Here is a 72,089-nt window from a genome sequence, read left to right as displayed (position 1 = left end):
TCAAGAGCTGTGGTTAATTTGGATATATATATGTGAGAGTAAATGAATATTTTGGTCGGATTGTGGGTTGACTCACCCATAAACTTAAAACGGTTAAAAATAAAATTAAAAATGTTATAAGTATAGTTCGAACTTGCAACCTAACAAAACAAATACAACCATTTAACCAACTAGGCTAATAAGACTTTATATTTTAAATTCAACAACAAATTTGATGAACGCGGTGGTTCATCAATAATTTTTAATCGGTCATAACTCTCTTTTGACTCTGCGCAATAGATTTCACTATTATTAGTGAGCAATAATGGAAGAATTCTGTCATATTTATAGAGATAGGGGACATAATTCATATGGATATAGTAAGTCTCGCATGTGCTACTTTAATGGTAGTCTTTACATTTTCCCTTTCACTCGTAGTATGGGAAAGAAGTAGACTCTAGAGATCAAACTAATTGAGTTGAGAAATCAAACTGTATCAATTGTTTTAAAGATCCTTCTTCAATGTGAGAGTAAATGGATACTTGGTTCGGATAGTGGGTTGACCCGCCATAAACTTATAACGGTTAAAAATAAAATTAAAAATGCTATCAATTTTTACCATAATATTTTTTCACGGTTTCTTATATTATTACTCGTGCAAATGCACGGGATACATGCTAGTTTAATTAGGTATCCATGCCCATCAATAAGACATGATCAATTTTTTCAATAATACATTTATGTTTAGCTCAATTTGTCCACTAAACTTGTGTAATTGTCTCAAATAACTTATTTTCACAAAGAAAATATTTCAGAATCATATATTATATTCATCTTTTATTAATTGTTTCATTTTTTAAGAAATTACAGCTTACATAACAACAACAAATGAATATAAATGACTGATAACAACCAAATAACCTTCCCTCTTCTAGTTTAGTGGCAACGAGAGTTGAATATTCCCGGTCTTCGAATTTGAGGCTGCAAGTTCTGCACTTAGTTAAATGATTAAATGTATTTGTAGTCTATATACTTAACTTTTAAGGATTAGTCACACTACAAAGGATAAACAGAATCCAGCGTTTTAAAAAAAACCCTACAAATGTTATAATACATTTATAAGTTACAATATGATTAGTCATTTCACACCAGGTTTTAGTGATTGCAAATAGAACTGGTACGGATTTTACAACATTTCTTTACAACCATTTTTGTTTGTATAAATTGTCCCGGTGTAAAACTATTTCGAACCCATTAATTTATGGGAATAAGTTTTTGTGCTCTAACAAGTCTTCTCTCATCAATTTTCATTTTTACTTTACTCTAGCTCTCTTATTCTTTATGTAGACAAATACTAATCTATGCTAAGGTTTTCTAATTCACAATAAAGTTTTAAGGGCCTAACTGAATAATAAAAACAAATTTTAGGAATGTATAGTAAAAAAAATACTTATATATAGTTTTTCTTCCTTCAATGCAAAGTGTCACGGGCTCAGTCTTTTCACTGACGATCCGTGCGGCACTAGTTACGATCTTCGCAAGAACGAGTAACTAGTCAGCCTTACTCGACGCAACACTCGGCGTTTAACAGAATTGACACAAGAATTCTAGAGAGAGTAAATCTTACAAAAAATATTATTATATTACTCGAATACTTGGTGATTTACAATGTAATACTTCACAGGTATTTATAGGACTAATTCTAGCTGTTACATTGATTGTGCACTAATTTAGGGATTCCTTATAATTATCAATCAAGGACATTCCTAATTAAGGACATTCCTTTTATATGTCAATTAGTATTGCACTAATCAAGGAATTCCTTTTAACTCTCAATTAGGTGCGCTAATCAAGGAGCTTCCTTCCAGCTTCCTTTCAGTCTAGAATCTTCTTTGGGTTGGGCTTAAGAGGGCTCAAGCCTCATCCTCTTCTTGGGCCAGGAGGATTGGGCCGTGACATTCTCCATAAGCCTCCTCTTCCTGGGCCAGGAAGATTGGGTTGTGACAAAAGACATGCAGCGTGGATCAAGAAATATACAACACTTTTGTAGAAAAATTAAATACTTAGTCTAAATCAAACTTCTCTAACCGACTATAATACTTGAAGGGTCTAACTTATAAATACAAAACAAAGTTTGATAAATCCGTCCTAATTGTGTGCAATGATATACATTGCTAAAAAGTGGATAGTTATTTCTTTATATTTTTCATATAAGAATCTTTTGAAACAAAATGAAAACTTTGCAAAATATTTGTGAATCAAATCTCATCAGTGGAGACTAAGTCTGGTAGTGATCTTGAAAAAATATCTTCAATTCAAGTTGTATTTCCAACATCTTCTACTTGATGTTTTTTTGGTGGTAGGAATTAAAGTATAGGTCATGTATCCACATTTGGATAATCTTTTTTTCATTTACATTATTATTGTGAAATATTCTCTCGATCAAGTCTTGGTTTTAACATAAACCTTTTGATAAGGCCGATCATAATAACCTTTTAGATAGTCAAAGTTATTATTTTTATTTTTTCACATAGGATATATTTCATTTGGATCAATTATGGATCCAAAACTAAAAGAACATTTACATTTTCTAGCTAGTTTTTTTTTGTGTGCCTTCTTACTTTTACATTAGCACCACTTTCCTCCATCATCCTCTTTAAAGTTGAACTCCTTTTCATATGCATCACTCATTTTTTTTAAATTAAAATTAATAAAAATATCAATTAGGAGTTTATCACTAAAGAGATGATCCAAACCTCAGTTAATTCTTTAATGTGAAGGAATTGTGTCTTTTAATTTAATGTGCAATGACTAAACTTGGATAGGACAAATTAACAGATATAATTTAATCCGATTATTTTAGGAGTCGTAGTGCTTTGCTAGAAATCAACTACGATTAATGGGGTTAAATCTATAAGTATTATAATCGGGTCTTATGAGGTCACACACTTAGAGTTGACAGACTAGATAAACGAGAAAGATGGTTAATTATTAATACATATTAGATATTATTAATAATAAGAAATATTATTTATTTGTGAAATAAAATAATATATAATTAATGGTTAATTATGGAGCTAAGACTAATTAATAAGAGAATACAAAAGGTAATAAGGCCATACGTTTTTGTTTTTTGTTGCCTTTTGATTCTCTCTCCTTAATTAGGTAATGAATTTTATTTAAGAGATAAATATTCACTGGTTTTGCAAGAGATACCATACGTGATAATAGAGAGAATTGTTCCTCTTTCAAAAATGGCTTTTGCCATATTACGGTGGTAACTTGTAAGAAGAAAAGAAAGAAATCATCTTTTAAATCTAGCAATTGGATTGCTTCCCCTTTGTCTTTTTCGTCCTAGCAGTCGAAAGTAAAGAGATCTAGTCGGGCTCGTGTGGACCAAGTAGAGGAGCAACACGTGGGGCTCTCGATTATTCATTACTACCAGATCTGATCCGGTTCACGCATCAAAGGTATATTACTATAATCTATATATCATGATTCTATCAATTATGTATGGATCATATGATTAGATGTTTAGATTAGATCTATAAATTATTCCGCTGCGCACATCTAATTCACAACAGTGGTATCAGAGCGCCATGTTGCATATATTGATAGGATCAATAAATTAACTGTTAATTTTGATGCGGATCTATATTGGTGATATAATTTTACATAGATTAAGATGTAAAACTATCTTAAAACTTAAGTCCCTAAAGAAAATTGGGGCAATGCCTTTCCGTGTCATGACCCATGAAGTTTATGGTTTTGGTTGGATAGGTTTCGCAAAAGCGAGGGTGTCTTTCCTCAACCTTAGGCTCCAAAGGATGAATGTATACGGGGATTCATAAACCTTGATACGGTTGTACCCAACAAGAGACCAAAAGGCAAAGTTTTAGATCTTGAGGCATGTGGATGAATCCTACATTGGATGTGGATCATCAACTAAGAATTATAAGAAGTTATAATTAGTAATTGCTACTTACCTTGAACACACAAGACCTAAGGCAGTGCAAAAGTACGTTGGGAATTGTCTGTAATGGGATCTTGGAATCATTTTATTCATAAGGGACTATAAAAACTTGAATAAAATGTGCATTCACTTATTTTAAATTGTTTAATTATAAGTATTTTGCAATTTTCAAACATAAATTGATTTGTATGTCATTTATATTTTGAAGAATGTGTCGAACGATAATTTGAAATTCTCTTTGCGCTCAATTGTTGAGAAAAACAAGCTAAATGAAACGAACTTCCTTGATTGGGAAAGGAATCTGAGAATTATTCTCAGGTCTGAGGGACTTGAGGACGTCCTAACTACCCCTATCCCTACTGTGACCGAAACCTCATCAAATGAGGAGAAGGCAACATCAACTCGGGTGAAAATTGAAGCATTACCTGTTACTTACCTCATGCTAGCTGCAATGGAGCCTGAATTGTAAAAGAGGTTTTTGCATTCTGATGCTTATACTATCATAATTGAACTGAAAACTCTGTTTCAGGATCAGGCAAGGATAGAGCGATATGAGACTCACAAGGCTATACTTGATAGCAAACTTGTGAAGGGAAAACCAGTGAGTCCTCATGTGATTAGCCTGAATGGGCTTTTCAAGAGGATGGAAAATCTGGGGACCCCATATGACCAAGAGTTGGCCACTGATATTGTTCTTAGATCCTTACATGATGGTTTTGCACCATTTAGAATGCAATACCATATAAATGGTCTAAAGCGTGATCTGAATGAGCTCCATAACATGCTTAAAAATGCTGAAGGAAATATTATTGATGACAAGAAGAAGGAAGTTCTAAATGTCAACAATGGGAAGGGGTTTAAGAAGGTGGCTAAGAAAAAGAACAATAACCAAGGGAAAGGCAAGCAAGTTGCCAAACCCAAGGGTGGTGAGAAGCCAAAGGTGGCTATTGATCATGATTGTTTTTACTGCAAGGCCAAGGGACACTAGAAAAGAAATTATCCCAAGTACCTAGAAGACAAGAAGAACGGGATTGTGAGTTTCACTTCAGGTATTTATGTTATTGAGATTATGACAATCAATGTTCTCACATTAGATAATGGTTTTACTTGGGTATTAGATACTGTATGTGGTGCTCACATTATTTCATATGTGCAGGGACTTAGAAATAAAAGACAAGTGAAGAAAGGGGAGATAGACCTGCGCATTGGAAATGGAGCAAGTGTTGCTGCACTTACCGTAGGAGATTTAAGTATATCTTTACCTTCTCGTTTAGTATTAGAATTGAATAATTGTTATTATGTTCCTTGCATTACTAAGAACCTTGTTTTGGTTGCTGTATTACATTCTGAAGGTTTTGAATTTAACATTAAAAATGGAAGTATTTCTGTTTTTAAGAATAATATTTTCTATGCGACTGCTCCAATGAGTAATGGACTATTTGTATTAGATCTCAAATCAGAATTGTATAACATAAATAACAAAAGACAAAAATTAAATAGTTTGAGTGAGGCCTACCTATGGAATTGTCGATTGGGTCACATTAGTGCGAATCGCATGAAGAAGATCCACAAAGATGGGCTTCTAAAAGACATGGATTTTGAATCCATTGATACATGTGAATCATGTCTGATAGGAAATATGACAAGGTCACCTTTCAAAGGAACGTTTGAAAGAGATACTGAACTACTGGGCGTAATACATACTGATGTATGTGGTCCAATGAGCACTGAAGCTAGAGGTGGCTATAGATACTTCATCACATTTACTGATGACATGAGTAGATATGGGTATATTTACCTTATGTCATATAAATCAGAGTCCTTTGAAAAGTTCAAGGAATTTCAAAACGAAGTAGAGACTCAAAGTGGCAAGAAAATAAAAGCAATTCGATCTGATCGTGGTGGTGAGTACTTGAGCCACGAATTTGATCATCATTTGAAAAACTGTGGGATAGTAACACAGTTGTCTACCCCAGGAACACCTCAGCTAAATGGTGTGTCCGAAAGGAGAAACAGGACTTTGTTGTTAGACATGGTCCGATCAATGATGAGTTTTTTTAATATTCCGGTATTCTTCTGGGGATATTCCCTCACTACCGCTGTACTTACACTAAATAGGACTCCGTCAAAAATTGTAGACGAAACTCCATATGAGAAATGGACTGGAAAGGTTCCAAAGTTGTCTTTTCTGAAAATATGGGGGTGTGAAGCTTATGTAAAGCGTTTACAAATAGAGAAGCTTGCCCTAAAATTAGATAAATGCTTTTTTATAGGGTATCCAAAAGGAAGTTTTGAATATTACTTCTACAATCCAACTCAGCAAAAGGTGTTTGTTGCAAGGGATAGTGTCTTTTTGGAAAGAGAGTTCCTTTCCAACAAGTCAAGTGGGAGAAATATTCATCTTGAAATAGTTCAAGATGATGAAGAGCAACAAACTCAACAACAAAATGACATGGATGATGTCGATGTAGAAATGATTACTTTTGAAGGTTTAGGATCTCAGATCATCCAAGAACCAGAACAAGAGGATCTACAAACAGTTGTAGATCATGTTCCGGATTTAGTTGTTGAACAAGTTGAACCCACTCGTAGATCAGAAAGGCCAAGGGTACAACCAAGACGTTATGATGATTTCATCTTAAATGTAAGCATTGATGTTCTTATGCTAGAACATAGTGATCCTTCGACCTATAAGCAAGCAGTGACGGGTCCAGACTCCAATAAATGGTTTGACGCCATAAGGTCTGAAATGGATTCGATGTTTGAAAATCAAGTATGGGACTTGATAGATTTGCCAGATGGGGTAAAATCCATAGAAAGCAAATGGATTTTCAAACTCAAAAATGACAAGGATGGAAATGCATCTGTTTACAAGGCAAGACTAGTGGTCAAAGGTTTTAGACAGATTCATGGTATAGACTATGACGAGACATTTTCACCAGTTGTCATGCTTAGATTCATTAGGATAATCCTAGCTATTGCTGCATATTGTGACTATGAGATATGGAAAATGGATGTCAAAACCGCTTTTCTAAATGGTTTTTTGGAAGAGGATGTGTACATGACACAACCTGAAGGTTTTGAAGATCCAAATCATACTGGGAAGGTATGCAAGCTTAAGAAGTCCATTTATGGACTTAAGCAAGCATCTAGGAGTTGGAACTTTCGATTTGATGAAAAGATCAAAGAGTTTGAATTCATTAGATGCGAAGAGGATCCTTGTGTTTACAAGAAGTTTAGTGGGAATAAGGCAGCCTTCTAAGTCTTGTATGTGGATGACATACTACTTATTGGGAATGACATTTCGATGCTAGAGTCCGTAAAAGAATGGCTGAAGAAATGTTTCTCAATAAAAGACTTAGGAAAGGCCGAGTACATACTTGGAATAAAGATCTATAAAGATAGATCTAAGAGGCTTATTGGATTAAGTTAAAGAACTTATATTGATAAGATTCTTAATAGATTCAAGATACAAGATTCCAAGAAGGGATTTTTACCCATTCAACAAGGTGTATATCTCAGCAAGACGTAGTGTCCTAAAACACCTGCTGACCTTGAGAAGATGAACAAGATCCTATATGTTTCTGCTATAGGATCTATCATGTATGCCATGGTATGTACACGTCCAGATGTTGTATATGCTTTGAGCATGTGTAGCAGATACCAATCAAGTCCTGGAGAGGCACACTGGAGTGCAGCTAAGAATATCCTGAAGTACTTAAGAAGAACAAAGTATGATTTCTTAGTATATGGGGGAGATGAAAAATTGATCATACAAGGCTATACTGATGCAAGCTTTCTGACTGACCGAAATGGCTTTGAGTCTCAATCGGGTTATGTATTTATCCTTAACGGAGGAGCTGTGAGCTAGAAGAGCTCTAAGAAATGTACTATAGCAGATTCTACAACAGAGGCTGAGTACATTGCTGCTAGTGAAGCAGCAAAGGAGGCCGTTTGGATGAGGAAGTTCCTAGATGAACTCAGTCTTGTTCCTAGAATTTCAATGTCTATCGACATCTATTGTGACAACAATGGTGCCATAGCTCAGGCAAAGGAACCGAGTTCGAGCTCCAAATCCAGACACGTTATGAGAAAGTATCACCTTATTCGACACATCATCACTATGGGTGACATTAGAATGTGTAAGGTGCATATTGATGACAACATTGCAGATCCATTGACCAAACATATGCCTAGGCCCAAGCATGAGAGTCACATTAGGGCTAAGGGTCTCAAGCACATTGGAGAATGGCTTTGAGTTTGCTTTTGTATTACATTATGTATTTATGAGTGTTAGACACCAGTTTTATGTTTGACTTGATGATTTTATGATATATGATATTTCATCCTTATTTATATTGTTTTATCGATATTGAATAATATGTCCAAATAATTCATTATTAACAAATGGGATCACCTTAAGTGTTCTGGTGAATGAAACCCCATTAAGTGAAATGAAGTTTTGAATTATTGAAAGTCTATAGTTTGAAATCATCAAATGGACATAGATGATTTTATAAGTTACTATATTGTAAGCTGACTGATAGCATCAGGTTTCATGGGCTATAAGGACATGGAGATGTCTAGTCAATTACATATATGTGTATGGATGATACATGTAAGACTGACCCACCTTAAGACTCTCCAAAAGAGATTTTAGAGTTTTAAGTTAAATCATGTTTAGTAGATTCCTCAGACATGAGTATGTTGTGGCCTCACTTGATGATTGGTATTTCTTTGACACTATTAAACGCTTTCCGTAAAAGGGAGTTATAAAGGCAGTAGTTTGGATTGCTAAAAATTGAGTGGGAGCCATAGTCCTACAAGAATGGAGAAGTCCTCCTACTTCATGTATATTGTGATACATTGAACAGGAATGGTGTCTCGGCCACTTGAAGAGCGAGAACTGAAAATGCATGGCCATGCTCGGATGGATTAATATGAATCATCCATTTAATTGACAGTTCAAACTCAGAGTTCAAGAAACATATTTGATAAAAGGTATGAATGTCACCATATCATCAAATAAGACATTAAGAGACAAAAGTATTTTATATTGCACACTTGTTTAAGGACAAGTGGGAGATTGAAGGAATTGTGTCCTTTAATTTAATGTGCAATAACTAAACTTGGATAGGACAAATTAACAGATATAATTTAATCCGATTATTTTAGGAGTCGTAGTGCTTTACTAGAAGTCAACTACGATTAATGGGGTTAAACCTATAACTATTATAATCGGGTCCTATGAGGTCACACACTTAGAGTTGACATACTAGATAAACGAGAAAGATGGTTAATTATTAATACATATTAGATATTATTAATAATAAGAAATATTATTTATTTGTGAAATAAAATAATATATAATTAATGGTTAATTATGGAACTAAGACTAATTAATAAGAGAATACAAAAGGTAATAAGGCCATACGTTTTTGTTTTTTGTTGCCTTTTGATTCGCTCTCCTTAATTAGGTAATGAATTTTATTTAAGAGATAAATATTCACTGGTTTTGCAAGAGATACCATACGTGATAATAGAGAGAATTGTTCCTCTTTCAAAAATGGCTTTTGCCATATTACGGTGGTAACTTGTAAGAAGAAAAGAAAGAAATCATCTTTTAAATCTAGCAATTGGATTGCTTCCCCTTTTTCTTTTTCGTCCTAGCAGTCGAAAGTAAAGAGATCTAGTCGGGCTCGTGTGGACCAAGTAGAGGAGCAACACGTGGGGCTCTCGATTATTCATTACTACCAGATCTGATCTGGTTCACGCATCAAAAGGTATATTACTATAATCTATATATCATGATTCTATCAATTATGCATGGATCACATGATTAGATGTATAGGTTAGATCTATAAATTATTCAGCTGCGCACATCTAATTCACAACATAATGCACATGGAACCCTTCTCGACTTATTCATCACACATTCGTCTCCATTCAGCGGATCCATCCATTGCTTCTCTATTAACACGATCAAATTGCATCCTGCAATGAATAATCCTTCAATTAATATAAAATAACATCAACTTCCTTCAAGTAATAAACGATGATCCATTTTAAAAAAATGAAACCCGCCTCAAAAGTTCAACTTCACGGTGAAGAAGTTGTGATATTAACTACTCAAAGCCTGAAGAAGAAACAATGCGAAACCGAAAACCATAACCACAGCCAAAGAGACAACCACGATTAATCTTTTTGTTCTCCTCGTGATCATTCCATGATCATGACTCTCATTGTCATGATGATCTGTTGTTGACATGGTGATTTATTTGTGTCTTATTATAACACCTGATACACTTAAAAACACATTAATAAAATAATAAAACTCTACAAGTTAATTTAAGCATCAGATCAACATAAAATAAAAAAAGGCATAAAATAAATAATATTGAGCTTATTACCACCAACAACATATTAGGTTCGTGAAATCATGTTAATAAGAAGAAAATAGAGGAATGTGAGAGCAAGATGTTAATATGAATATATAATTTTATATCTCCATAATGACCTTATATTTGAAAGAGGCATGACTTCTCAAGCTGAACCAATTATATAAGTTTTCTTGATCTTTAAAAACTCTTCTTGATCTTTAAAAACTCTAGAGTAAACGTAAAAATAAAATTTTAGAAAACTTGCACGACTCAACTGATACGGCAAACATAATAAGAAATAAATATTTTATGAAAACTTGTTTTTCCTTCTATTTTATGAAGCTTATGTTAGATTCTTTAGTTTAGATCTTTAATCCTTAAATCTATATATTCTTAATACTCTATGTCGATAAATCGAGATAAACTGTAATTGCGGACACGTACCTGGATCTGGAATGAAGAACGGTTCATTTAGTCGTTCTTTATTATTCTCTTCTTCTTGATCTTGGATCTTCTTGTTCTGGATCTAGACTTGGATCGGAATATCTGATGTGGGTGGGGTTTAAGTCTTTCAACCCTATATCGATAGCCTTCTTGAGTGTTTTTGAGAGATGAACATAAACCTTATTGTTCGATGAGAGAAACAAATAGGTAGGCTATCTATATGGGTTGAGGACCTAGCCCTAATATACCCATTTATTATTCGGTCCATCAATGAAATAATAAAAATATGTCCCCATATTTATTATAGATGTCTAAATAAGCCCATAACTTTTATACTTTAATAGATCACTTTAATTGGGCTTTAATCTTTATTATGATAACAACTAATATACAATTATTAAATAATATATGTACTCAAATATTGGAAATGATTCCAACAATCTCCCATTTGGATCATATAATATTTTCTTCAATTGTATATTATAACCTTAAGAGCTTGAAATATTGTTATCATTTCCAAATACATCTATATCAATCTCGTCCATCAATTATAACAACATAGGATTAAAGCAGTTTTTGTTACATTAATTCGTAACTAAACCCTCAATAGTCACATATGTCAATACAATCAAATAACATGGATTAAACATGGGTGTGTAGTGTGGATTAACATGTAGTGTGATCTTTAACATGTCTAATACCAAATGGTCCTCCTTTATTTCTTATAGAGATCAATCTGAATAACTTTATAATCTTAATTTCTTTAAAAACTGAATCTTTAATTTCTATAAATACTGAATCTTTAATGTGCACACAAATTCCAATTTATATCTATACAAGCATCACAATACAAACTCCCACTAAAACTGTATATCATTTAAATATGCAACATTCATATGAAAAATATGTTCATGAAAGACCTCGGATAGCAAATATTTAGATAATTGATCCGTAATTTTAGAGTTTGTCCAAATATGCTCAATAGATAAGTAAAACATTATGAATTTTTTTTTATTTTCCAAATAGTCCGACTTAGTCGAACTCATATTACTCTTTAAGTAAAAGAACTGAAAATTATTGTCACATAATATCTTTATTGGTCTTTCTATATCATTCATAATTTGCAACCCCGTGACAAAACTTTGCAGTCAGATTCTTTAATTGGATGCCACAAAACACCTAATAAATTATGCCATCATGTTGAAATAATTCTAGTTTCTGCTTAACACTCTTACAAGAATTAATTCTTTAAACTAATAATTAAACTAAAATTATGTGGCACGAATTTCCGACTGTTTTGGTATCCAACAAAATTCGAATCAAAATACCAAATGATCTCTATCCGATTCGATTCACTATATGAGTATGTGATGTTTTGTTCTTAAAATATCACATTATTTGTTTGGTTGCTTTCTTAATGATCCAAACTAGGATCCTTCAAGTATTTGTCCAACTTCATAAATATACTTAATTTCTTGATTCATATAATCTTGAACATATATTAGATTCTTGTTTAAAGAGTATTATGTATATATTTATTTTCAAGGCTAATCTTGAAGTACTTATGAGACTAAATTTGTCTCTAGATCTTTCAGAATATCCAATAATTAACATTTAGCAATTCTTTAGTTCAATTTATTTTCTTTAGGCCTGTAAAGCCTAACCTTAACTAGACAACCTCAAAAGAATTTATTAGTTGTTTTAATTGAAACGTATTCCATATATAAGTTGTAGTTATTTAATTATTCTCTCCAAATAAATTTATTATATGGAGATATGTCCTAAATGTTTGTTTCTAAATAAAGAGTTTATGAAATTGTTCCTTAATTCTTTATCTTTAATTTGAATTGTCATTGTTCATGTCAATGTTTCTTTCACCATCAATTGATTTTTAACAACTAACTCAATCATACATTAACACACTCACTTTAGATAGTAACACCTAAGTTAAAATCAAATGTGTCTGAGTAATTACTCTTAGAATAAACAAAACAAACTATAATATGTATTCTTTTATGCACTACTTTCTTTAGTAATTTTTTTTAGGTGCAATATCTGCCATTCTTACAACTTCATTTCTTTATTATGTATCAAGGTATTTGCTAAGTGAACTCTATTTATGTTATTTTTGTTTCAATCTTTTATTTTTCTTACACACAATTGATGTGAGTTCATATAGAGATTAAGTCTCTCTTTAGACAACTACAATTCACATCAATTAACTTAAGTGTGAATAAAAAAAATCCAAATTAGATGCATGAGAGTACATTAGTGTAACTCTGACTTTAATGCATTAATTTTGAAACAAAATAAAATATATATTATTTATGAAATCTTTATTCTAATAATACCCTTAGCAATTTTAACCCTTTTATATATAATTCTTAAAAAAATACAACAAATTCTAAATATGTCTTAAAAATTATATCATATAAAATAAACTTAAGATGTTGACAAGAAAATAATCCGTATAAGCAGAAGTGTTAACTTGATTAGATAACAAAACAAATGAACAACCATACTCACAAAATTTTAATAATCACATAAATTCAAAATAATAGTACGTCTCATCATAAGATACCAAACGCAACATTAATATTTAGTCTTTGGACTTTAAATATTAATTTGCAAACGGTACTCTTTTATAGTAATCAAATATTAACAATAAGTCTTGTCAAACAATTGGTTATTTTTGGATATTCCAATTATTCACATGGCACACCGAATAATTGTTACATATTTATTACAATATGTGCATAATGTTATTATGACCAATTATTTATCTTCCTTTGGGCCGATTAAATAACCGCATAAATTACATACACACTACCTTCTTAATTTATAAAACATATTAACCTACACAAGAGAGCCTACTTTGGTAGGATGTTGTTTCAATTAATTGATTTAATAAATTAATAACTTATGTACATACTTTAAGTGTAACTCGACCAATTATTAAACTTCCTTTTGTCCGATTAATAATCGCATAGTTACAAACACAACCGCCTTAATCTTATAAAACAAATATGTTCTATAAATTAATAATTTGTACATTATTTAAATTTGCAATCCGACCCATTATTAACCTTCCTTTGGGCTGATTAACAACCGCATAATTACAAATTTAAGTGGGCCTAAAATTGTACCAAATTTTGAATGTGTTATTAATACCAAAATCCGAATATTGTTTTATGTATCAAAATCGCATAAATTTCATATGCTTGTAACACAAAACAAATAATTGTGATTTTACTTATCACCTAAATACTTCTTAATATCAATCAACACAATATATATAAATAAAGACCGAAATATGTAAATATATACTATTGATAATTACATAATAATAATAATCAATGGTAATCATATTTATACCATTCTCTATAAGAATTCAAGGAGATTTTATCTCTACAATTATTTTTAAACCCGGTGATAGTTTAGATGAATTGTCAAATTCGATGCGTAGTGATTCCAATGCATAATCACTACTAGATTCGTTGTATCATAGGACACAGCCATCTGCGATAAGTTTCAACACAAATAGAAAATGATGGAATTGTTTTAATTTTTTTTTGTCTAAACATGTCTTGAATCAATATCTCAATTTGGTGATTTCGTTTTTCTATATTTTATTTTTATTTGTAAATGTATATATTTTTTTATTTAATTAAAGACAAATTTCTAACAACTACATCATGCAAAGAAATAATTCGTCAATTAATATAAAATAACACCAGTTTCCTTCCATTCTTCCATTAATAAACTCTAGTCCACTTAAGAGAAAATGAAACCACCTCAAAAGTTCAACTTTATGGGAAGTAGTTGTGATATCAACAACCCAAAGCCTGAAGAACAACAACGTGAAACCGAAAACCATAATCTCAATCAAATCACAATCAAAGACACCCTTTTGTTCTCCTCATGATCTTTTCTCATTATCATGTTGTTGACATGCTGATGATCTTAAATATTTATTACTAGAACTCTATACCCTAAACCCTAAACTCTAAACCCTAATCTTGATGATAATATTTTGAAGAGATCAAATAAGTCCATAGTTTTCTTCATCATTCTTTCAAACCTTCTTCATTAGACTCTTGGTATTTAACCAGGGGTTTAAATATTTTATGAATGGATCTAGGTGGAGTTTCAAGTTAAAGTTTCTCATCATGTGAGATTAATTGGTTTTCTGTGTTACACTTTCAATTAGTTTTTAAGGGACTAACAATTTTAATTAAACTAGAAGAATACATGTGACTAGGGAGGTAAATAACAAAAGTTATTTGCGAACTATTCGCGAGCTATTTGAATCTCGACTTGGTAAAAAGCTCGTTCGAGCTCGTTCTTTAGTTTTAACGAGCCGAGTTCGTTTAAAATCTTAAAAATTTAAACGATATAGCTTTTAGATACTCAGATTGTCAGCTCGCAAACATGCTCGTTTATAGGCTATTAAAAATGTTCATTTATAAGCTCGTTTGAAACCTCGTTTAATATTTATTAATAAATTAGTATTTAATAACTTGAAAAAGGTGAACTCTCCTCCTAACACGAAACATTCTTCTAAGTTGTAAATGAGCTCTAAATGAGACTCATAGAGTTCAATTCTGGTTCTCAACCCTGATCAATATGATCGAAGCTTCCTTAGTAACTCTCAGAACTTCTAAGTATGATATGAACCTATAACCAATCAGTTAACAACCATGCGCTCTACCACTAAGTTACTGAGGAAGAATGGACTTAAGGAGTCGATTCTCATTCTTTGGACCAATCTATAACTAAACAAAAAGGAGTTCGTCACTTTTTTTCACATACACCGGGAGAAAATGTTACGATAGAAGCCCCTCTTCGATGAGAGCCTCCGGGATAAGGAGGCGATAGTCAACCATCCACTCTCGTGATTAATATTGATCAATTGATCTCCATGTACTTTCAGTTCACTAAGTAGACTCTCTCTACCGAGAGGCAACAAAGGCTGGAAAGTCTACTCCAACATAAAAAATAAATAAATAAATTCTAGAACATGAACTCTCTTTGTCATTCTCTACAAAAGCTTGAGGAGTAACAACCATAGTAGCACTTTATTCTATTCGATCATAAAATAGATGGAGATAAAGTTGAAACCACAAGAAAAAAAAGGTCTCCTCCAACAAGCAAAAAAGGGTCTTTCAATACAACCACAAGCACATGGCGTGTGTGAACCAAGAAATGGACAACAATCTTTATTGAAAATTTAAATTGCAATGTATAAAGTTTGATAAATCTGTCCTTATGTATAATGATGATATACATTGCTAAAGAAAATTATGATAACCAAGTCTCATTGTGATCTTGAAAAAATATATTTCCATTCAAGTTTGTTTCCAAACTCTTCTATTTGTTGATATTTTCTTGGTAGGAATTAAACTATAACTCATGTATTCACATTTGGATAATCTTTCTTTTTTATTTTTATTTCGCAATAACATATTAATGAAATTGTTTTATATTTTTCTTTTAATTTTTTTTTTGAAAATATAACAACATAAACAAACTTTTGATAAGGGAAATCATACTAACTTAACTACAATAAAATAGTAAAAGAATAATAATGGTGATCGGAGTCTTTTGAGGTAATGGGATGGTAATGGGTTGGGCAGAATGATGATGAAAATGCTCCAACAAAAACCTAACTACTTATTATTTTATATTTGATGTCTTATTTTCATATACAACTTTTGACATTTCAACTTATTCGTAATGATTATCTAATTAAAAAGAAAAAGTGGCATCTAATATAAATTAGGACCCCTACAAAACATAAATTGAAATTAATCACATACAAAATGGACCACACTTTCCTTTCCGAGTGGAACATACAATAATACACCACTTTTCTTTTAAAATTTTTGGAAATGAATGATTGACAACCTTAAGATAATAAAGTTACTTTAATATTAGTATTCAATTTATAATCTATTCTCACATTAAGAATTAAGTATAAGTTAATATTGGTTTATAATTTTATTTCATACCAAATCTCAACAACTTATAATGCAAAAAACAAAGTCGCAATTTCATTATAATGAATAGAAATAACCAAGTCACAATTTCATTATTCATTTAAATAAAATAAAGTCTATGTCAAAAAAATAAAATAATTAACTACTAAATTTTTATATTCCAATTCTGTTGGATATTAAATGATCTTTACATATAGGAAATGTTTAAATTAACTTAAAACATATAACACTCTATTGTAAATTGGTCGAATACTTATTTTAGTTTTTCATATTAGTAGTTTAGGAGGCATCTCTTTGTTGACCATTCCAAATTTAAGTAGGTATCCATGCCCATCAATAAGACATGATCAATTTTTTCAATAATAGATTTATGTTTAATTCAATTTGTCCACTAAACTTGTGTAATTGTCTCAAATAACTTATTTTCACAAAGAAAATATTTCAGAATCATATATTATATTCATCTTTTATTAATTGTTTCATTTTTTTACTGGGCAGTATCCCAACCAAATAAGAAATTACAGCTTACATAACAACAATAAATGAATATAAGTGACTGATAACAACCAAATAACATCTCCTCTTTTAGCCGAGTGGCAACGAGAGTTGGATCAATGTCCCCAGTATCCGTGTTTGAGGTTGTGGCTGCAAGTTCTGCACTTGATTAAATAATTAAATGTATTTGTGGGCTATATACTTAACCTTCAAGGATTAGTCACACTACAAAGATAAGCGAACCCAACATTTTAAAAAAATACCTACAAATGTTATAATACATTTGTAATTGATGTTACAACATTTTTTAGCGATTTACAAGTCATGTTACTAATATGTAGTGAATTGTGGGCATCAAATTGCACCAGGTTTTAGTGAGGGCAAATAGAACTGGTACGGATTTTACAACATTTCTTTACAACCATTTTTGTTTGTATAAATTGTCAAACTATTTCGAACCCATTAATTTATGGGAATAAGTTTGTGCTCTAACAAGAGTCTTCTCTCATCATTTTTCATTTTTACTTTACTCTAGCTCTCTTATTCTTTATGTAGACAAATATTAATCTAACCTAAGGTTTTCTAATTCACAATAAAGCTTTAAGGGCCTAACTGAATATAAAAGCAAAGTTTAGGAATGTATAGTAAAATAAATACTTATATATAGTTTTCCTTCCTTCAATGCAAAGACATGCAGAGTGGATCAAGAAATATACAACACTTTTGTAGAAAAAATAAATTGCATTGCATCAAACTTAGTCAAAATCAAACTTCTCTAACCGACAATAATACTTGAAGGATCTAACTTATAAATACAAAATAAAGTTTGATAAATCCGTCCTTGTGTGCAATGATATACATTGCTAAAAAGTGGATAGTTATTTCTTTATACTTTTCATGGGGATATAATTGAGCCAATATAAGAATCTTTTGAAACAAAATGAAAACTTTGCAAAATATCTGTGAATCAAATCTCATCAGTGGAGACTAAGTCTAGTAGTGATCTTGAAAAAATATCTTCAATTCAAGTTGTGTTTCCAACCTCTTCTACTTGCTGTTTTTTTGGTAGTAGGAATTAAAGTATAGGTCATGTATCCACATTTGGATAATCTTTTTTTCATTTACATTATTATTGTGAAATATTCTCTCGATCAAGTCTTGGTTTTAACATAAACCTTTTGATAAGGCACTACAACAAAATAGACTTACGGCGACGCTTAAAAAGACTTCTGCCAACCCTTAAAAGCGTCGCCAAAAATATTACCCGACACTTATTCTTGCGTTGCCAGAAGCAGGCTGGGCGTAAGTTATAACAACGCTAAATTAAGCGTCGGTAAACTACGCTAAATTAAGCGTCGGTAAACTTAATTTAAGAGTTGCTAAAAGTATGTTTAATTTTTAACAATTCTTTTATATTATAATATTGATTTTTTTATAATTTTACCTGAACATTTTTATTTTTAAATTAAATAATTATTAAAAAAAATTATTTCATACAAAATTTTTAATTATAACAAAATTAACATAAATTCTCCCAACAAAATTATCTTATAAAATTATTTAATAAAATCATATCATAGTCACAAAAATCTCAAACAAACAAAGTAGTTTTGAACAACAAAAATGAAATAAAAAATTGGAATGGATGATTTTCATCTACTTGATCTTCTCTTCGGCCTCCACTGCAATTACGTAAATGGATATTATTTTTAAGATAAGAAATAAAAAAAAAGTATATCGATGTGAATTAATTATAGATATCTAACTAGAACTAAAAGTGGAAACTATGATTCCGAAATGAAAAAACCCAGAAACTCTTAAGAGTTTCGAAAAGCTAGGTTTAATCTTTGCATTTGTTTTAAATAAGCCTTGTAATGTAAAGATCCATTGCAGTCTTACCTTCTTACCTTGAACTCTGACAAATCTGAACAACGTCCTATGGAGCCTAGAAGATCTTTTAGTTGATTATTTGAGCATTCAAACCTACAAACCACAAAATTAAAATTCATGCAAACAAGAAATGATATGCACCTGTCTATATAGATGCATAACTAATATTTTTTCTCGTTAGACGTACATACTGAACTCACTGTCCATATTTTATTCGAAGCTAATATCCTAACAGTATTGACACAAAGATGGATAAATCATTAAATTTTTAAGAAAATGAATCATATGATTGTTCATTGTACAATGAAAATATAATCTTATCCAGGTAAAGCAATTGGAGTATCATGTGTCCAACCTCAAATAATCAGGAAAAAAAATATGCACACATGGAGTTGCCAACTACACCTCTTAACAAATGAAGAAAAAGTCAAGGTAAAGAGCCTACTTGACCAAAGCAGTTGCCGATCCAATTTCTTCAGGTATGCTGGATATCATGTTAAATGAAACATCTAATGATTTTAGCATGTGAAGCCTGTGAAACGATGATACAGATCATCAATTGGACGATAGCATTTCCAAAGCACAAAATGATTAAGCAAAAAGAGGGACAATTAAAATACAAGACCTCAAAAAAGAACAAATACAAATTAAATCTAAAGAAACCAGTTACTAGAAAGAAATGAACAATACATACTCGCCTATGGCAGCCGGCAGGAGGGTTAGCTTGTTGTGTCTAACATTAAGTACAGACAATAAAGGCAAGTTTCTGAGATCTTCCCTCAACGATTCAATGTTATTATGCGCTAAAATAAGCTTCTGTAGCTCCACGGTCTACAAACATTAACTTTCTTTAGTAACATCTTATGTCAATTTATCTTAGCTGATTCAGAATGTTAAAAATGAAGGAATGCGATTATTACCTCCCACCATTTCTCACTGCCTCCAATAGCATCCATGCTTTTGTATACTTCATTTGGCACTTCACTGATACAAAATAAGAACAACTAAGACATAAAAAACATATTTAACAAATTTCTCATCTAGGAACATATCTTTAACAACGAATGATTTCTCTTAGGCATACTAAGTGTTGTAAGGATATAGTAAGAAGGTAAGCATAAGTTGTAAGTACTTAAAGCAGAAGATTATTTCCTTCTGCAGATGGAAGAATACACATCTCTTTCCAAAAAATCTCAAAAAAACAGACAAATGAATCTGACTTTAAAAACATAAACAGTTTAGATCACCAGTGATCGCATAGAAGAATACAAGCTACAGTCTAGACATTAACAGTATATGAACAAACAAACAAACTACAGTCTAGACAATAGAACCAACAAATACACGCTAAGATAGTCCATCCGATTAGTCGCTTAATTAGGATTACAAGTGAAGAAAATGAGATAAAGCTTGAGGAATCATGAACTGTAAAGAGAGATGAATCACCTTAGTGAACGGTTGGAGAGGTTGAGGGAACCGGAAGCTCTTGCATCTTTCAAGAAACGATCCATAGACGGAAACCGGAAAGTCTTGCTCTTATTTAAAAACAAGTCAACCACACATAGCCAGAAAAGTTGCCAATGTTTTTCTTTCCTGTCATAAAAAAATAGAAAGGACTATTATAATGCTCATAAATGAATACACTATACCAAAGTCAACCTTCAACCCTGTTAACATCAACCACATTCATTATTCTAACTCCCCGTTAATTTACTCTATTAACCTCACTCCATTAATCATACTTGTGACCCTATTTGATTAGCCATCAAAATAATACTAATAGATGTCAGAAATGGGCATTTCTGCCATTTCAGCATAAATAAAACCTGACCCATTGATGAACAAACCAATTGATGCCATTTAATAATGAATGATAAATAATGAATAATAAAAAAAAGGGATTTCCAGACCTGATTTCTCCCATTAAACACAGCTCCTCTTCTTATACCATTTTCCAGTCACCATTGCTCACTACTTAACCAACCAACCAGATCCATTCAAGAATCAGGAAACAGACAACAACTTCTTCTTCTCCTTCTCTCTTATTATTATTATTATTATTATTCAAAAATTAATAATAATAATAAGAAGAAGAAAAATTACAGATTTTTATGATTGCTTTCACTTTCAGCCTCCTCTCTTCTCTTTAGTAGTATTATCTTCTATTTCAAGAGCTGCACAACACTAAAGCTTAATTATCAATATATTAGAAAAAATGGGAATCCACCTGATTATAAATAAAAACAAGCTAACCTCATCAGTTAATAAATGAAGAAACAGCAACCCCATGACAGGCATATATCTATCTATATGAGAATGTTATATTACACATCTGACCAATGATCTGAACAGCTTAGAATAGAATAGAAACTAACCTTTTTACATAATCTCTTTACCCACATGATCCAAAAAAATGAACAGAAAGAACTCTTTGGATGATGGGTTGCAGTTTAGAACTCCAAATCTGTTTTTTTGCTCTTCTTCACAGTAACTCTGCTGACACCAGGAATGAACTTCATTCCAAGCTTAAGCATTGCCTTCCTGCTCTTTTTCTCGCTTCTGCTTTGCTTTAATCTGCTAGTTGCATCAACTTGACCTGCCATCTTCTCAAAATGTTGTCACATTTAGTCAAACATAATCTTCTTCATTACATGTACTTGAAAAACAAATTAGTTAATTGAGTATTCTTTAAATTTTGTGAGGAAATCATTTCTTTTGAATGTCTGACATCTCTCAAACACAGTTCACAGAATATGATAGCATGAAAGCTAATTAACATCAATATTGATTTCATATAGAACCCTAGAGAGCTCAGTCTTAAACAAATGTGTATTTGAACAATAGACCGGAATTTGAATCAATCTGTACAATTTATCTTCAACGTCATCTTCATCTTTGTCATCATCATCCTCATCATCGTCATCCTTTTCATCATCATCTTCAATAATAAGTTTCCCAGACTGCATATTACAGAACCATAAGTTCAACTTACAATGATTATTTTAGCTTGAAATGTGTGACCGAGTTAAGAAATCAAACAACTAGAGTTATGCATGTACAAGTTTAAAAGGAAATAACATGATTGGGTCCCTAAATACCTTTAAACAATACATAATCTAAATACAATGTTAAAGGAATATACAAAATCTTCTTATAAATGTTGACAAATTAAGTTTTACAGGAATCACTGATGAAATATGGCTCTTAAAAGACATTTAAAACAATAAGCATGGGTTTCTTTATCCTAAGTTCACCCTTCTAATTTTAACTTCTCTTTTATGGCACCCCACAGTACAAAGAAGATAACTATAAAAGATTATTGAGATAACTGCAAAAACTAGTTAGTAATCAAACCTCATCTTCTGCATTTTTTTGGCTCCTCAAATGCATACTTTTCTGCCTGTAATCCCCAAACACAAAATCTTAGAACATGAATAACAATGTTTCTACCTCGAAACTAGCCTTGAACTTTGAGGATTGACAATGTTTCTACCTCGAAAAGGAAGCATCGATGCGATGGAGATACTACTCATCTCAACAGGAGATCTGTTCAATAAATTATCATATAAATTAGTTCATCAAGTCGATAAGTAAGTTCGAACTAAAGCTTAATCGTGAAGATTCAGATCGTTAACCTAAAAACTCGAGGAGATATAGGTTTCTTTGTCGGGATAATGCGCCACGGACGGCGGCGTTGGATCAGTCTTTGTATGTTTAGATCCAATTGTTATCTTCTGCTTTTCGTTATTCTAAATTGTGAAAAAAGGGGATGTATTAGCTTTATCATGCAGGTTAAGAATTAATTGGTAACTAAACCGTATATCTATCTTGAGTGTCACCTGTTCAAAAAGTCCACACAAATCAAGGTCATATGATAATGCTATTAGCTGGAAAGCATTCATAAAGGTACTATGTGGTTTCTCCTTCTCTGTCTCTTTTCTCTCCTACTATGGGACAATCTGCTCAGAATATATCCAGATATTTTTATTCTACTTGAGATTATCAGCATCTTACTCTTATCTTCATTTGACTAATTCAACTGCTCCAATCCATGTTACCAGGCACCATCATCAACAGGCGGTGCTAGAGCAGAAGCAGGAGTTGGAGGAACAACGCTCTCTGCAGGATATGATGGCTCGCCAGGAACTGCAAACATTTGAACAAAAAAAAGGTTAAAAACATTAAACTCTGTTTCAATCAAGCAATAATAGATTAAGAAATCAAAAAGGATGATGATATTGATACGTACCTGAATTTAAAGGAATATAGTAAAGAGATTCAACAGTAACATTATCAGAAATCAGAATTAACAATTTCATTAACAGATTCAATACTAACCCCAAATCTAATTGCTAAAGATTCAATACTATCACTCTCTCCCATCACGTAACCCATCGGGTAGTTCCGCAACTCACTCGAACATCCACAAAACAGATTTAACGAAACAATTGATCCAGCTCTAGCCGCCCTAGTATAATTAGGAAGAAAAGCTAAACCCTTGTATGCATCGATCTTAATATCGTGAAGAGATCCTCTGTTTTCCCTAATTGTAAACGTCATATTCCTCAAATAATTATTTAATAACGGAGAACAGGAACAATTCTTACGGATGGATGAAGACGCAATCTCGACCGTTTCATTCGACTGTGATATCGTGTGGAAGCACGTCGAACATGGATTGGAGCAGTTGAAGTGTCTCGTTTGCGTTTGGCTTGAAGGCGAGGAAGAATGAGGCAATGAGCATACTCGAGATGAATCGGAACACAGATAACACAAATCTAGAATTGTAGAATTTGATTGAGATGAATATTTTACATACATAGAAATAGAGATGAGATGAATGGAGAGACTACTCACGAATTGGCTGCTGCAGAGAAGTGAAGAAAGAACTGATTAGGTTAAAAAATAACAAAAATGAATTTGGGATTGAATTTGTAATTCTTAATTTTAAAAAATATATAAGTTAATTTTTATTTTTAAATATATATAATGTTTAATTATTTTATTTTTAGTTTATATTATTATTTTACTTTTTATTTAATTAAATTTAAATAATTATTAAATAAAAAATCGATTTTAATAAAAAATTAATAATACTATAAAAATTAAAAAAATATGTTATATAAAAAATAATAATAAAATTTTATGATTAATAAAATTTTAAGTCAATTTTAATTTTACAAAAATTAAAATAATGAAATAAAATATTTTTAAAGTTTAAAAGTAAAACATAAAAATATAAAAATTTAGAATAATTAAATTATAAGGTTATTATGAAAGTTTATAAATATATATTAAAAAATAAAGGTGGTTGTATAGGTACAAAGGTTGGCAAAAGTTTTTTTTCTTTTAGTTTTTACCCACGCTTAATATGCGTTGGCATATAAGCGTCGCCAAAAGTCTTTTTTGTTGTAGTGTATATTCAGGGTAAGTAAACAATATTTACTAATCATAACTTCTTTATAATTCTTGGTTGATAATCTAAATCCAATTTAGAGTCAAGATCCAAGACTTGGTATTGGTCTCTTGTTGGGTACAACCATATCAATGTTTATGAATCCCTTATATAGATTCACCCTCAAGAGTATACAGTAGAGGAAAGACACAATCGCTTTTGCGAAACCCATCTAACCAAAATAATACCGTAAACTGCTTGGATTATGATGTGGAAAGGTATTTTCCCAATTTCTTTAGGAACTAAAATCTTTCATTGGTTTTATTTTAAAAGTGAAAAAAAAAATAGTTATAAATAAAACCAAAACAATGTATATTAAAACATGTAATCTTTTCTACGGATCACTATCCTTCAAGGTTCAACATGTAGTAACTTTCAAGAGTATTAATCTTGAACTTGCATTTTTTTTTCTTAACTTTTGAGAAAAAGTAAATAATATAAATCATATTTATATATTTTAATTCTAAACAAAACTTATTATATTTCATAACAAGATCAATTAACTGTATATTACGAATAATATCATCATATTATAATTAATCATTAACTTGTTAGATTATTATTCAGATTGCATCAAATAGTTCTATCAGTTTATGCAACCTCGCTCTGATACCATTGTTGTTTTTGATTAGGTATATGTGCGGAAATTTTAGATCTAATCTAAAATACCTAATCATTGATATAAAAGCATAACTGACAGAATAAACATACAGCTTGAAATGGTATACCTTTGATGCGTGAATTTGACAGATCTGGTTGATTGGATCAGGATCAGAGCCCCACTTGTTGCTCCTCTATTTGGTCCACACGAGTTCCAATAGATCCGGTTATCGTCGATTGCTAGATCGTAGGATAACCAAAGGAAACAATCTGATTGCTTGCTTTCAGAATCAAGAGCACCCTTTGTTCTAAAGAACTTCTCTCCAGCTATAGAAAAAGGGGGATGGGGAAGTTTTTGTGTGTCTGATTGATTATCGAATAATCATCCTTTTAAATGCCCTTCTCACCTAGGATAATTTATTTCCCTTTTAATTGTCATGTAAGAAACCTTCCACCTTCCTTTTTGATAAATCGTAACATATTTATGACAATAAAATATGTTATAATTTTATCTTTCATAAATATATCCTCAATATATATATTTATTTCTTTCTTGCTTAAACGTCTTTAACAATATCTAATATATTGTTTATCCACAAAGTTACTCTTTTATTTCAAAATAAAAGGAATAATATATATTACTAATATCTAATATATTAGTAATATAATCATTCTCATTTCATCTATTGGTAAACCCTATATGTGTGACCTCGTAGGACCCAATTATAATAGTTGTAGGTATTACCCTATTAATCATAGTTGGCTTCTAGCAAAGCACTACGACTCCTAAAATAATTGGATTAAATTAATTTTCTTAATTGTCCTATTCACATTTAGTCATTGCACATTGAATTAAAGGACATAATTCCTTCAGTAACATCCATCTCTAAAAGCATTCATTTTCAATTTTTTATTCCTCCCACCATCTAATAAAAAATATTTGTATATTATAACATTTAGCTTTCACTTTTTGCAACTTTTCTTTTCTTTATTTCAAAACAAAAATCTAAAAGTGTACTACCTATATAATATTGACTCCATTATTTTCAAATTGTATAGTATGTTTATGTGCAACATTAATATTTGTGATTTTATAAATCTTGAAGCAAGATTAATAAATAGCTCATTCATATATATGTAAAAAAGCAAAAATAATATGTCAAATTTAGAAAACAATAAACTAATAAAATAAATGATAAAAACAGTTAATTGATTGAAGAAAAAACAGAGGAAGCGGTGGTATATATGTATGACATCCCTCCAAAATAAATATTTATGAATTTAATATCAAATTCATATAAACATTTTTTAGTTTGTGTCCAAATTACTTTAAATTATATGTTTGTAATTTAATTTTGTTTTATTATATTTTAAAAAAAATATATAAAATGATATTTTAATCTTAAAATTGTTTTGAATCAATTATTCGTGAAATCATACTCTTATAAATATTTATCTATATATCAAATAAAAAAAAATTGAATATTATTGTTAATAACATGTTTATAATAACTTTATAAATATTTTTCTTTTTTTATTTGATATTGTGATTATGTGATATTTCTAAACAAACAATTTGTTTTTAATAAAAAATAAATTATTTTTATTATTTAAGTAAAATTATTCAAATATTTAATATATTATTAATTATCATGTAGATACTAAAATAATAATAAAGATTACCACAATATATAATACATTAAAGTCAGCTTTATAATCATTCTATTACTAAAACTCTTATAATTAATTTTAAGTAAATTAAATTTAGTTAAAGAAAAACCACAATAATCTATTATTTAAATAACTTTAATCTACATGCAAGATCAATTAATCGACTTAAGTAGATAATAGTTTGAAACATATAATCTACCGAGAGGCAACAAAGGCTGGAAAGTCTCCTCCAACATAAAAGAAAAAATAAAAAATAAAATTCTAGAGCATGAACTCTCTTTGTCATTCTCTACCAAGCTTGAGGAGTAACAACCATATTAGCACTTATTCTATTCAATCATAAAATAGATGGAGATAAAGTTGAAACCACAAGAAAAAAAGGTCTCCTCCAACAACATGGCGTGTGTGAACCAAGAAATGGACAACCATCTTTATTGAAAATTTAAATTGCAATGTATAAGGTTTGATAAATCCGTCCGATATACATTGCTAATAAAAATTATGATAACCAAGTCTCATTGTGATCTTGAAAAAATATATTTCCATTCAAGTTTGTTTCCAAACTCTTCTATTTGTTGATATTTTCTTGGTAGGAATTAAACTATAACTCATGTATTCACATTTGGATAATCTTTCTTTTTTATTTTTATTTCGCAATAACATATTAATGAAATTGTTTTATATTTTTCTTTTAATTTTTTTTTTTTTGAAAATATAACAACATAAACAAACTTTTGATAAGGGAAATCATTCTAACTTAACTACAATAAAATAGTAAAAGAATAATAATGGTGATCGGAGTCTTTTGAGGTAATGGGATGGTAATGGGTTTGGCAGAATGATGATGAAAATGCTCCAACAAAAACCTAACTACTTATTATTTTATATTTGATGTCTTATTTTCATATACAACTTTTGACATTTCAACTTATTTGTAATGATTATCTAATTAAAAAGAAAAAGTGGCATCTAATATAAATTAGGACCCCTACAAAACATAAATTGAAATTAATCACATACAAAATGGACCACACTTTCCTTTCCCGGGTGGAACATACAATAATACACCACTTTTCTTTTAAAAATTTTGAAAATGAATGATTGACAACCTTAAGATAATAAAGTTACTTTAATATTAGTATTCAAGTTATAATCTATTCTCACTTGAAGAATTAAGTATAAGTTAATATTGGTTTATAATTTTATTTCATACCAAATCTCAACAACTTATAATGCAAAAAACAAAGTCTCAATTTCATTATAATGAATAGAAATAACCAAGTCAAAATTTCATTATTCATTTAAATAAAATAAAGTCTATGTCAAAAAAATAAAATAATTAACTACTAAATTTTTATATTCCAATTCTGTTGGATATTAAATGATCTTTACATATAGGAAATGTTTAAATTAACTTAAAACATATAACACTCTATTGTAAATTGGTCAAATACTTATTTTAGTTTTTCATATTAGTAATTTAGGAGGCATCTCTTTGTTGACCATTCCAAATTTAATTAGGTATCCATGCCCATCAATAAGACATGATCAATTTTTTCAATAATACATTTATGTTTAGCTCAATTTGTCCACTAAACTTGTGTAATTGTCTCAAATAACTTATTTTCACAAAGAAAATATTTCAGAATCATATATTATATTCATCTTTTATTAATTGTTTCATTTTTTAAGAAATTACAGCTTACATAACAACAATAAATGAATATAAATGACTGGATAACAACCAAATAACCTTTCCTCTTCTAGTCTAGTGTCAACCAGAGTTGAATATTCCCAGTCTTCGTATTTGAGCTTATAAGGCTGTAAGTTCTGTAGTTAAATGATTAAATGTATTTTCAGTCTATAGACTTAAATTAAGGATTAGTCACACTACAAAGGATAAACAGAATCCAGCGTTTAAAAAAAAACCTACAAATGTTATAATACATTTGTTATATGTTATATGATTAGTCATTTCACACCAGGTTTTAGTGATGGCAAATAGAACTGGTACGGATTTTACAACATTTCTTTACAACCATTTTTTTATAAATGGTCTGGGTGTAGAATTATTTCGAACCCAATAATTTATGGGCATAAGTTTTTGTACTCTAACAAGAGTCTTCTCTCATCATATTTTTTTTTACTTTACTCTAGCTCTCTTATTCTTTATGTAGACAAATATTAATCTAACCTAAGGTTTTATAATTCACAATAAAGTTTTAAGGGCCTAACTGAATATAAAAACAAAGTTTAGGAATGTATAGTAAAAAAAATACTTATATATAGTTTTCTTTCCTTCAATGCAAAGACATGCAGGTGGATCAGGAAATATACAACACTTTTGTACAAAAATTAAATTGCATTTCATCAAACTTAGTCAAAATCAAACTTCTCTAACCGACAATAATACTTGAAGAGTCTAACTTATAAATACAAAACAAAGTTTGATAAATCCGTCCTAATTGTGTGCAATGATATACATTGCTAAAAAGTGGATAGTTATTTCTTTATATTTTTCATATAAGAATCTTTTGAAACAAAATGAAAACTTTGCAAAATATCTGTGAATCAAATCTCATCAGTGGAGACTAAGTCTGGTAGTGATCTTGAAAAAATATCTTCAATTCAAGTTGTGTTTCCAACATCTTCTACTAGCTGTTTTTTTGTTGGTAGGAATTAAAGTATAGGTCATGTATCCACATTTGGATAATCTTTTTTTCATTTACATTATCATTGTGAAATATTCTCTCGATCAAGTCTTGGTTTTAACATAAACCTTTTGATAAGGGCGATCATAATAACTTAGCATTTAGATAGTCAAAGTTATTATTTTTATTTTTTCACATGGGATATCTTTCATTTGGATCAATTATGGATCCAAAACTAAAAGAACATTTACATTTTCTAGCTAGTTTTTTGTGTGCCTTCTTACTTTTACATTAGCACCACTTTCCTCCATCATCCTCTTTAAAGTTGAACTCCTTTTCATATGCATCACTCATTTTTTTAAAAATTAAAAATAAATAAAAATATTTGTTTTAAGCCAAAGTAAACAACAAAACCCAAGTATATACTAAGTTTATTTTCTGAGTAAAAAAATACTTACACTAAGAATTTCTTATGTCCCAACATTAAAGAAAAAACAAATAGGAGTTTATCACAAAAGAGATGATCCAAACCTCGGTTAATTCCTTAATGCACATGGAACCCTTCTCGACTTATTCATCATACATTCGTCTCCATTCAGCGGATCCATCCATTGCTTCTCTATTAACACGATCAAATTGCATCCTGCAATGAATAATCCTTCAATTAATATAAAATAACATCAACTTCCTCCAAGTAATAAACGATGATCCACTTAAAAAAAATGAAACCCGCCTCAAAAGTTCAACTTCACCGGAAGAAGTTGTGATATTAACTACCCAAAGCCTGAAGAAGAAACAATGCGAAACCGAAAACCATAACCACAGCCAAAGACACAACCACGATTAATCTTTTTGTTCTCCTCGTGATCATTCCATGATCATGACTCTCATTGTCATGATGATCTGTTGTTGACATGGTGATTTATTTGTGTCTTATTATAACACCTGTCACACTTAATGTTGGGTCAGCTCATTTGGCAGCTGGGCCTAACAAATTAATAAAACCCATTAGGGCATATTTAATTAAGGAAAAAAAAAACACAGCAGTTTTTGGGTTGATTTTTCTCTCTCTCTCTTCCAGCAGTTCTTCCTCCATTGAAACAGCAATTCCTCCATTGAAGCAGCAGGTTCTTCTTCTGATTTCCTTTATCTCTTCTCCATTTGGTTAACCATCTTTAGTGATGATGATAATGTATGTGAATGACAAGTTAGGATGAGGTCAATTGATAACTTTTGTTAGATTACCTCTAGGCTTGTATTGAACTACATTGTATACCCATTTGATATAGTGGATGATTTAAGTGGCCGAAGTGTCCCGTGGTTTTTACCTAATTTGGGTTTTCCACATAAAATCTTGGTGTCCTGCTCTCTGTTTCTTTGATTGTTTGATGCTCAATTGTTTTGGCTACCTATTTGATTACACAAAAGAGAAAAAGAATTGTTAGGCCTTGTTGTAGCTTGTTTATTTCTGAATTGCTAAACAGGTGCTATTATTCGATTTCTCCAACAAGTGGTATCAGAGCTGAATTCGTTTGGTGGTGATTTTTGTATAATTCAAATGGAAGAATCGTTGAGCAGTAATGGAACGATGATCAAACTCACAGCTACCAATTACACAATCTGGAAGTCACGGATGGAGGACTTATTGTGTAATTATGATTATGAAGACACTATTTTGGGTGATAAAGTCAAACCAGAGGCTATGACAGATGGAGATTGGAAGAAGCTGAACAGAAAGGCAGTTGGTAAAATCAGGCAATGGGTTGACAACAGTGTGTATCAGCATGTGGCTACTGAAGTTAATGCTTATAAGGTGTGGACTATTTTGAGTGAGCTGTATGAGAAGAACAACACTCAAAACAGAGCATTTCTATTTAGGAAGCTTTGCTCGTTGAAATATCAAGATGGGTCTTCTATGTCTGAGCATCTAAATGCTTTTCAGGGGATTCTAAATGAGTTGGCTGCGATAGGAATGAAATTTGATGATGAGCTTCATGCTATGTGTTTGATTAATTCTCTGCCTGATAGTTGGGAAACACTTGTGGTTTCAATTACCAATTCTGTTCCACAAGGTAAGCTCACTTTGAAAATGATGAAAGAGAGCGTGCTGAATGAAGAGGCTAGAAGAAAAGAACAGGGCTTCTCGACTCCAAGTCATGTGTTCGTGACTGAGAAAAGAGGTAGAAGTAAAAGTAAAACTCCAAAGAATCGCAGTGGCAGTTCAGACAGGTCACGGGAAACATCCAACTCGAGAAAAGAGATTACATGTTATCATTGTGGCAAGCCAGGACACAAGAAGTATCAGTGCAGATCTTTGAAGCGGGAACAAAAGGAGAATAAGCAAGATGGAAGTAGTAAGGTTGCAGATGTGGGTGGTAACGACATCTATATTGTTTACGACAATGATAGTATCAACCTTGTTTCTCAAGATACACAATGGGTGGTAGACTCAGGTGCTTCTTATCATGTCACCCATCGTTGTGATATATTTGCTTCTTACACTAGTGGACAGTTTGGTTCAGTGACGTTGGAAAACCATGTTACGTGTAAGATTGTTGGAAAAGGAGATGTCTGTTTGGATACTAACACTTCGTGCAAGCTACTTTTGAAGAATGTTCGACATGTTCCTGATATTCGGATGAATTTGATCTCTACTGATATTCTTGATGATGAGGTCTATCATAGTTACTTTGGTGAATGAAAATGGAAACTCACTAAGGGATCTTTGGTGATAGCTAAAGGAAAGAAGGTCGGTTCTCTTTATGTGACAGAGACTAAGTCTTACGGTGGAGAAGCAAATGCAGTTAATGATTGTTCATCACAGCTTTGGCATAAGAGACTTGGTCACTTAAGTCAGAATGGCATGCGAGTTCTCTCCAAGACAATCGATCTCCAGGGCTTAAAGTCCACAGATTTGAAGACATGCACAGATTGCTTAGTTGGTAAGCAACATAGAGTTTCCTTCAAAAGTTTCTCTCCATCTAGGAAGCCCAATATCCTAGATATGGTTCACACAGACATATGTTTTATGGATTCCTTTACTTTAGGTGATGCTCATTATTACATCACTTTTATCGATGATTGCTCAAGGAGGGTGTGGGCATATTGCTTGAAGACTAAGGATCAAGCATTGGATTACTTCAAGTTGTTTCATGATGAAGTGGAGAGAGAAACTGGGAAGAAGTTGAAATGTGTTCGTTCGGACAATGGTGGCGAATACAGAGGACCATTTGTGGAATACTGTAAAAGTCATGGGATCAATCTTATGAAGACTGTGCCAAAAACACCTCAACAGAATGGAGTTGCAGAGAGGATGAACAGGTCTATCAATGAGAGAATTTTGTGTATGTTGTCTCATGCTAACCTGCCAAAATCCTTTTGGGGAGAAGCAATGAAGACATCGGTTGATCTGATAAACCTTTCACCCTCAACTCCTTTAGATGGCGACGTTCCAGAAAGAGTTTGGAGAGGTAAAGACGTTTCTTATGATCACTTGAGAGTTTTTGGTTGTAAAGTGTTTGTTCATGTTCCTCGATATGAGAGAGCTAAGCTTGATAGCAAGACGAGACAGTGTATCTTTATTGGGTATGGTCATGGAGAATTTGGGTACCGATGTTGGGATCCGGTTAACAAGAAACTCATTAGAAGTAGAGATGTGGTATTCTTTGAAGATCAGACCATTGAAGACTTTGAGAAAAAGGAAAAGCCGAAGTCTACAGAGAATGAATTGCCTGACAATGGTAGGATTCGTACACCACAATCACAACCCAATGATGTGGAGAATGCCCAAGTTGAGGTTGATGAGACTCCTTTAGTTGATGCTGAGCCAACAGAGAAAGCTGAACAAGATGATGATAGTTCTCTAGAGCCACTTGATGATCAGTATATTAGAAGATCTAGTAGGCAGAGACAACCTTCTAGTAGGTATCCTCCCAATGAGTATGTGATGTTGACTGACGGGGGAGAACCAAAAACCTATCAAGAAGCATTGTCTCATGAAAACAAGAACAAGTGGTCGGTGGCAATGCAAGAAGAGATAAATTCCTTGCAAAAGAACGAAACTTATGACTTGGTGAAACTTCCAAATGGAAAGAAGACTTTGAAGAACAAGTGGGTATTCAAGTTGAAGCACCAAGAGAATAGCTCACAACCTCGATACAAAGCAAGACTGGTTGTGAAGGGCTTTGGACAGAAAAAAGGGATTGATTTTGAAGAGATCTTCTCACCGGTTGTGAAGAGGTCATCCATCAGAGTTGTGTTAGCATTGGCTGCTAGTCAAGATTTGGAAATTGAACAACTGGATGTGAAGACTGCATTTCTCCATGGTGACTTGGAGGAAGAGATCTATATGGAACAACCTGAGGGTTTCAAAGTTAAAAGTAAAGAAGATCTTGTCTGCAGGTTGAGGAAAAGCTTGTATGGGCTCAAACAAGCGCCTAGACAATGGTACAGGAAATTTGACTCCTTCATGGAAGTAAATGGGTACAGTAAGACTACTTCTGATCATTGTGTTTTCATCAAGAGATACGGTGTTGATGATTATGTTATTCTTCTGCTCTATGTTGATGATATGCTGATTGTTGGACAAGATATTGCGAAAATTGAGAAGCTTAAAAGGGATTTGAACAAGTCTTTTGCAATGAAAGATTTGGGTTCAGTGAAGCAGATCCTAGGTATGGAAATCACAAGAGACAGAAAGAACAGAACACTTTGGCTATCACAAGAGAAGTACATTGAGAAGGTACTTGAGAGGTTTGCAATGAAAAATGCAAAACCGGTTTCAGTTCCACTTGCAGGTTATTTCAAGTTAAGTTCTAAACAATGTCCTACAAGTGAGAAAGAGAAAGATGAAATGAAGAATGTACCTTATGCCTCTGCAGTTGGTAGTCTTATGTATGCCATGGTATGTACAAGACCGGACATAGCACACGCAGTTGGTGTTGTTAGTCGGTATCTCTCTAACCCGGGAGAAGAACATTGGTTGGCTGTTAAGTGGATTCTCAGATATCTTCGAGGCTCTTCGAAAGCACGTTTATGCTTCGGAAGTGATACTCCTATTTTGGAAGGTTTTACAGATTCTGATATGGCAGGTGATGTTGATTCAAGAAAATCTGTATCAGGTTTTTTGGTTACCTTTGCAGGCGGTGCTGTTTCGTGGCAATCAAGGTTACAAAAGTGTGTTGCTTTGTCTACTACAGAAGCTGAGTATATTGCAGCTACCGAGGCATGTAAAGAGGTGTTATGGATGAAGAAGTTTCTACAAGAGTTGGGCCAAAAGCAAGAGAAGTTTACTTTGTTTTGCGACAGTCAAAGTGCCATTCATCTCTCAAAGAATTCAGCTTTTCATTCGAGATCCAAACACATCGACGTGAGATATCATTGGATACGTGATGTGCTTGAGGCAAAAGAGCTAAACTTGGAGAAGATTCATACAAGTGAGAATGGTGCCGATATGTTTACGAAATCCTTGCCTAAGGACAAGTTTGAAGATTGTCGGGAGAGAGCGGGTTTATTGGAGCCCGCGAAGTTGCGATGACGGGGGAGATTTGTTGGGTCAGCTCATTTGGCAGCTGGGCCTAACAAATTAATAAAGCCCATTAGGGCATATTTAATTAAGGAAAAAAAACACAGCAGTTTTTGGGTTGATTTTTCTCTCTCTCTCTCTTCCACCAGTTCTTCCTCCATTGAAGCAGCAATTCCTCCATTGAAGCAGCAGGTTCTTCTTCTGATTTCCTTTATCTCTTCTCCATTTGGTTAGCCATATTTAGTGATGATGATAATGTATGTGAATGACAAGTTAGGATGAGGTCAATTGATAACTTTTGTTAGATTACCTCTAGGCTTGTATTGAACTACATTGTATACCCATTTGATATAGTGGATGATTTAAGTGGCCGAAGTGTCCCGTGGTTTTTACCTAATTTGGGTTTTCCACGTAAAATCTTGGTGTCCTGTTCTCTGTTTCTGTGATTGTTTGATGCTCAATTGTTTTGGCTGCCTATTTGATTACACAAAAGAGAAAAAGAATTGTTAGGCCTTGTTGTAGCTTGTTTATTTCTGAATTGCTAAACAAGTGCTATTATTCGATTTCTCCAACACTTAAAAATACATTAATAAAATAATAAAACTCTACAAGTTAATTTAAGCATCAGATCAACATAAAATAAAAAAGGCATAAAATAAATAATATTGAACTTATTACCACCAACAACATATTAGGTTCGTGAAATCATGTTAATAAGAAGAAAATAGAGGAATGTGAGAGCAAGATGTTAATATGAATATATAATTTTATATCTCCATAATGACCTTATATTTGAAAGAGGCATGACTTCTCAAGCTGAACCAATTATATAAGTTGTTTTCTTGATCTTTAAAAACTCTAGAGTAAACGTAAAAATAAATTTTTAGAAAACTTGCACGACTCAACTGATAGGGCAAACATAATAAGAAATAAATATTTTATGAAAACTTGTTTTTCCTTCTATTTTATGAAGCTTCACGGTGGAAAACACAAATGGTTCTACCGGGAAATTTGCAGTTAAATGCTCAATCACTTAGTGAAGGACCTTATTTGTTAAAAGAAATTTTCGAATTATATATAATGTTTTGGATATCAACCTCAACTTAATCTTATGTCTAGTAATACAATCACAATATTTATTTAGTTTGGTATAGTATCCTAACTTTTAGAATATTGACTCTTAAGTCACGCAAATATTTTAGATGTGTGATTGGTTATTAGATCATAATTCATTGTAAATATTTTTAATACTAAAATAAATTAAGTAAATTGAAAATACTTTTTTTTGTAAAATATTTTTAATACTAAATTTATTGTGAAGTCAACTATTAATAATATTATGTCAGTATAAAATTTTGAATAAGTGAACAATAATTTATGAAGATAAGTTGAATTGATAATTTGAATTTTAAATAATAAAAAAAAATAACTATAACATGAAACTATGGTACACCAACTACTAAAAGTATTTGAACAAATTAAAATAAAAATAAAAAGCATTATAAATATAAGAAAGTGATATTAACTTTTTTATTTTTAAGCTTATTTATAAAGAAGACCAGCATAACAATTTTCTTTCATAATTAATCTTTTGTTAGATTATGATATTTTAAATGAAAATCATATATACAGTATTACCTTTTAATAGCCAGTCTAATTAGTCCATTTTTATAATACTAATTATAATGATACACATCCCTTAGAAAATAGAAAAGTACAATAAAATAGTAAAAGAATAATAATAACGGTGAAGATCAAGTATATTACGACCACTTTTATGAGATGGAACCCATAGCTAGAAGATAAACATTCAGAATCGGTGGAAAGACACTATACATATCTTCATCTTAAGAATTTGTTTTATTTATCAAAACATCTAAATCTTTTTTAACCTAACAATAGACCATGCATCTAAGAATCTCCTATTATTAAAGAAAAAACAATTAGGAGTTTTAAATTGATTTCATTAAAGATCTTTATTAGCTCATTAATTCCTTTTATTTTGGCAGTTTCTAGTTTGTAGAAGATGTTGCCAGAGGAGTTTTAAGAATATGAAGCTAACCTGATGATGCATAATTTAAAACACCTTATTAGATCGCAATTAAAAATTTAGAAACTTAACTTAATTAGTCTCATTTTCAAAATTTATTTATACTTAAAGGCTTAATGCGGGGTTAAACAACACAAATCAAGATTTGAGGGTTTGAGTCTGAATTCAGAATTTGTGTTGTTATTGGAGGAGGTGAATTGCATCCATAAAACAATTTAGAGAATGGTTGCCTTTTGGGTACATATATAGTTTACTATTGCATACTAAAAATAATATGTGTAATTTTGAATTAAAATGAACTCTGGCTAGCAATGACAACTCACTTTAGAGTTATAAACAATTTCAAAATCTATAATTCATCTTAGATTTCACATTAATATATCTTATGTCTTCTCCATACTTTTTTCTTTTTCTTTTCATTTCAATTTCTATTATTATTAAGACTGACAGATTATGAATTTTTCAGAAATTTGAAATTGTTCTTGACTATAAATGGTGTTTCCTGCACAAATAAGTTGAACATTAGGTTAGATTTGAATGTATATATAATATTGAAAAGAAAAGTGCAAGAATTGAAGACTATGTATGATAACTGAAATTTCAGAAAGGCAAACACATTTCATAACACTTAATATATGTTTCAGGATCTAGATCGTGACCTTTTATATCATTATCTTTCGAATCATTAACTAAAATATCGCAATAGATTCTCTATCCATTTACCCAAATAATTTACTTTTTACACATTTTCTGATCAACAAAGATCTAATTATATATGCATCAAATTAAATATGTAAATAAAATTAAAAGTGCAAAGAAAATTAGATCAAATCCTATTATACAATAGTTGGCTTATTCGTAGTTTGACGCATGAACAATAACTTCCCCACTTTCTACCAGCAGAAGAAGATTCCTGATGCAAAAGATTATATAACATATGTTATATTGTGAATATGACAATTATATAATGGATTGGAAAGTGGAAACCAGATGGAAGTTAAAATTATCTTTTTTGGTTTAAAAATAAAATCACAGAAACAGAGCTCTACATACCAATTTGGTTATATAACATATGTTATACTGTGAATATGACCATTATATAATGGATTGGTTTAAAAATAAAATCATAGAAACAGGGCTCTACATACCAATTTGGTTATATATATGGGCCAGTATGCTCTGCTCTTGGTGTTTGTTTTCCAATAGATTAACTATTTACTCTGAACTTCAAGTAAATAAGAATTACCTTAACGTGCCTCCTTGTTGAGTCTTCTACTCGTTTAGGTTATCACTGTATATGTATGTCAAGAAATTAATTACAAGTCATTAAATAGTTAATAATAGATGCAATTAATATTTGTATACGGTACCTTCTAATTGAATCTTCTAATGAATTCTATTCCTCCTCCAAAATAATATCTATTTATATCGAAGTTCTCAAGATCAAGTCTGGTTCAAAGGGAACGCAGGAGTGCGCTAACATCGTCCGCTTCTTCTGCTTCTTCTGAAGACACCAACTTAGGACATTCTCTAATATTCAAACTCTATAGTGAATTATTATTATTAATATTGAGGTTTCCAACAAATTCCTCAACTGATATCATCAACTCCGGACAATCCATAATAGTCAATTCCGTTAGAGAGTTGAAGAAGTGTTTGTTCTGGCAGCCACTAATCTTTGATATCTCTTTCATTCCCTCATCAAACAAACTCCTTAACTTCTTGCACTGCCAAATAGTCAGATATTGAAGAGATTGGAAAGTTGAGCATACTCCTCCTCCTAATTGTGCTTCATTATTATTATTATTATTATTATTATTATTATTATTATTATTATTATTGTCCGCAAGGGTTGACGACGATGATGAGGATGCTTTACCAGCTCCAAATAAAACACTTCTTTCGTTCATATAATGTAGTTCGAGATGAATGAGAGCACACAGATTTGAGATGCTATATAACAACTCATCCGAACATTCACCTTCAACTCTTACATGTTTGAGTGATTTGAGATGCGGTGGCAAGGCCCCTAGCTTTGGACAATCATGTATCACCAACCTGGATAGATTAGGGAATGCTCCGGCACTAGGAATAGTAGGAGACACCAATTCCCTCAAATTATTCATCCTCCAAATCTCCAAATACTCTAACAAAGGGAATAGTACTATCATTTCATTGTCAACGCTGCTACTAGCAATCGTATTCACATTGTTCACCCATTTAAGGGGATTCACACCTTTGTAACCACTCATTTTCAATTTCTTCAGCCTTGCAGTTGAAACCTCTAGAGCTTCACCAATTTTCTCATCTCTAATTCTCGTGCTCTCATAATCATCATCTTCATAGATAGTTCTCCATTCCAACTCCAATCGATTGATACTCGACATTTTAGCCATACTTATCCCTCTTTCTATAGATACGTCATTAACACTTCCAAGGTTCTTAATTTTCAAAGATCCGCCGATATCCAATTCTTTTAATTCATCTAGTTGGCCATCTCTCTCCTTATTGCTTATCACAAACAAGTTTAACGTCTTCAGATGTTTCAATTGCCCCATCCCTCTAGGCATATATTTTAATCTATTACAATCCTACAAATAAAGATGTCGTAGGCTAATGAGATCTTTTGTATTTCTGGGCAAACTTTCAAGCATAATACACCTATTGAGTTTCAAAGTCTGTAAGTTCAAAAGATCACATATACTATCAGGCAATATTATCACGTAACTATAGGAAATATCTAAGTATCTCAGATGTTTTAGATGTCCCATATAATGATCTCCATTAACTTTAATACAGCTTAGTTCAAGGACACGTAAAGCCGAAAGTTCCTTTAAAGCCGAAAGTTCCTTCAAGACACTCAAACAAATCTTCTCTGTGACATTTCCTTTAACATCTCTGCCATTGAGGATTAGTGATTGCAACCCTCCAATTTTCTTAAGAGAACGAAGTGATGTTTTGACAAATTCATTAACCCTTACCGTTAGATGACGTATATCTCGTTTTAAACCATCACTTGAGTTATTAACATCCAAAGTATAACATTCATCTTTCATAACAGATTCGGAAAGATCATGCATAAGATCGTGCATCTTACATATTTCATTTCCAGATTGATCGAATTTCTCGTCTTGAAAAAAGGATCTCCGACACAACTCATTCCAAATTGTATTCCCAATATCTTCCACTTCTTGGTTTTTAACTGTAGGAATTAAACCATGGGCCATCCACAATTGGATTAATCTCACCTTTTCAATTTCAGCATCCTTGGGAAATATAGCACAAAACACAAAACATCTTCTCAAATGATAAGGGAGATCATAATAACTCAATCTTAGAATAGACAAAATTAAATTTTCATTTTGTGAAATCTCCCGTATCTCACTGTCTCTTATTCTGCGCCATTCCTTTTCGTCACAATTGAATCGCAATTGGCTTCCCAAGACATTGGTAACTAAGGGAACACCCATACATTTTCTACTTATTTCTTTACCAATATTAATAAAGTTTGGAAGTTTTGGTTCTGCGCATTCTTCGAATAATAACCAACAATTATCTTGAGAGAGAGAGGATAATTCAAAAGGTTGAATTGTTCCCATGATTTCTGCCACATTTCCTTTACGTGTCGTTGTAAGGACAAAAGCACCATTTGATCCACAATCCAAAATAGATCTCAACCTCCTCCATGCCTCAACCTCTTCATTCCAAACATCATCCAATACAAGCAAATATCTTTTCCGCTCAATTTTTCTTTAACTTTTCTCTGCAATTCTTCTGAGCGTGCTTCCGCCTTTTCTTCATCTATTATCTCTCATTTAAAATAACTCAATAATTTACAACAAACTCTCACATTAAATATTTTTTAAATAAATTCTAAACCTTAAACCCTAAACTCTAAATTCTAAACCTTAAACTCTAACCCTAAATCCTAAATACTAAATTCTAAATCCTAAACCCTAATTAATATCACTAATTAGTTGAATTATGAATTTATATTTTTTATATTTATTTTATTTTTATGACTTTTCAATTCCTTTATTTATCAAATATTTTTTATTTATTTTTTATGTCCTCTTTTTTCTTTTTTTTATTATTTTATAGGATAGAAATTATTTAATAAAAGGAGAGAGAAAATAATTTATAATAGGAGAGAGAAAATAATTAATAATAGGAGAGAGAATATTCTACCTGTCAACCAGCATCGCTGGATCATTCGCTTTCTCAAGTCGCACTCTCTATCATTTTTCATTAAATAATTTTTCTATTATATAATTCCAACGACTGGCTAGTCTACCTTGCGGACAGGGTGAAATTAAAAAAAAAAAATTGTGAAAAAATATTAATAAGTCAATAGAAAAATTAATAAAAAAAAGAAAAAGAGCCATAAAGAATAAATAAAAAAATATTTGATAAATAAATGAATTGAAAAATCATAAAAATAAAATAAAATAGATAAATTCATAATTCAACTAGGTTTAGAATTTAAGGTTTAAGATTTGGGGTTTAGAGTTTAGAGTTTATTTAAACATATTATTAAAATATTTAATGTGAGAGTTTGTGGTAAATTATTGAGTTATTTTAACGTTAAATTGAGAGAATAAATATCAAATAAATGAGTAAAATAATAATAGTGAGAATAGAGATAAATGGGATAAATTAATTTTTAGAAATAGAGAGAAATTATTTAATAAGAGGAGAGAGAAATTAATTAATAAAAGGAGCGTGTCTTAATTATTATTATATTTTTATTTATTAATTCCATGTCAGCCACAGAGACCATCTCGCTCTCCCAATCGCTGTCTCCCAGTAGTAGAGATATGTATTCTTCCTCTATATTATTGTTAACAGGTCAAATACTTATTTTACCTTTTATTAGGAATTTAAGGGGAAATTTGATGAAATGGCCCCCATAACAGGGGAAATTCCAAAAAGGGCCCCCGCCTACTAAAGTTGGCAAAAAGGGCCCTTTTGCCCTGCGAAATGTCGGAAATACCCCTTCGGCGCCATTTCTTACGCTCAAAGACGCGAATTACCAATCACGCGATTCATCTAAATCGCGTGAGTTAATCACCGCGATTTAGATGAAACGCGTGATTCGTAATTCGCGTTTTTAAATGTACGCGATTTACCATGCACGCGATTTAATCTAAATCGCGGTGATGAACTCACGCGATTTAGATTAAATCGCGTGCATGGTAAATCGCGTCTTTAGTCTTATATATAATTTTCACGCCCTAATTTTAAACAAAACCTCCCCGATTCTCCCTCCCACTCCGACTGCGGCCGACTTTCCATTCCCACATCCATCAAGATCATCGTTCCTCAACATCAGCGTTCCTCAACATCATTGTTCCTCAACATCATCGTTCCTCAACATCTTCGAGATCCTTCCAACATCATCGTTCTTCAACATCATCAGGTCAATTTAGGGCTTAGGGTTTAGACTTAGGTTTTGATGTATATTTACCGTTTATATTCATGGATATGGATGTATTTAGGGTTAAAGGATTGGTTTTGATGTATATTATGCCGTTTCCTATGTATATCGAAGTATTTAGGTTTAGGGTTAGGTTTTGATGTATATTTACCGTTTATATTCATGGATATTGGTGTATTTAGGGGTAAAGGTTTGGTTTTGATGTATATTATGCCGTTTCCTATGTATATCGAAGTATTTGGGTTTAGGGTTAGGTTTCGATGTATATTCTGCCATTTATATGGATGTATTTAGGTTTAGGGTTTGGTTTTGATGTATATTATGCTGTTTATAATGGATATTGATGTATTTAGGTTTAGGGTTAGGTTTTGATGTATATTTTGCCATTTATATTGATAGATATTATAGTATTTATGTTTAGGGTTAGGTTTCGATGTATATTCTGCCATTCATATTCATGGATATTGTTGTATTTAGGGTTTAAGGTTTGGTTTTCCTATATATACTGATTGATTGTTGATTTTCAATTACATGAATATTGTATGGTTAGCTATTGATGTATATTCTGCTGTTTATAATGATGGATATTGTAGTATTTAGATCAGGAGCTGCCGTGTGGTTTTCTCAGTTCGTTCAACAAAATGGTATGTATTAAAATGGTTGTTAATAAAATTGTTTTCTCAGTTCGTTCAACTCTTTTTTTTTTTTATAATATGCAGGCAACAAACACTGTTATGACCTTATGTCCCAATCAATTATCACCTGAAAATAATGTATGTTCTATTCTCTCTACTATGTCCATATTAACTAGTTTTGTATGTAATAACCATTATATTATTGTTTTACACAGTTGTTGATAGTTGAATTTGCTCGCACTTTTGGTGCAAGGGTGTCTCCGAAGTGGAGAGAAGATGTAACTCATGTTATTGCTTACACTGATCCCAATGGTGCATGCGGCCGAACTCAAAAAGTATTGAAGGCAATTCTGAACGGGAAATGGGTCCTTACTATTGATTGTGAGTCTCTGTTAACAAGATTATTTTCATACATATGTCTGTTAAATTAGATTAAAAATTATTTTCATACACATTTGTTTAGGGATAAAATCATCATTGGAAACCGAAAACTGTGTTGATGAGGAACCTTATGAGGTTAAACATGATAATCATGGAGCCCAAGGTGGTCCTAGAAAAGGCAGACTTCTGTTGTTGAATAATGTGAGTTTGGTATTATTCCTCCTATCTGTACTTTTTCTTTTTTTGCATGATAACTGAAATTATCTTCTTTGTTGGTTTTTCAGCGTTCGAAACTGTTCGACGGTTACATTTTTATATTTGTAGGGAATTTCAACACACTTTACAAACAGGATCTCATTGAGTTAATAGTTGCTGGAGGTGGTACTATTAAAGAATCGGATAATCCAGATTATCCATTTGCTGAGCCAAGGGATGCGAAAACTATAATAGTATACTTCGAGATAGACAGCAGGTATCGATCAATTGAAAAGGATTTTGATGTTCTCCCCGACAATTGGCTTTTGAGACAGCGGCTGCTTTGTCAAGCATATTGGATGAACATGTTGTTCCTCATACAAAGTTGCTTCAATCTGTTGCTGCTTGTGATTTGCAGCATTTGCTTACTTAATTTGGAGTTGTTTAGACTTACTGTTCTTCTTCTATTTATGGCTTATTTATGATATTTATGATATTTATGGTTTATAACAATACTTAATTTGGATATTTATGATTTATGGTGGTTTATATTACTGAATATTCTTCTATTTATGCTTTATTACTTATGTTAACAATATCATAACTTATCCTCATAACTCACGCGTATTGTGTATAATCAAACAACAAGGAACAATGTTGTTATTCGCCACATAACTCAAACAACAAGGAACAATGTTGTTATTCACGCATATTCTCCACATAACTCAAACAACAAGGAACAAGGAACAATGTTGCTATTCACGTGTTTCATCTAAAACGCGTGAATAAACTCACGCGTTTTAGATGAAACGCGTGAATGCATTTCACATTAAAACGCGTGAGTTTATTCACGTGTTTTAGATGAAACACGTGAATGCATTTCACAATAAAACGCGTGAGTTTATTCACGTGTTTTAGATGAAACACGTGAATAACAATTCACGTCTTTCATCGTATATATTATTTTTGTGCCCTAATTTATAACAAAACCACGAATCCTTAATTTCCCCTTCTCTCTTCTCTCGCTTTCGCCACTCCGACTCGACCCTCCCCTGAAGAACTCGACCACGAGCAGCAGCAGCGGACGACTACGACGACACCACGATACCCTGAACAACCCGACCACGAGCAGCAGCAGCTTACCCACTACTCTTCGTTCTCAAAATGGGTATGTTTATGTAATATTTAAAATGCTATTCAAATAAAGTAAGGGTAATTTATGGATGATTGAAATGATTTGACTACGTAAACACTCTTAGTTATCATTACTAAGAGAGTAAGAGAGATGAAAGATTCAGATAGAAGAAATGAATTGAATTGAAAGGAAGAATAATATCTGAAATTGTTTATCATCAAACCCTAACCTGTACTTCTATGGCTTGTTTCTTATATATTGAACCTTGGCTTATTTATTAACAATGATGATAAATTTTGAACTTGATAGAGTATAAAGCTGGGTATATATATGGTTTTGGTATAAACAGTCTTTACTCAATCATATTTCTCTTTCAGTTAGTTCATTTACACTTAACAATTGTTATATGTTATTATTTGTTAGTACTGATAGACTTGATTTCATTAGAGTCTTGTAAGAAACAAAGTTTGTTCAATTTGAATACTTATTTGAAGATGTTATTTAGTTGGTGTCTATTTACTTGTATGTGTTGTACCCTTGACTAAATTCTCAATTTACCTATCATCATCCTATGGTTAACACAATAATTATAGCTTTAATATAATATAGAGAGGGTTTAGGATTAGGATTTGTTGTCTCTGTAGCTGCTACTTTCTTATTTAAAGTTGTTTTTGATAGACAAAATGATTATGTACAAAAGATATATTTTCTTAATTAACATAATATATTATTGTATTATCTTTCAGATTAAAATTTGGAGGCTTTTAAAATCCAAACTTAGAATAACTAAAAATGAACTTTATTTGATAGTAATTCTGTTATTTTTGTTGTGCTTAATTTATGGTAATGTTGTTGAACTGTTTTCAATTCTTGTGATGTTGTTGAACTGTTTTCAATTGCAGCTCAAGTACCTGTACTTCTTTACTTTGATGGAGAGTGGAAAACTACGGACGATCTTACTCATTTTTCTGCAAAGTCAAACAGCGGTATGATTGTTCCCCAAAATTCTACTTATGCCCAATTAGTTGATCAAATTTATTCTGCTACCGATGTTGACAAATCTAGATATGATTTATTGCTTCAAGCCAAGTATAATGCTCCTGGCATGATTGCCAAATTTTCTTATATAACTGATATAAAAAAAGATGTGGATGTGGAGTTCTTTTTACATGAAGCAGTTTCAGTCCACAACCGCACTCCATTGTGTGTATCCTTAGTAGAGAAGTCACTACCAACTCAAGAAAGTGTAGCTGTTCCAGAAATTGATGACCCCGACGTCTTCCCGATGCAGCGTGAGGTTTTCTTTGAAAATGACATTGAAGATGAACATTTGCGTCTGAATGTGGGGGATGATGCTGATGATGATTGGGTTCCTATTACCCAACCTAGTAGTTCTGATTGGGTTCCTAGTACCAATCCAAATCCAAGCGGTTCTTGGGTTCCTAGTACACAACAAAACAATGTTGTTGTTCGTACTCAACCAAGCTGCAGTGAATGGGTTGCTAGTAACATACCAAGTAGTGAAAATCCTTTACATGAGGCAGTAAGTACCGGAATCGGATTGGAAGTCAGTTCTTTGTTTGAGAATAAAAAAGAACTTCAGCTGAGGTTATATAAATATGCCATGACTAATCATTTTGAATTCAAAGTGTTGAAGTCAAAAAAAGAACTTTGGGTTGTGAAATGTTTGGATAAGAATTGCAAGTGGAGACTGCGTGCTGTCAGAGTAAATTCCTCGGAAATGTTTGAGATTCGTAAATTCGTAAAAGATCATACCTGTTCAATTGTGACGAGGCAAGAGAATCAAAGGCCAGCACCAGCATGGGTGTTTGGGGAATGCATGAAGAGCAAGTACATGGACCATCACCATGACCACATGCCCAAGAAAATAATGGAAGACATACAGACTACTTATGGAATAAAGTTGTCTTATAATAAGGCTTGGCGGTCTAGAGAAAAGGCCCTAATGGCGGTGCGAGGAACTGTAGAAGATTCTTACGGTAAATTGCCATCATACCTGTACATGTTGGAGAAGAACAATCCGGGTACCATAACAGACATCCAGACGGATGAGCACGGTCATTTCAGGTATATGTTCATGTCCTTAGGCTGCTCAATTAGGGGTTTCAAAAACTGTTGTCGTCCAGTATTGTGCGTCGATGCCAGTTTTCTTAAGCACAAGGTTGGAGGTCAGCTATTGGTGGCGATAGCATTAGATGCGAATGAACAACTCTATCCTGTTGCATTCGGCGTTGTTGATTCTGAAAATAACAACTCCTGGACTTATTTCATGCAAAAACTTAGAGATGCAATTGGATTGGTTGATGATCTCGTGTTTGTATCTGATAGACACCCAAGCATCGCCAATGCCTTGTGTGCTGTTTTTCCAGAAGCTGACCACGGTGCGTGCACATATCATATCAAGATGAATATTATGGCCAAATTCAAAACCGATCACTGCCACGCCGAGTTTGGTTTGGCTTCTCAAGCATACACAATCTTGAAGTTTAATCAGCATTTTGACAAGATCAATGCTAAGGACCCTCGTATTGCTATGTATTTGGCAGATATTGGGTTTGAGAGATGGAGTCGTGCATTTTTTCCGGGTAAACGATACAATCAAATGACAAGTAATTACGCTGAGAGCTTCAATAGTCAAAGTAGGGAAGCTAGAAAGTATCCCATATCAATCTTAGCTGATTATTTAAGATTCACATTACAAGATTGGTTTAACAGTCGAAGAGAAAAAGCTTCCAATCACAATGAACGTTTATCTTTTTATTATGAAAAGTTCTTACGTGATCAAGCTGAGAAGGCCAGATTATATAACGTTCATCCACTTAACCGTTTCGAGTTTTATGTCCATGACGGTGAATCTGATTATAAAGTTGACTTGAGAGGAATGAGTTGTAGTTGTAGGGTATTTGATGTATCTGGTCTTCCTTGCACTCATGCCCTGGCTGCTTCACGTACCCATAGATTGGATGCCTATGAGTTCTGCTCAAGGTTTACTTTAGATTATTTGCTATTGAATTTATCTAACTAACTTTATTTCTCACATGTTCAATTGTTATGTTTCAGGTATTACTCAAGTGAAATGTGGGTCAATGCTTACGCGGAAACAATATATCCAGTTTGTCATGAAGAGTATTGGGATATTCCAGAACATATCAAGCAACGAGTGTGCCTTAAACCACCTGTTAAGGTTAAGAAAGGGCGTCCTCAAACAAAGCGTAGGTCATCCCAAGGTGAAATTCGTAAGGTGCCGAGAAGATGTAGCTCATGTGGTGGTCAGGGTCACAACAGGGCAACATGCAAATCAGTAATGCTTGCACCCTCTACTGCAAGAGCTGCAAGAGCATCATCATCTCAGCCGCCATCATCTCAGCCACAAACATGAATATTGTCTGTGCAATTTTGAATATTGTATACTGATTATTGTTGTTGGTTTTAGAATATTGTATGGTGATTGATTGTTGTTGGTTTTCGAATATTGTATGGTGATTGAAATTTGTATACAGATATTTCCATACAGGTTGGCCATACAGTGAGTGACTCACGCATATATATTGCACAATGCTAATTCACGTGTATTGTAATGTAATTCACGTGTATAATTCACGTGTATTGTAATGTAATTCACGTGTATAATTCACGTGTATTGTAATGTAATTCACGTGTATTGTAATATTACAATACGCGTGAGTCATATTGTAATACACGTGAGTTATGAATCACGCGTAATACAATACACGTGAATTATATTACAACCACGTGAATTCCAGAACACAATACACGTAATACATGTGTTTATATAATTCACGTGAATTATATTACAATACACGTGAATTTTATGATACCTATTACAACCACGTTAAATATATAAACACGTGAATTCAGTGTTTACAAAACAATATACAACAATAATTCAGTGTTTACAAAACATGTTACAACAATAATTCAGTGTTTACAAAACAATATACAACAATAATTCAGTGTTTACAACTTCATGGCTCTAAAATCTGGTGGTACAACCTGACTGCCCACTTTTCTCTATATACTTGCATATTCTTTGATATGCAATTTTCTAGACCAAGTTTAGCAGTCAGGTACTCTAAATACATTAATACAAAAACGCCACAGTCCCCACTCCATTCTGCTTTTGGTACTTCAGGGTGTGGGATTCTATGAAATCTAAAAGTTTCATTTATCATGCTAGGATACCTGGCCATTTCAACTTCAGACATTGCTTTATGAAGGAAGGGCGGCAACATCTCACAAATGGCTTTCATGTATTTTCCTAATTCTTCATCATTGAAAATTGTCTGATCGCAATCATAAACATCAATTCTCCATTCTTGCAATCGAATAACACACAGTACCCAGTGTAGGTTGTTGAGGTTAAGGGGGAAGTAAATAACATCAACACTGCTCCAACCGGGCATATGTTTATCTTCTCTACCCCAGTGGTAGTGGTAAAAGACGTCAGAGAAAGTATGGCCTTCTGGTTTTTCTGGATCAACCGAGTCAGCAACAAATTCGTCATAGTATGAAGTAACCAAAGGGCCAAACTGGCAATCTAAGATGGTGAAATCCTCCGGGTACGACTTAGGGTAGGCGACTGCTCTTGCTCTTAGCAGACAAATTGCTGCATTCATCTCCACATCAGTTAGCCACTTATTTAACCTCAGAATTGTAGTGAAGAACTTAAGGTCTCCAGCACCATCAGGGAGTTGAACGTCTTTAAATGTAGCCCCTTTCGCAAATTCTTTCCTGAACTCTTTCCTCAGTTGCTCATTACAAGTCGACATAGGATCCACAACAATCGTCTTCTTTCTTGGCCGAGGGACGACATAGGGACTAAGTACAGCTTTCGACGCCGTCCTCTTTCTCTTAAATAGGATGTGGGATGCATCTTCCAGTACCACCACATCCTCATCTATCCGCTTGTCCTCCTTCTTCTCTACCTTCTTCTGTACAACGAAATGATCGTCCACCTTCTTCTGCACCACCCTCCTACCCCTCTGCACCCCCTTCCTACCCCTCTGCACCCCCTTCCTACCCCTCTGCACCCCCTTCCTACCCCTCTTCACAACGAAATCATCGTCCACCTACAAAGAAATCATTGAATTAGGCAACAAAAGTCTTCAATTAGTCCAAATGCAAGAATTGCATACCTCATCTTCATTATCCTCCACCCTCTGCACCACCCTCCTACCCCTCTGCACCCCCTTCCTACCCCTCTTCACAACGAAATCCTCTTCCACCTCCTCTTCCACCTTCTCTTCAACCTTCTCTTCAACATCATCTTCATTATCTTCCACCTGCTTCTCCACCTGCTTCTCCACCTGCTCCTCCACCTGCTCCTCCACCTTCTCCTCCAAATTCCCAACATTCTCCATTTCCTACAAAAACCAGAAAAGCCCTTCAATTAGTCCAAAGGCAAGAAATAGGTAAAGTGCGCGAATTGCACCAAATGCATGAAATGCATACCTCAGTATTGTGTTCCCCATCTTCAACTGTCTTCTCCATTTCCAACAAAAGCCCATCCTACAAAAACCAGAAAAGCCATTCAATTAGTCCAAAGGCAAGAAATAGGTAAAGTGCGCGAATTGCACCAAATGCATGAAATGCATACCTCAGTATTGTGTTCCCCATCTTCAACTGTCTTCTCCATTTCCAACAAAAGCCCATCCTACAAAAACCAGAAAAGCCCTTCAATTAGTCCAAAGGCAAGAAATAGGTAAAGTGCGCGAATTGCACCAAATGCATGAAATGCATACCTCAGTATTGTGTTCCCCATCTTCAACTGTCTTCTCCATTTCCAACAAAAGCCCATCCTACAAAAACCAGAAAAGCCCTTCAATTAGTCCAAAGGCAAGAAATAGGCAAAGTGCGCGAATTGCACCAAATGCATGAAATGCATACCTCAGTATTGTGTTCCCCATCTTCAACTGTCTTCTCCATTTCTAACAAAAGCCCATCCTACAAAAACCAGAAAAGCCATTCAATTAGTCCAAAGGCAAGAAATAGGCAAAGTGCGCGAATTGCACCAAATGCATGAAATGCATACCTCGAAATTTTTTTGCCCATCTTCAACTGTCTTCTCCTCCAAATTCCCAACATTCTCCATCTCCAACAACGGCCCATCCTACAAAAACATGAAAAACGCTTCAATTAGTCCAAATGCAAGAAATATGAAAAGTGCGCGAATTGCACCAAATGGAAGAAATGCATACCTCGAAATTTTCTTCCACATCTTCAACTGTCTGCTCTTCATTTTCATTGTCCTCCCCCTCCCCAACAGTGTTCTTCTCCAAGAGACCAACAATGTCTTTTTCCTGTCCATCCTACAATAAACAGAAAAGCCCTTCAATTAGTCCAAATGAAAGAATTAGGAAAAGTGCGCGAATTGCACCAAATGCAAGAAATGCATACCTCGAAATTTTTTTCACCATCTTCAACTGTCTGCTCTTCATTGCCATTGTCCTCCCCCTCCCCAACAGTGGTTTTCTCCAAGAGACCAACAATGTCTTTTTCCTGTCCATCCTACAATAAACAGAAAAGCCCTTCAATTAGTCCAAATGCAAGAATTAGGAAAAGTGCGCGAATTGCACCAAATGCAAGAAATGCATACCTCAGTATTTTTAACACCATCTTCAACTGTCTTCTCTTCATTTTCATTGTCCTCCTCAACAATTTTTTTCTCCACAAGCCCAACATTGTCTTCCTCCTGTCCATCCTACAATAAACAGAAAAGCCTTCAATAAGTCGAAATGCAAGAAATGCACCAATTATACAAATGCAAGGAAATGCAAGAAATACATACCTCAACTTCATTATCCTCCACAAGCCCAACATTGTCTTTCTCCAAAATCAGCACATCATTGTCTTCCTCTTGTCCATCCTACAATAAACAGAAAAGCCTTCAATTAGTCGAAATGCAAGAAATGCACCAATTATCCAAATTCAAGGAAATACAAGAAATACATACCTCAACTTCATTCTCCTCCACAAGCACAGCATTGTCTTTCTCCAAAATCACCACATCATTGTCCTCAGTGTTCACCACATCATTCTCCCCTTGCTGTAGTTGCTTTAACATCCGTTTAATGAGAATTATGTCATCTCTCATTTCGGTTTTGATGAGCCTTATTTCATTTCTCATTTCAGTTTTGAAGAGAGTCAGTTCCTTTCTCATTACAGTTTTGAATTCATTTAGCTCCTTCGAAAGTTGATCCAATCTACATCTATCGTGGGGAGTTGTTGCTGTTGGAGTTGGGGGAGAGGATTCTTCGTCTTCGTCTTCTTCTTCTTCTTCGTCTTTTCTACTCGTGGCGCTCTCGACTGAATAAGAGCTGCTGGTGCTGGTGCTGGGGGTAGGGTTGCGGGTTCTTCTTCTTGTGGAAGGTTTGGCTTTGGCTGGAGTAATTTGTCTTTTCTTCCTCATGACAGTTTTTTTATGAGGAACTCCATCGTCAATATCTCCAAATTTCCTCTTTCTGCAGTCAAGATCAAAAAAGACATCATAAACATTACCTCCCATATCTTCAAAGTCATCCCCAGCATATAAGATCTTCTCTTCTTCAGACAATTCCATTTGCTTAACAATCGTGCCTTGCAGGGCAGTTTGAAGATCAGAGGCAGTGCTCTTCCTCTTTGATTTGTACTGTATTATTCTTGGGCAGACAGGCTCTTCAGTTTGAAGCGTCGTTTTAATTGCAAGATTGGGGACAAAAGTTTGGATCACCTCATAAGTCCACACTTGTAAGGCTAGTGCGAACCCATATACGGTATAAGAAACATCGACATCTTTTTCTTTGTCTTTGTTCTTCTTCTTCCCCGAGGCGGCATCCTTCTTCTGCAGATACAGCTTCCTGTAGCGATCAAGGTCTCTGGTCAAACCCTTCATGGTTGCTCTAAAGGCCACCTTTCCCCATGGAAAATTGAGGAAGGTGTCGATGTCATCGACCATGCTGAAGAGTTTCATATTTATTATCCTCCTCGGGTCAAGGGCAAAGAGATAATGGGAAACAAGGTATACCAGCCCCAATTTCCATGCATCTTCCCTATCAGAGCAGGACAGGAATTTTGAATGAAGGTCTGCTATTCTAATAAGTGGAATACGTTTAAAATATTTAAGAACCAAAGTTGGAGATTCTTCAACCTGGTTGAAAATTGTTTGCTCAGTAGGGAATCTCCCAAAATTGAGACCTGTAACCAATGCAAACTCCCTCATCCCGAAGCACAGCTCTTCTCCATTCACAAGGAACTTCATCTCCATAGAATTTGAGCTGGACTTCCTGAGGAGCATGTGGTGTATAATCATTCCTGAGAAACGCAGTAACGGGTGCCCTTTGAATAAGAATCTGAATTGGGTTTCCTCTACCCTTTCAGTTAGATTCATCTTGGCAAACTTGGCAGCAATATTTCCCATATTGGTTTTCCAGGATACCCTCCCAGCAAACTCGGGTATTGTAGTGGACTCCATCTACAAAACAAGGAAGAAGATGGGATCACCATGATAATTAGCAAAACAAAATAAGTATTTAATTAAATAGTAAGACCAACAACAAAAATGGAACAGAATAAATCATGACAGAAAATAGTTTGGTCCAGTTCAATCATAGCATCTAGTGTATAGATGCACATATATATTCCCGAGTCATCCACTCATCAAAAAGGATTTTACAATCAATGTATTCAATATAAGAACACTCATCTAGATGCAGCCTCCAATTAAACATATTAACACTTGATCAACTTTTAGAAATGCATTCAATCAAGGTAAAAGTGAAAGATATATTTGCTTCCTATAGCAAGTGCAATATGGTCCAAGAAAGTGAACATACAGTGTGGATCATTTATGGCTTTTGATTCAGCACGGCAAATTAGGAGCACGTGTTGACTAAATTTCTTAATATAACATCGAAACCTGTCTCATTGGCATTCTAATAAGGTGCAGTAAAGCAGCAAAAGTTAAACCCTAACCCTAAATACCATTTCTTCACAAGCACATAACAAACACGAAACCTGTCTCATTGGCATTCTATTAAGGTGCAGTAAAGCAGCAAAAGTTAAACCCTAACCCTAAATACCATTTCTTCACAAGCACATAACAAAAACGGAAATGTCATTTCTTAAACGAGAAATGAATGAATAAGCGTGAAATGCATGCATGCAGAATAAGAACACTGATACAATACTCGTCATATACCCTAAAAGCATTTACACACATAAACGAAACCAGAACCAAACCCTAAACCCTAAATACATCAATATAAATCAATATAAACGGAATAATACACATCAACACCTAACCCTAACTATTAAGCCCTAAACTCACCAGAATATGTCAAAAAGACGGTGGAAAGACGATGATGTCGAATAGACGGTGGAAAGTCGAAGATGTTGGACGAGGAACGATGTTGAGGAACGATGATCTTGATCGATGTTGAAGGAAGTCGGCAGTTGAGAAGACGTGGTTTTGGAAGTCGGAGTGGGAGGGAGAATCGGGGTGGTTTTGTTTTAAATTAGGGCCGAAAAATTATATATACGACTAAAGACGCGATTTACCATGGACGCGATTTAATCTGAATCGCGTGAGTTCATCACCGCGATTCAGATTAAATCGCGTCCATGGTAAATCGCGTACATTTAAAAACGTGAATTACCAATCACGCGTTTCATCTAAATCGCGGTGATGAACTCACGCGATTTAGATGAATCGCGTGATTGGTAATTCGCGTCTTTGAGCGTAAGAAATGGCGCCGAAGGGGTATTTCCGACATTTCGCGGGGCAAAAGGGCCCTTTTTGCCAACTTTAGTAGGCGGGGGCCCTTTTTGGAATTTCCCCTATTATGGGGGCCATTTCATCCAATTTCCCAATTTAAGAGACACCTCCTCGATGACCTTTCAAATTTAATTAGGTGCACAGTGGACCATACAAATACTTATTTTATATACAAGTTTTGACATTTCAACTTATATGTAAAATTAATTAGGTGCACAGTGGACATCCTACCGAACATTAATTGAAATTAATCACATACAAAATGCACCACAATTTTCTTTCCGTGTGGACCATACAAATAATACACTTTTTTTTTTTTTTAATTTCTGAAAATGAATGATTGAGAATCTTAAGATAGTAAAGTTACTTTAATATTCTCTATTCTCTATAAGTTAATATTAGTCTATAATTTTATTTCATACCAAATCTCAATAATTTATAATGCAAAAAACAGTCTCAATTTCATTATAATGAAGAGAAATAACCAAGTTACAATTTCATTATTCATTTAAATAAATAAAAAAAAAAGTCTATATCAAAAAACTACATTTATGTTTAGTTCTATTTGTCCACTAAACTTGTGTAATTGCCTCAAATAACTTATTTTCACAAAGAAAATTTTTACAATCATATATTATTTTTTGAAAATGATCAATTTAATAAAAATCGTTTAAGCACAAACAATAAAAGCATGACAAGAAAATTTCACATTCATATATTAAATTAATCTTTTATTAATTGTTTCATTATTTTACCTTGATAGTATCTAACCAAATAAAAATTATAGCTTATATAACAATAAATGAATATAAGTGACTAGTAAGAACTAAGAATGTTACATTTTTTAGCGACTTACAACGTCATGCTAATATGTAGTGAATTGTGGGCATCAAATTGCAATGGATTTAGGGACCTAATTTTCAAATAGTATGATTAGTCATTTCACAACTGATTTTAACAATTGCAAATAGAACTAGTACGAATTTTACAACTTTTCTTTATAACCATATATTTTCTTTTTTGTATAAAATGGTCCGGGTGTAAAACTATTTCGAACCAATTAATTTATGGGCATAAGTTTATGTGCTCTAACCAGAGTCTTCTCTCATCCTCTTTCATTTTTATTTTACTCTAGCTCTCTTATTCTTTATGTAAGAAAAATATTTTCTAATTCACAATAAAGTTTGAAGAGCCAGTTTAGAAATGTAGTAAAAAAAATAATTATATTTAGTTTACCCTGCATTCAATGTAAAACACTCTTTGTAGAAAAAATAAATTGCATTGTATAAAGTATTTGAAATCTTAGACAAATATTAGTCTTAAATCAAACCTCTCTAACCCACAATAAGACTTGAAGGGTCTAATTTATAAATACAAAAATAAAATTTAGGAACTTATATAATAAAAAATACTTATTTCAAACCATTTTCTCTCCATTCAATGCAACGACATGTGGTGTGGACTAAAAAAATAACAACTCTTTATAGAAAAATTAAATTGCAATATATAAAGTGTTTGTCCGAGATAAATATTAGTCTAAATCAAAGTTTTCTAATTCTCAATAAGTTTTGAAGATATAACTAAATATAAAAATAAAGTTTAGGGACTTGGATTATAAAAAATCATTAATGGCACTTTCCTCAATTTAATACAACCACAAGCACATGCCGTGTGTGTGGACCAAGAATGGACAACAATTAGACCACTTTTTTAATATTGAACTCTCTGCCTAATATTAATTATAATGATACATATCCTCTAAAAATAGAATAACAATAAAATAGTAAAAGAATAATAATGGTGAAGGGGTCTTTTGAAGGCATTTGCTATGTATTCTGGTAGGTAATTGGCTGGACAGAATGACAATAAACTTCAAAATTACACTATTTAACTCTTTTGTCACTTCCTTCTGATCTCATATAAATTTATTTGTCTGAACAAAAATTGAAATAATAATTCAGTCATTTTTAAATAAAATTCAATCTCCCAACCACTATAGTTTAGATCACAAAGTAAATTTATAAAATCTCAATATAATCTATTACATTTCTAAATTACAAATTAACAAAAAAAAAAAAAAAAAAAAACCAGACGTACCCAAGACCATAATTTTTATTTTATATATATATATATATATATATATATATATATATATATATATATATATATATATATATATATATATATATATATATATCCTTTTCAATTTTCTATTCCTTTCAAATTTATAAATAGAAATCATTCCTTAGGCATTAACTTCACTTTTGTTTCCAATTTTCTTTTCCTTTCAATTGCAACCAGGGACGAATATATGTTCCTTCCACCCTGAAATTTTATTTTATTTTTCGATTAAAATATGACATTACTATCAAATATTTAAAAAAAAATCAATATAATTTACTGTTTTGTTTATTTAATTATGAAAAAAAATGATAAAACTGACATATATTTTATCCGTTTTTATCCAAAATTTTCTCGTTTTTTTATTTTAGCCCACACTAAAAAAATTTAATCTCACCCACTACGAATCCTGGATCAGTACTAAGACATTAATATTATATTACAGTGGTTTGTGCGTTACCTGTCTTTCTTGAATCGGTCGTTGCAATTAATTCCTTTGTAGACATTTTCCACTTTTAATTAAATAAAAGAGAAAGGAAAATAACTTTCTGTTTCAAATAAACAAAGACTAAATAAGAACAAAAAAAAATCGTCTTTTTCTTCTCCAATTCCAATCGCAGAAACTTACTTAAGTTCTAAAGAGGGAAAAGATGTTAGAAGACGAACAAATCGTGGCGGAGGCAGGCGTGTTTTCTTCTCATAATAATTGTATCTCATCGAGCTTTGTCAAATGATCTCAAACTCATCTTTATAGATTGACTTGGCACATCTCCAGAATTCCATTTTAAATCCAAGTCCATATATTTTTTTGCCCAATTAATATAGATGTGTCGATATTAAACTTTAGGCATAACTTGTTTCCATTCAGCAATTATCACCTACAAATTGTAATAAGTTAAATTATTCATAAATTATAATTATTGAATTATAACATGTTATAAATTAAATTTACCGTATGTTGGTCAGAAATGAGTGTCAACCCTTTTCCTTGTGGAAACCCTCCATCTGTAGGTAAAATGTTAAAAACTCAAGAGTAAGAGAACTGATTCTCACCCTCCACAAGTGTCCAACCTATTGGAAATGATTGATTGTTTTCGTCCACCCAACAGGGCCGGCCCCGAGTTTTGGGCTGCCCCTGTAGGTTGCGACGTGATGCGATCTTTGAAGTGTTCAGCAATAAACTTGGCAGACACCAACTTAATATTATTGTTTGAAAAACACTTATGTAGAAGATTTCATGTCTTTATCTTAAAGCATCCCTATTTGAGTCTTTACCTGCATAAATAAAAGGGCAGTCATCTCTTGCACAAATATAAGATAATTTGAACATTCAGATTACGCTCATCTGCACGGTAATGAACAAGCCTTTTTGGGGTGATGCAACTTACATCTTCCCTATTCTATAAAAAGCTTGATCATTATCTCACTAAGTTGGCACATACTTTGAAGGTTGTTCATTAGCTCTAGAAATAATAAACTTCTGAAATAGTTTTTCTCATATCTTCTATCTTTAACTTCATAGTGCATTTTTCTATAACAGTCAATCTTGTGTTGTTCCCAAGTTTAAACGAGTGTCTAAAGTCGATATCCAACTGAAAGAATCACTATGAGTTCCCACACATATGTTGTGAGTACCGAGAGTCTAAATATCACAGTCCTTCATTCGTTATATTAAAGTCATTAAGAACATTTCTTCTCTTACATCAACATATTACGCATTACCTTCCCAATTGGACATTCTGCCTCTTCTTTTAGAGCAACGTCTTTCTCTTCCTTCCCTTTCTTCATTTGTTATTCTAATAACTTAATCTTCTTTTTTTTCAGAATATTTGACGAATGTACTTGCCTTTTTCGATAGTCACCAGTGAACCTCTCTCTTAATGTTCTTGGGATCTATTCACTATATATTACTTCTCATCTTGTTGGCTACTACTATAACTCTAACAAAATAGTCATTTATTGTCTTGTTTTTTTTCATCTCAAGTATTTCAAATTCTCAACAAAGAGTATTCATGATTTTGGAGGTACTTCTATCCAATATTTTTGGAACGTCGCTCCATTCAACGTTTGATACAAATAGTTCTTCACCTTACCGTCTTTCATCTTCATCTCGTTAAATTTAGTTCCGACTCCATTAATTGTTGGATCGCCTAGAGCCTCGAATCATGTCTCTACTAAATCACATAGATTTTTAAGAGCGAAGTAAGTTTTCCATTAACTTGCTAGTCATTGTAGTGGAGACCGTCAAAGCTAGGTGTTCTCATTGTAGTGCCCTCAACTCTTTTGTCTGTCATTTTTCTCTTAACTTTTTGATCTCAAATATTCGATCCATCAAACTCAAGAATCAATTCCTCACTTCAAACTCACAACGATTTATTCGTGTCATTGTAGTGCCCTCAACTCTTTTGTCTGTCATTTCTCTCTTAACTTATTTGATCTCAAATATTCGATCCATCAAACTCAAGAATCAATTCCTCACTTCAAACTCACAACGATTTATTCGTGTTTGGGAGGCTTGGACTCTAATACCACTTTTGGATTTAAATAAATGTAAAACTAGCAAATTTTATTACTAACAAAAAAAAATTATAAATAACATAAATAAAATACAGTAAACTAAGATATATTAATTTTCTTATTATAAAATTAATTTAACTAAATTATTTAATATTGTTGATTTATATTTATAATTTTGATTTTATATTTATATATATATAATATTTGTATTTTTTAAATATTTAATAAATACTTATTATTTTAATATATTTAAATTATTATTTTTTAATTTATTATTTTTTCACTAAGATTTATAATTGTTATTATATTATTAATATTAATTTTTTTTTTATTATTTTAAATAAATTTTGAATTATTAATTTTATTTATTTAGATTTATTATATATTTTTTAACTACTTTCAATTGTTATTGGCTTATTATCTATCGACAAGCCACGTCTCATATATAATTGGTTAATGGTTATACTTATTTTTGTTAGGTTGCAAAGTCGAAACATACGTATAGTATTTTTATTTTGATTTTTAATCATTTTAAGTTTATGGGCGGATCAACTCACAATTCAACCCAAATATTCATTTACTCTCACACATTTATTCAAATTAACTATAACTCTCGACCCGACAATCCGGACACTTTGAAATTAAACATTATTATATATGTAGATTAGTTACTTAAAAGTTGAACTTATATTGTTAAGAATGTCTCACGTTTATCAAATTTGGTGTTAAATATAAAATTTAAAGTCTTATGAGTCTAGTTGGTTAAATAGTTATACTTGTTTTTGTTAGGTTTCAAGTTCGAAACATACTTATAACATATTTAATTTTATTTTTAACCGTTTTAAATTTATGTGCAGGTCAACTCATAATCCGATCCAAATATCTATTTACTCACATATATTCAAATTAATCACAGCTCTCGACCCGACAATTCGAATACTTTGAAATTAAGCATTATTATATAACTAATTATTAATTGTAAATTATAGTAACTTAGTGATTTAAATAAAATATAACGGAAGAATTAATATAATATTAATTATTTTTACTATTTATTAAATCAAACAAAAAAATAAATTTTTTACCAAGTTATAACATCCTAAAATTGCATATATAATATTTTGACTAAATAAAAACTAAGACAAATCTAAAATGTATAACTATTTTGAGAAATACATTAAAAGACAAAACTTCACTCATTTACAAATTTATTTATGTCAATGAAGAGTGTTTAAGGTTTAACGAGTTTTGAGAACATTATAGAAAAGATCAACATTAATTTATATATTGTATTTTCTTATATATAGAGAGTGATATCAAGTTTCTTAAACTATCTTATAATAAAATCTTTAAACCGGAATATTTTATTAATTTAGAGATATTATCAATAAATTAATAATTTATTAATTTAAAGAGGTTTTACATGTTATTTAAATTTTCAAATTCAATGTACTTACAGTGTATATTAGTTAGAAATAAAAAATAAATTACAAAAATAAGTTTTAAGGCCCATTCGATTATGAATGTACATTCACAAATTCATTCAAGTTTATTATTTTTGAATAAGTAAAAAATTAATTTATAGTACCAAAAAGTTGGTAAATAGTATCAGTGTAATACATTAAATATTGTTAGAAATTGATCACTATAAAATGTTTATTGAATTTTTTTAAATCCCATCAATTTGACTCATAAACTAAAAGGTGTTCAAAAATTAATCATGACCAATTAACAACGAAAAATGTTATGCGAGTATAAGAGAGATCACCAAGGATACACTCAACAAGATTTGGTGCGGTGGGTTGACAAATTTTTCAATTTAAAAAGTGGTTGAGGAACAATATCAAACCCTCTATAACGATCATCGGATTTTTTTATCAACTAACTTTGACAAAAGTGGATCTTTCAAGCCTCACAAACCAGCCAAGTACCCAGACATGGAGAAAGTTGTTTATGAATTATTTTTCTAAAATTAAGAGTGTGAATATAACATGAGTATAGTTGAATATAGTTTTTAATCATAGAGTATGTGAATTTGAAATCTTTTAACAATTATTGATTTATAGTTTCGTTGGGACTAATATTTATACTGAGATTTCAAAAAAGTTATTATCTTATTATTTTATCGATTAGGGTCCAATTTTGTATTGGTCACAAGTTGAGACTGGACATTATTACTTTTATCAAGTATTAATTTATAAAGATTTTAATGCACACAAGTGTCTTTGTCCCAAAATTTAATAGTCAATAATTTTTACATTTGTTTCTCCTATGATCATATACCTTAAATTAAAGGATGAATGATTTAATTTGATTTGTTTATACATGAAAATGTATAACTAAATTATTGACATAGAACTAAAACGGTGGATTTTGATTTGTTGATGAGATAAAAGAAAATATGAATTCAATTTATCTTATTCATTCCAAAAATCTAAATATTATAAAAATACTTCAATCTATTTAAAAATAGCAATAATTTGATTATTGATATGTTGATTTTATTAATGTATTAGATATAGAAAAAGATTAATACATTGTCTTTCCATAATAGAGTTTTGAGTTTTGCTTTGATTATGACTTAAATAATGTTTCGTTTAAACAAAACATTATACATTAGTGAGACATATACACTTTTCACGTGGAGCATTATTATAATTTGTTCATTAAAATTATTTTATATATTTTTTTGTTGGGATAAGTTTTGGATAACAAAGATTTAATCAAATATTTCGTTCTTTAGAAGGAGTGACGTTCACAATGGAATTTTTATTTGATAATTTGTTGTTGTATGTGACATAAGGAGATGAAATTGACAACAAACTTATTCTTGCATTTCATTATTAACATGGGGACATATGTCCAAGTCTTTGAATAGTTGCTGAGATGTTTAGATTGATGCGTCTAATATTACATAGGTACATATTTCGTTGGTTATCATCCTCATTATTTTCTTATACATAATCCGATTTGAGATAAATTGTCAAACTTTCAATTATCATAGTCATCAGATGCGTATCATTCATAATTTTATTATTACGATATTTTTTTATATTCATTCCGAAAAGTCAAGTACGTCGAGAAATTAATTGTTATCTTAAGGATTTATGAGTTAAATAACATGTTGGTAACATGTTTTTCTTATATTAATGTTTTATAACTTTTATTTTTATTTCCTCGTGTCGTGACATTATAAAAAAAAATAGACATTCTCTTTGATAACATACCTATCAGAGTATCTTCCTCTGTCTCTTCCTTTCCTTCCCTTCCCTTCCCTTCCCTTCCCATCCCTTCCCTTCCCTTCCCTTCCCTTCCCTTCCCATCCCATCCTTCATTCTAATAACTTAATCTTCTTTTTGGCGGAATATTTGAATTTTTACTCATGTATAGCTAAAAAACTTGGATGTTCATCAACTATGATTTTATGATTTGATGAATGTCCTTGGCTTTTTCAATTGCCACCACCACATACATGAACCTCTCTCTTAATGTTCTCGGGACCTTTTCACTATTACTTCTCATTTTGTTGGCTACTGCTATAACTCTAGCAAAATAGTCATTTATTGTCTTGTCTTTTTCATCTCGAAGAATTTTGAATTCTCTACATAGAGTATTGATATTTTTACCTATTTATTACCTCCATACTTGCTTTTCATATGATTTTGGAGGTACTTCTATTCAATATTTGTTCGACAATATTTGTTCGAACGCTCGCTCAATTCAATGTTTGATACAAATAGTTCTTCACCTTAAAGTCTTTCATCTTCATCTCGTTAAATTTATTTCTAACTCCACTAATTGTTGGATCTCCTAGAGCCTCGAATCATGTCTCTACTAAATCATATAGATACTTGGATCGAAGTAAGTTTTCTAAAAGTGGATCTTTCAAGCGTCACAAACCAGTCAAGTACCTGGACATGAAGAAAGTTGTTTACGAATGGTTCTCCAACATCAAAAGCGTGTGAATATAGCATGAGAGCTAATTATAGAGCGTGTGAATTTAGAATGTTTTAGTAATTATTGATTTATAGTTTCGTTGGGACTAATATATATACTAGGATTTCAAAAAAGTTATTATCTTATTATTTTATAGATTGGAGTCTAATTTTGTACTGGTCTCAAATTATTAATTTTATCGAGGTTATTAATTTATCGAGTATTAATTTATAAAGGTTTTACTATACTCAAACGTTTTTATCCCAAAATTTAATGGTTAATAATTTATACATTTGTTGCTCCTATGATCATATACCTTAAATTAAAGGATAAACGATTTAATTTGATTTGTTTATACACGGAAATGTATAACTAAATGATTGACATTAGTCTAGGAACTAAAACGGTGTATTTTGATTTGTTGATGAGATAAAATAAAATATGAATTTAATTTATCTTATTTGTTCCAAAATTCTAAATAATATAAAAATACTTTAAATCTATTTTTAAAATAGCAATAATTTAATCATATGGTTGTTTTATTTATCGAATTAGATATAAAAAAAAACATGATAGTATTTCCAAAATAGAATTATTTTTTTTATTATGACGTAAATAATGTTCCGTCTAAATAAAACATTATACATGTTTATAACATTCTTACAATTTGTTCATTAAAATTATTTCATATATTTTTTGTTTTGAGAAGTTTTGAATGTCAAAATTTTAATCAAATATCTCGTTTTTTAGAATGAGTAACATTCACTGTCGAATTTTTATATGGTAAGTCGTTGTAGTACGTGTCATAAGGAGATAGAATTGGCGACAAACTTATTCTTGCATTGCATTACATTGTTGATGTGGACCATGTGGTTATTATCTAGTGTCTTTATTATGATTTATTTGGGGATGTTCAAGTTTTAAGTATTTGTTGAAAAGTTTGGATTGATGCGTCTAATATTACATTACATAAAGTTGGTTGTTATTCTCATTATTTTCTTATACACAATTTGAAGTATTAATTTATAAAGGTTTTACTATACTCAAACGTTTTTATCCCAAAATTTAATGGTTAATAATTTATACATTTGTTGCTCCTATGATCATATACCTTAAATTAAAGGATAAACGATTTAATTTGATTTGTTTATACACGGAAATGTATAACTAAATGATTGACATTAGTCTAGGAACTAAAACGGTGTATTTTGATTTGTTGATGAGATAAAATAAAATATGAATTTAATTTATCTTATTTGTTCCAAAATTCTAAATAATATAAAAATACTTTAAATCTATTTTTAAAATAGCAATAATTTAATCATTGATATGGTTGTTTTATTTATCGAATTAGATATAAAAAAAAAACATGATAGTATTTCCAAAATAGAATTATTTTTTTTATTATGACGTAAATAATGTTCCGTCTAAATAAAACATTATACATGAGACATGTACAGTTTTCACGTATAACATTCTTACAATTTGTTCATTAAAATTATTTCATATATTTTTTGTTTTGAGAAGTTTTGAATGTCAAAATTTTAATCAAATATCTCGTTTTTTAGAATGAGTAACGTTCACTGTCGAATTTTTATATGGTAAGTCGTTGTAGTACGTGTCATAAGGAGATAGAATAGGCGACAAACTTATTCTTGCATTGCATTACATTGTTGATGTGGACCATGTGGTTATTATCTAGTGTCTTTATTATGATTTATTTGGGGATGTTCAAGTTTTAAGTATTTGTTGAAAAGTCGAGAGCTGTGGTTAATTTGGATACTTGGGTCGGATTGTGGGTTGACCCGTTTTTAAATTTAAAACGGTTAAAAATAAAATTAAAAATGCTATGTTTCGAACTTGCAACCTAACAAAACAAGAACAACTCTTTAACCAACTAGGCTACAAAGACTTTATATTTTAAATTCAACACCAAATTTGATAAACGCGGGACGTTTTAATATTAATATAAGTTCAACTTTTTAACTAACTAATCTATATATATATATAATGATGATTAATTTTTAAAGTGTCTGAATTACCGGGTCGAGAGTTGTGGTTAATTTGGATACTTGGGTCAGATTGTGGGTTGACCCGTTTTTAAATTTAAAACGGTTAAAAATAAAATTAAAAATGCTAGAGGTATGTTTTGAACTTGCAACCTAACAAATCAAGTACAACTCTTTAACCAGCTAGGCTACAAAGACTTTATATTTTAAATTCAACACCAAATTTGATAAACGCGGGACGTTTTAATATTAATATAAGTTCAACTTTTTAACTAACTAATCTATATATATATATATATATAATGATGCTTAACTTTTAAAGTGTCCGGATTGCCGGGTCGAGAGCTGTGGTTAATTTGGATACTTGGGTCGGATTGTGGGTTAACCCGTTTTTAAATTTAAAACGGTTAAAAATAAAATTAAAAATGCTAGAGGTATGTTTCGAACTTGCAACCTAACAAAACAAGTACAACTCTTTAACCAACTAGGCTACAAAGACTTTATATTTTAAATTCAACACCAAATTTGATAAACGCGGGACGTTTTAATATTAATATAAGTTCAACTTTTTAACTAACTAATCTATATATATATATAATGATGATTAATTTTTAAAGTGTCTGAATTACCGGGTCGAGAGCTGTGGTTAATTTGGATACTTGGGTCAGATTGTGGGTTGACCCGTTTTTAAATTTAAAACGGTTAAAAATAAAATTAAAAATGCTAGAGGTATGTTTTGAACTTGAACCCTAACAAATCAAGTACAACTCTTTAACCAACTAGGCTACAAAGACTTTATATTTTAAATTCAACACCAAATTTGATAAACGCGGGACGTTTTAATATTAATATAAGTTCAACTTTTTAACTAACTAATCTATTTATATATAATGATGCTTAATTTTTAAAATGACCGGATTGCCGGGTCGAGAGTTGTGGTTAATTTGGATACTTGGGTCGGATTGTGGGTTGACCCGTTTTTAAATTTAAAACGGATAAAAATAAAATTAAAAATGCTAGAGGTATGTTTCGAACTTGCAACCTAACAAAACAAGTACAACTCTTTAACCAACTAGGCTACAAAGACTTTACATTTTAAATTCAACACCAAATTTGATAAACGCGGGACTTTTTTAATATTAATATAAGTTCAACTTTTTAACTAACTAATCTATATATATATATAATGATGCTTAATTTTTAAAGTGTCCGGATTGCCGAGTCGAGAGCTGTGGTTAATTTGGATACTTGGGTCGGATTGTGGGTTAACCCGTTTTTAAATTTAAAACGGTTAAAAATAAAATTAAAAATGCTAGAGGTATGTTTCGAACTTGCAACCTAACAATACAAGTACAACTCTTTAACCAACTAGGCTACAAAGACTTTATATTTTAAATTCAACACCAAATTTGATAAACGCGGGACGTTTTAATATTAATATAAGTTCAACTTTTTAACTAACTAATCTATATATATATATATATAATGATGATTAATTTTTAAAGTGTCTGAATTGCCGGGTCGAGAGCTGTGGTTAATTTGGATACTTGGGTCAGATTGTGGGTTGACCCGTTTTTAAATTTAAAACGGTTAAAAATAAAATTAAAAATGCTAGAGGTATGTTTTGAACTTGCAACCTAACAAATCAAGTACAACTCTTTAACCAGCTAGGCTACAAAGACTTTATATTTTAAATTCAACACCAAATTTGATAAACGCGGGACGTTTTAATATTAATATAAGTTCAACTTTTTAACTAACTAATCTATATATATATAATGATGCTTAATTTTTAAAGTGCCCGGATTGCCGGGTCGAGAGTTGTGGTTAATTTGGATACTTGGGTCGGATTGTGGGTTGACCCGTTTTTAAATTTAAAACGGTTAAAAATAAAATTAAAAATGCTAGAGGTATGTTTCGAACTTGCAACCTAACAAAACAAGTACAACTCTTTAACCAACTAGGCTACAAAGACTTTATATTTTAAATTCAACACCAAATTTGATAAACGCGGGACGTTTTAATATTAATATAAGTTCAACTTTTTAACTAACTAATCTATATATATATAATGATTCTTAATTTTTAAAGTGTCCGAATTGCCGGGTCGAGAGCTGTGGTTAATTTGGATACTTGGGTCGGATTGTGGGTTGACCCGTTTTTAAATTTAAAACGGTTAAAAATAAAATTAAAAATGCTAGAAGTATGTTTCGAACTTGCAACCTAACAAAACAAGTACAACTCTTTAACCAACTAGGCTACAAAGACTTTATATTTTAAATTCAACACCAAATTTGATAAACGCGGGACGTTTTAATATTAATATAAGTTCAACTTTTTAACTAACTAATATATATATATATAATGATGTTTAATTTTTAAAGTGTCCGGATTGCCGGGACGAGAGCTGTGGTTAATTTGGATACTTGGGTCGGATTGTGGGTTGACCCGTTTTTAAATTTAAAACGGTTAAAAATAAAATTAAAAATGCTAGAGGAATGTTTCGAACTTGCAACCTAACAAAACAAATACAACTCTTTAACCAACTAGGCTACAAAAACTTTATATTTTAAATTTAACACCAAATTTGATAAACGCGAGACGTTTTAATATTAATATAAGTTCAACTTTTTAACTAACTAATCTATATATATATATAATGATGCTTAATTTTTAAAGTGTCCGGATTGCCGGGTCGAGAGCTGTGGTTAATTTGGATACTTGGGTCGGATTGTGGGTTGACCCGCTTTTAAATTTAAAACGGTTAAAAATAAAATTAAAAATGCTAGAGGTATGTTTCGAACTTGCAACCTAACAAAACAAGTACAACTCTTTAACCAACTAGGCTACAAAGACTTTATATTTTAAATTCAACACCAAATTTGATAAACGCGGGACGTTTTAATATTAATATAAGTTTAACTTTTTAACTAACTAATCTATATATATATAATGATGTTTAATTTTTAAAGTGCCCGGATTGCCGGGTCGAGAGTTGTGGTTAATTTGGATACTTGGGTCGGATTGTGGGTTGACCCGTTTTTAAATTTAAAACGGTTAAAAATAAAATTAAAAATGCTAGAGGTATGTTTCGAACTTGCAACCTAACAAAACAAGTACAACTCTTTAACCAACTAGGCTACAAAGACTTTATATTTTAAATTCAACACCAAATTTGATAAACGCGGGACTTTTTTAATATTAATATAAGTTCAACTTTTTAACTAACTAATCTATATATATATAATGATGCTTAATTTTTAAAGTGTCCGGATTGCCGGGTCGAGAGCTGTGGTTAATTTGGATACTTGGGTCGGATTGTGGGTTGACCCGTTTTTAAATTTAAAACGGTTAAAAATAAAATTAAAAATGCTAGAGGTATGTTTCGAACTTGCAACCTAACAAAACAAGTACAACTCTTTAACCAACTAGCCTACAAAGACTTTATATTTTAAATTCAACACCAAATTTGATAAACGCGGGACGTTTTAATATTAATATAAGTTCAACTTTTTAACTAACTAATCTATATATATATAATGATGCTTAATTTTTAAAGTGTCCGAATTGCCGGGTCGGAGCTGTGGTTAATTTGGATACTTGGGTCGGATTGTGGGTTGACCCGTTTTTAAATTTAAAACGGTTAAAAATAAAATTAAAAATGCCCTATCTTTCTGATGCGAATTCAGGTGTTGTTTCGAACTTGCAACCTAACAAAACAAGTACAACTCTTTAACCAACTAGACTACAAAGACTTTATATTTTAAATTCAACACCAAATTTGATAAACGCGGGACGTTTTAATATTAATATAAGTTCAACTTTTTAACTAACTAATATATAATGATGTTGAGTAAATGAATACTTGGTTCGGATTGTGGGTTGACCCACCCATAAACTTTAAACGGTTAAAAATAAAATTAAAAATGTTATCTGTAATTTTTTTCACGGTTTTTTATATTATTACTCGTGCAAATGCACGGGCCAAATGCTAGGGTTTAGGGTTTAGGGTTTAGGGATTTTTTTTATCATATTTATATTCTCATGTTACCGTGCGTTTCCTCTATTTTTTATTTTAAGAAATACACTCATTGTTTTATGTTAAAATCATATATAAATATGAGAATGTACCTTTATCTACGGCTTAAAGTTGGTGTTATGGAAACACATATATCAGAATGTATGAGTTTCATCTTTCTAATTCATCTCCACTTGGTTCTCTTTGGAATAGTTTTCCTTTGTTGCTCCAGATAGACAATGAATGCACTTCTTCTCAGGTATGTTAATATTTGGTATCTTTCAACCAATCTTGTGAGTTCCATAATTTCTAAATTTTTATAATTTAGATGACTCATCCTAAAATGCCAAAGATATTACTCACTTTCTATAGTAGTCTTAAAACAACTTTCGAGTTCTTAATTTGTTTTTCTCTTTTCAGCAGGATACTTGATAATTTGAAGATTCAGATTATGCTCATCTGCACGGTAATGAACAAGCCTTTTTGGGGTGATGCAACTTACATCTTCCCTATTCTATAAAAAGCTTGATCATTATCTCACTAAGTTGGCACATACTTTGAAGGTTGTTCATTAGCTCTAGAAATAATAAACTTCTGAAATAGTTTTTCTCATATCTTCTATCTTTAACTTCATAGTGCATTTTTCTATAACAGTCAATCTTGTGTTGTTCCCAAGTTTAAACGAGTGTCTAAAGTCGATATCCAACTGAAAGAATCACTATGAGTTCCCACACATATGTTGTGAGTACCGAGAGTCTAAATATCACAGTCCTTCATTCGTTATATTAAAGTCATTAAGAACATTTCTTCTCTTACATCAACATATTACGCATTACCTTCCCAATTGGACATTCTGCCTCTTCTTTTAGAGCAACGTCTTTCTCTTCCTTCCCTTTCTTCATTTGTTATTCTAATAACTTAATCTTCTTTTTTTTCAGAATATTTGACGAATGTACTTGCCTTTTTCGATAGTCACCAGTGAACCTCTCTCTTAATGTTCTTGGGATCTATTCACTATATATTACTTCTCATCTTGTTGGCTACTACTATAACTCTAACAAAATAGTCATTTATTGTCTTGTTTTTTTTCATCTCAAGTATTTCAAATTCTCAACAAAGAGTATTCATGATTTTGGAGGTACTTCTATCCAATATTTTTGGAACGTCGCTCCATTCAACGTTTGATACAAATAGTTCTTCACCTTACCGTCTTTCATCTTCATCTCGTTAAATTTAGTTCCGACTCCATTAATTGTTGGATCGCCTAGAGCCTCGAATCATGTCTCTACTAAATCACATAGATTTTTAAGAGCGAAGTAAGTTTTCCATTAACTTGCTCTAGTGATTGTAGTGGAGACCGTCAAAGCTAGGGGTTCTCATTGTAGTTCCCTCAACTCTTTTGTCTTTCATTTCTCTCTTAACTTTTTTATCTCAAATATTCGATCCATCAAACTCAAGAATCAATTCCTCACTTCAAACTCACAACGATTTATTCGTGTCATTGTAGTGCCCTCGACTCTTTTGTCTGTCATTTCTCTCTTAACTTATTTGATCTCAAATATTCCATTCATCAAACTCAAGAATCAATTCCTCACTTCAAACTCACAACGATTTATTCGTGTTTGGGAGGCTTGGACTCTAATACCACTCTTTTGGATTTAAATAAATGTAAAACTAGCAAATTTTATTACTAACAAAAAAAATTATAATAACATAAATAAAATACAGTAAACTAAGATATATTAATTTTCTTATTATAAAATTAATTTAACTAAATTATTTAATATTGTTGATTTATATTTATAATTTTGATTTTATATTTATATATATATATATATATATAATATTTGTATTTTTAAAATATTTAATAAATACTTATTATTTTAATATATTTAAATTATTATTTTTTAATTTATTATTTTTTCACTAAGATTTATAATTGTTATTATATTATTAATATTTATTTATTATTATTATTTTAAATAAATTTTGAATTATTAATTTTATTTATTTAGATTTATTATATATTTTTTAACTACTTTCAATTGTTATCGGCTTATTATCTATCGACAAGCCACGTCTCATATATAATTGGTTAATGGTTATACTTATTTTTGTTAGGTTGCAAAGTCGAAACATACGTATAGTATTTTTATTTTGATTTTTAATCATTTTAAGTTTATGGGCGGATCAACTCACAATTCAACCCAAATATTCATTTACTCTGACACATTTATTCAAATTAACTATAACTCTCGACCCGGCAATCCGGACACTTTAAAATTAAACATTATTATATATATGTAGATTAGTTACTTAAAAGTTGAACTTATATTGTTAAGAATGTCTCACGTTTATCAAATTTGGTGTTAAATATAAAATTTAAAATCTTATGAGTCTAGTTGGTTAAATAGTTATACTTGTTTTTGTTAGATTTCAAGTTCGAAACATACTTATAACATATTTAATTTTATTTTTAACCGTTTTAAGTTTATGTGCAGGTCAACTCATAATCCGATCCAAATATCCATTTACTCACATATATTCAAATTAATCACAACTCTCGACCCGACAATTCGAATACTTTGAAATTAAGCATTATTATATAACTAATTATTAATTGTAAATTATATTAACTTAGGGATTTAAATAAAATATAACGGAAGAATTAATATAATATTAATTCTTTTTACTATTTATTAAATCAAACAAAAAATAATTTTTTTACCAAGTTATAACATCCTAAAATTGCATATATAATATTTTGACTAAATAAAAACTAAGACAAATCTAAAATGTAT

The 72,089-nt window shown here is 31.7% G+C and overlaps 2 protein-coding genes across 3 annotated transcripts; both read right to left on the bottom strand.

Annotated features, from left to right (window-relative positions):
* Positions 1 to 18,807: 18,807 nt before the first annotated feature.
* On the bottom strand, positions 18,808 to 21,997 carry LOC124942493 (plant intracellular Ras-group-related LRR protein 6-like). 2 transcript variants are annotated; one of them, XM_047483013.1, is made up of 9 exons: positions 21,536 to 21,997; positions 21,264 to 21,334; positions 21,071 to 21,134; positions 20,607 to 20,753; positions 20,081 to 20,144; positions 19,855 to 19,991; positions 19,606 to 19,692; positions 19,178 to 19,253; positions 18,808 to 18,952 (listed from the first exon to the last, which is right to left on the bottom strand). In XM_047483013.1, exons 3-9 carry the CDS (start codon positions 21,082 to 21,084, stop codon positions 18,923 to 18,925), a joined length of 555 nt encoding a protein of 184 aa, XP_047338969.1. In that variant the 5' UTR covers positions 21,085 to 21,134; positions 21,264 to 21,334; positions 21,536 to 21,997; the 3' UTR covers positions 18,808 to 18,922. The 2 variants fall into 2 exon arrangements, with proteins under 2 accessions (XP_047338969.1, XP_047338968.1); XM_047483012.1 differs by having other exon boundaries at positions 21,071 to 21,131.
* A 17,705-nt stretch (positions 21,998 to 39,702) lies between these two features.
* On the bottom strand, positions 39,703 to 49,705 carry LOC124943099 (putative disease resistance protein RGA3). Its single transcript, XM_047483658.1, has 2 exons — positions 49,357 to 49,705; positions 39,703 to 40,808 (listed from the first exon to the last, which is right to left on the bottom strand). The coding sequence occupies exons 1-2, from the start codon at positions 49,703 to 49,705 to the stop codon at positions 39,703 to 39,705; spliced, it is 1,455 nt and encodes a 484-aa protein (XP_047339614.1).
* Between the last annotated feature and the right edge of the window lie 22,384 nt (positions 49,706 to 72,089).

This window comes from Impatiens glandulifera, chromosome 6 (genome assembly GCF_907164915.1).
Source record: "Impatiens glandulifera chromosome 6, dImpGla2.1, whole genome shotgun sequence".
In the NCBI taxonomy this organism is placed as follows: Eukaryota; Viridiplantae; Streptophyta; class Magnoliopsida; order Ericales; family Balsaminaceae; genus Impatiens; species Impatiens glandulifera.
Note: the sequence above shows the minus strand (reverse complement) of the source record. Positions and strands in the feature narration are given on the sequence as shown.

Excerpts from the sequence above, each read along its gene's own strand:
- LOC124942493 (XM_047483013.1), bottom strand. Across the intron at positions 19,992-20,080 it reads GCAGTGAGAAATGGTGGGAG|ACCGTGGAGCTACAGAAGCT; the intron begins GTAATAATCGCA and ends TAATGTTTGTAG. Across the intron at positions 19,254-19,605 it reads TCGGCAACTGCTTTGGTCAA|GTTTGAATGCTCAAATAATC; the intron begins GTAGGCTCTTTA and ends TGTGGTTTGTAG.
- LOC124943099 (XM_047483658.1), bottom strand. The coding sequence starts at position 49,705 with ATGTCGACTTGTAATGAGCAACTGAGGAAAGAGTTCAGGAAAGAATTT. Across the intron at positions 40,809-49,356 it reads CTTTTACCACTACCACTGGG|AGGTTGAGGCATGGAGGAGG; the intron begins GTAGAGAAGATA and ends TTTGGAATGAAG.